This window comes from Ictalurus furcatus, chromosome 16 (assembly GCF_023375685.1).
Source record: "Ictalurus furcatus strain D&B chromosome 16, Billie_1.0, whole genome shotgun sequence".
Taxonomy (NCBI): Eukaryota; Metazoa; Chordata; class Actinopteri; order Siluriformes; family Ictaluridae; genus Ictalurus; species Ictalurus furcatus.
In genome coordinates, this window is record NC_071270.1 from 22,352,857 (window position 1) to 22,424,945 (window position 72,089).

Sequence of the window (72,089 nt, forward strand, 5' to 3'; positions counted from 1 at the left end):
TTGACCTCGGCCAGGAACATGGCTTGAGAGGTCATCTCTTCGACCTCAGACAGGAACTTGGCATGGAAGGTCACATAGATGATCTCAAACTGGAACTTGGAGTGGGAGGTCACATAGTTGATCTCAGACAGAACCGTGTCTTGGGAGGCTGTCTCTTCATCCTCGGAAAGGAACTTGGCTTGAGAGGCCATCTCATCGACCTCGGACAAGAACTTGGCTTGGGAGGCTGTCTCTTCAACCTTGGACAGTTTGTCTATGAAGTGATCATGGGTGTCGAGGTATGGGCAGAGGCCTGAGTTTACCTGCAGGGAGAGTTCATGGAACCTTAGCTTGCACAAATGAGGAGCATGATGAGATGAATTTATTGATATGTTATCATACTTGGCCACTAGTACTTGTGTTGTAGGATGGTCTACCTTAACTATGAGTGGCTGTGAGGGGTTGTGATGTTTTAAATTTTGTTTTGTTTTAAAAAATGTTGGGACCCAGCAATGAAACTAAATCGTCTGATGAACTTCCTGTAGAAATAGGCAACACCAATGATTTTTTGTAGTTCTATTCCATTATTTGGGACAAGCCATTACTTGAGAACTGAGACTTTTGCTTGGATCATATTTACACTACTCTGATGATGTATATGAGGAATGAGACCTGGGTTACATGAAATGTAACCTTCTTTCTTGGCCTGCACCTAATCCATGTTTTGCATGGATTTCAAACAAGAGCAAGTAGATGAGGATGATGTTGTTTTAGGCAATGATGAATTTTCCCAGCATGTCTTTAAGAACATCATTGATGAGCCACTGGAATATTGATTGTGTGCAAGAGAGCCCATATGACATGACACAGTACTCAAAGTGGCCAGAGGTGGCAAGGTTGTTTTCCACTCATTCACTTCTCTGATCCTGATGAAAAACTATGCACTGTGCAGGTCATGTTTGGAAACAAAGGTATGCATCTTGGAGCTCTTCAAGCACCTGCAAAGAGCTCTTTGGCACAGTAATATGGTCTGTAAGATGGTAGACGTCTCGTCTTGGCCTTGCTGAATACTTCCTTGAACTCCTTGAAACTGGAAACTAGAATATTCACTTTGGAATCCATTTCAGGACTGAGGTGGATGCGACAATGGCACTGGGCTGATTATTTATTTTTTAAGTATTATAAGGATTATTTCTGCATCCAGGGGAATCCTAGGATGATGGGGTACATCACCAGGAATTAAATGTTCTCACGATGCATGGCATTGACTTGCAGAGTTTTTGAGTTGACTTGCTCATGATTGTGTTGTGATAGTGAATGGGACTGAGCAGCTTGGTGCATGGGGCTCCCACAATAGAAGCTGGATTTCTCTCATCTGTGTTTTTTCTTTCCATAGTGGAGCATCTGTCATGGTGTCTTTGCCTAGGTTCAGGTAGGCTCATGACTTTGACATCCACTCTGTGACATCTCTGTGAGCTTTCCTCTTTGTTTCTGCAATAGTTGACCCAGACGAATGGAGAAAACAATGAGAGAGAGTCCAGGGAAACCTAGTTGTCATGGTATGCAAGTCTGGTAATTACATCAGGATTGAGCCCTAGGGGATATGCTGCTTTATGCATTCCATCTGCTCCATGCTTCAAGTGTTCTGAATTCTAGCACATACTCTGAGTTGCTACATTTAACTTGGGAGCTGTTCGCCAATTTTCAAATACTCTTGGAAGAGAGTGATGCTGTAACTCTAGTGAGTGCTTTGTCCATTTGGATGCTGTTTCAAATCATACATGCCTGCTCTATCCAGGTTACAATGAAATCTTCTATCAGACAGAAGAGACAGTTGCAAGTGCAGGCTGTCTTTATTGCAACACTTTAATAAATTCAAAGTGAAAGGCAGAATCAGTGTCAAAAACAGGCTTGGGTCAGATGATAAGCAAACAGATTTTCAAAGACAAAAAAACAGAATAAAAAAACAGGCAAACAGAACATGGTCAAAACCAGATTATGGGCACACAAATACAAAAGCTTTGGTTGTCATGACTGAGATTGTATGTGCTGAGTTCAAGTGTGTGCAATTAGTAATCAGGGGCTCTTGAATGTTTTTGTGACTATGGGTTTTGGGAAATGTAGTCAGATCAGCTGTGCTGTGGTGGATTCTGGTAAACAGAGGCAAACAGAGTGCATGGCCGAATCCGGCACTGACATGAGACCTCCACATTCCCTAGTCTTGTTTTATTTAATTGTTATGTTAGAATATAGTCCTAAAATAATGGTAAAGTTTAGACATTAACATCAATATTATGTGTTGTAATTTGGTAATATATGTAAAATATCTAACTCTATTTATTTGTACAGCATGTCATTTCAATTGTATCAATGTCTTTGACTGGTGTAGCACTCAAATTGCCCCCTAGGTGGATCAATAAAGTACATCTATTTATCCATCCCTCCACCCATCCCTCCAGACTGTGATTCTTATATGTGATAAACTCTGATAAACATAAATACACTTTAAGCTACACTACATTACATTTACATTTATTCACTTAGCAGACGCTTTTGTCCAACGCGACTAACAAATGAGAAAAGTACAAGCAAAGCGATATATCTAGCAGAGAACAATACAAGTAGTGCTACCATAGAAGATCCATTAATTGAGTTCCAGAAGAAGCAAAGTGCACAGAGTAGAGGTGGAAAGTGCAAATATATATAAGGGTGTTTTTTTTTTTTTTTTTTTTTTTTTATGAGTTGGTTAGGTGTTCACGGAAGAGGTGGGTCTTTAGCTGTTTTACACTAACAAGTATATAACTTGTGTTATAACTTAGTGTTATAACATAACACTAACAAGTATTATGCTTTATCTGAGTAATAACTTTTTTCTCCAAATTCAGGTTCATTATACAGACGGACAAATGACTCACTTAAGGGAAAAACGAAATGGTAAATAAAAATTCTGATGTTATAATTAATAATCCCGCTGCACTATTTTAAAGTAAACTTATACAGTATAATATATCTATGTCTGTTTTTTTTTCTTTTTATATCTGTCACCAAAATAATCAAAATCATATTATTGTTTCCAGTGAATACGGACGTACTAGAATACATTGTGATCATAGAGGTGAATGTGTCACAGATGATTTTGTTTGACCAAATCAAATCATCACTGGAGTCTATAAGTCTTTTACAAATAGACAACACCATAGAAATTGATGGGTTGAACATTACAACAGGTAAGCTCTATTATTATTATAGCTAATTTGTTTATGTTTAAACATAATTCATTTAGGTTTTTTGTCAATGTAAATTATATTACTATGATATTATAATATTATAATTATTAATTATGCATGTACTTAAATTATTTACTTGCAATCTCACAATGGGAATAACTTACATTATATAAATATGACTATAAAAGTGTTATGAAGGTCCCACTTGATCTTCACATTCATTATGAGCCCTGAGAGGGGAATTCTTACACTATATAAAAAAAAGTGTTCTTCTCTTATGAACTTGGGTGGGTCCATAAGGTGGGTTTATACTTTCTTGTGGTTGTTGTTGTCACAGACAAAAATCACATTTTGTAAAAATAATAATAATAATAATATTAAAAAATTGCCAATTAGCATAACTTGACACTCACTGATGGCTGATATAGTGCCATTGTGACCACAGACAACTGAGAACAAATTTCTGGCAGTGTCAGGAATGTTTAATTAAAGCATATTTTTCACAGTATTTCAAGGGTATGACCAGGCTTATTTATTTTTCCATTCTTATATTGTGTTTATTAAACCTGTTGCATATGAATTCTGTGTTTGTGTTCGCTAAATTATATAAATAATTAGTTATATATGCCCTTGTTATTTCTGTTAAAAAAAAACCCTATGTACATTTATGAGGTTTTATCAAGTAAATTTCTCTGTATTTTCTATCACATCCAACCCTTTGTGTCTTCAGAGTGACTGAACTAAAAAACAAAAAGACTTTACAACCTAAAACCTGTGCATAATGATAGCAATAGAGAAATGCAGAAAAGGCATGATATAGCTAAACAGCTGGCACATCCAAAAAGTAGTCAAAAGCCAAGACAAGAGTCACAACACAGGAATAGCAATCATAGTGTGCATAGCTCATAACTTACATGAATGCAAAGGTTAGCAAGACTTCACAAGGCCATGCATATGTTGGCCTTATAGCCTTTATTACCAGAAAGTAACCAGAAAGTGCAGTACTAGGTTAAAACTCTGGGAAAGGAGACTCCTGCTGACAAGGACATGTTTATAATTTCAGTCATGAAATGCTTTTTATTCTCACCAGTGTGCCAGCCAAATGAATCTGAATATCAGTGCATCTGTGAGGATCAGTATGTTTGGTCATACTATAACTGTATTACTTATGATGCATGTGATAACCTAAATGAAGGAACATGTACAGTAGGATTCATATGATGTACATTGAAAAAGGGAATATGTGGTATGTCAGATATATGAGACCATATTATGTATAATTTACCTGAAAAATCTTTAATTTCTCATCAAAACATGATTTTGTTGCCTATACTAAATGTAAGCACGTTTCAAATTGTTAATTTGAATTATGTAGAATTATGTGAGTATGATAAATGTATTGTCATAAATTGTCTAGTTTTAATATGGATCAAATAATAACATGGATAGCAAGTTATCTAATGTTGTGCATATTTATGTCATGGAATGTGACTAATGTTGGTGAGTAATGAGCAAACGGGAATCTTTTACATGTGTAAGATATCTTTTCCTTCAAATACAAATTTTGTTTTCATTAATACTGTTCTATTTATCACCCCACATTGTCAAATACATAGTGTTAAGCTGATGGTTGATTGTGACATTGTGAGCACCTTTGTATTGTGAGTGTCAGCCATCAATAGACAAATAAACTTTCTACTACAGTTACAAACTTTCTACTGCAATTTTAACGCATGGCCAAGACATGGCATTGCCCAGTAGCAGTAAGCCTGCCAGCTGGTGCTGTTGCTGACTGGTAAAGTGCTAGAAGTGTATAGGTCAATGGATGAAGACAGATTCAATAGTTACTGGGACGTCAAGGAGGCACTGTTACAAAAATTGGACATATCTCCTGCGATGTACAGACAATGCTTCTGGTCAACAACAACATCTGCTAGGGAGTCACCAACGGAGGCTAACTAGTGGCTGAGGGGGCTATACCAGCATTAAATATGACCAGAACAATGAACTAAGGAACAGATTGGGGAACTTCTATCTTAGAGCAGCTATTGCAAGTTCTACCAGTGGAAAAACTTGTACTACAGTACTTCAATGCAAATTAGGGTGGCCCAGCCCGAGCATCAGCACTATCCTACCATCCCAGCAGAGAGGCCAAAGATGTCATCCCAATGGGAAGTACCTGGAGCAGTAGGTTGGAGACAGGCAAACTTGATGGTAAGGGCAAAAGCCTTATATGTTATTACTGCCAACAACCTGGGAATAAGGCATCAATGTGTCCCCTTAAGAAGTCTAAGCTGACAGGATATTGCTATGGCCCAAGAGAGGAAGCTGCAAAGCTACCTTCTAAACAACAGACTGGTCCTATCCACCAGATTGTGACGGTTAATGAGGACACTCTGATGGCCATGATAGACTCAATGCTGTTACACTAATTAAAGAATACCATGCTCTTTTGAACACCATTAACTATGGATATCCAAAATTCATCCAATGCGTTCATGGAAATCAAAAAGAATACCCTCAGTCTGAGCTGATTCTAGAGATACAAAGACAGAAGTACTTGCTAAGATCTATTGTGGTAACAAACCTGCCTTCTTATGTTATCCTTGGATGAGCTGTTCCAACCTTGTGGATTTGATTGGGGTGCAGTCACCATCTGTCATCTGTCAGATAATGTGATAGTTGAATCCATAAAGGGGCCTAGGAAAACATGCTGCAGGGGGCTCCTTGAAAAGCTAATGGGGTGCCCTTAGCCAAAAGAAGACACCAGGGATTTATCAGTGGATTGGGAAGTGCCTCAGGATATTGTTAGGTTACAAAAGGAGGATGTGATACTGAAACCCCTGTTTGGCACCTGCGACAACAAAAAACCTATCTGCTGTTGGGCACCTGGTTCTTCTGGCCAACCATGTAAACTGACATCCAAACCTTCTGCAAGACATGTGCAGTTTGTCAAAATGTTTTCCCTCTTCATCAGTCTGAATGTGTACCTCTTACATCCTTGTCATATGTGACTATGCCAATAGATTTCCTGTGGCCATACCACCATGCTCCATAACCACTGCAAAATTAGTAAGTGCCCTGGTCCAGCAGTTTTCCAGAGTGGGTATTCTAGAGAAGATCTTCATGGACCAGGGGACAAACTTCCCATCCAGACTGGTGAGACAGCTCCGCTGTCAGTTTGGTATCAAGGCACTCAGAGCAATGTCCTACCTTCCACAAACTGATGGGTTGGTGGAACAGTTCAATCAGACCCTCAGGTCAATGATCTGGAAGTTTGTGGCCAATAAAGGATGGGAGTGGGACAAATGGTTACCATTCTTACTCTTTGCTTATAAGAAGGTGGGGCACCTTCTACAGTATTTTCCCTGTTTGATTTACTGTATGGCTGGCTAGTCAGGGATCCATTGGACTTGTGGAAGTCTATTTGGGAGAAATAAGTGTCAGAGACATCTGCTAAGAGAATTGTGCAGTATGTTTTTGTGCAGACTGCTGAAACTCACAGTCAACCCGTGTTACTGTTTTAGACCTGTGTTATAGAAGTTATAGCATTAAAGATTGTCTTTATCTAGTGTAATAGATATGTAGTGACAATATTTTACAATATTTAGCAAAAAAAAGTATACAAATTGTCATTATTTTCTATTTCACAGTGTGCAGTTTGAATGGTACTGAATATCAGTGCAGGTGTGAGGATCAGAATTTCTGGCCATGTGAAAAGTGCACAGTATATGGGTCTTGTGATGAACTCAACAATGCCTCATGTGGCTGCATCAATGCTATTCCAAATGATGGACACTTCTGCCAACCAATCAGTGAGCTGTCTAGTATGTATGATATGTAATCTGAAAAATAAGCATGTCTGATGAATGGACTTTTAATACTTCATCACTGTACATTTGTCAGTTTTAATTATTATAATTTTTTTAACAATGTGTGTCTTAGCTGTAATTTTAAAAAGACCTGTTCAAATGAAAAATAAAAACTGGCCAAAGGTAAAACTAAGGCACCAGAATAACAATTGTTAAAATCAGTTTGTTTGCTGTTGAAATAGAACTTTGTATAGCATTCAACTTGTCTGAAGCTATCATTCTCAATACACAGTTCTATAAAGGAGAATAGGGTAAATAAACTGTATTAATTACAACGTTTAATCACACTGCTGGTTTTACTTTATAGACAACTCTACATGTCCAGCTATAGCACCCACAGGTAAACCCCACATACTACAATAACTACCAGAAGATGTGCAAATTCTCACCTGTGTTCCTTTATTATGACTAGAATACCATAGTATATTTAAGTAAAATTTATTTTCCCCTTTCCCTCAGCTGAATATCTGACTGATATCGAAATTGACGCAATAGACATAACAGTCCTGAAACTCCTGAGGAACCTTTTGGAGACACTCAGTTTACGCTTAATAAATAGTAACATCAATATCACTGAAATACACATCACTACAGGTAACTGACTTTTCTCTGTCTGCTGAAACTCAGTCAAACCCTGTTACTGCTTTAGACCTGTGCTATACGAGTTATAGCATTAAAGATTGTCTTTATCCACTGTAACCAATATGTAGTGACAATAGTTTACAATATTTACCAAAAAAAAAAACATTGTCGTGATTTTCTTTTCCACAGTGTGCATTTTGAATGGTACTGAATATCAGTGCAGGTGTGAGGATCAGTATTTCTGGCCATGTGAAAAGTGCACAGTATATGGGTCTTGTGATGAACTCAACAATGCCTCATGTGGCTGCATCAATGCTGTTCCAAATGATGGACACTTCTGCCAACCAATCAGCGAGCTGTCTAGTATGTATGATATGTAATCTGAAAAATAAGCATGTCTGATGAATGGACTTTTAATACTTCATCACTGTACATTTGTCAGTTTTAATTATTATAATTTTTTTTAACAATGTGTGTCTTAGCTGTAATTTTAAAAAGACCTGTTCAAATGAAAAATAAAAACTGGCCAAAGGTAAAACTAAGGCACCAGAATAACAATTGTTAAAATCAGTTTGTTTGCTGTTGAAATAGAACTTTGTATAGCATTCAACTTGTCTGAAGCTATCATTCTCAATACACAGTTCTATAAAGGAGAATAGGGTAAATAAACTGTATTAATTACAACGTTTAATCACACTGCTGGTTTTACTTTATAGACAACTCTACATGTCCAGCTATAGCACCCACAGGTAAACCCCACATACTACAATAACTACCAGAAGATGTGCAAATTCTCACCTGTGTTCCTTTATTATGACTAGAATACCATAGTATATTTAAGTAAAATTTATTTTCCCCTTTCCCTCAGCTGAATATCTGACTGATATCGAAATTGACGCAATAGACATAACAGTCCTGAAACTCCTGAGGAACCTTTTGGAGACACTCAGTTTACGCTTAATAAATAGTAACATCAATATCACTGAAATACACATCACTACAGGTAACTGACTTTTCTCTGTCTGCTGAAACTCAGTCAAACCCTGTTACTGCTTTAGACCTGTGCTATACGAGTTATAGCATTAAAGATTGTCTTTATCCACTGTAACCAATATGTAGTGACAATAGTTTACAATATTTACCAAAAAAAAAAACATTGTCGTGATTTTCTTTTCCACAGTGTGCATTTTGAATGGTACTGAATATCAGTGCAGGTGTGAGGATCAGTATTTCTGGCCATGTGAAAAGTGCACAGTATATGGGTCTTGTGATGAACTCAACAATGCCTCATGTGGCTGCATCAATGCTGTTCCAAATGATGGACACTTCTGCCAACCAATCAGCGAGCTGTCTAGTATGTATGATATGTAATCTGAAAAATAAGCATGTCTGATGAATGGACTTTTAATACTTCATCACTGTACAATTGTCAGTTTTAATTATTATAATTTTTTTTAACAATGTATGTCTTAGCTGTAATTTTAAAAAGACCTGTTCAAATCAAAAATAAAAACTGGCCAAAGGTAAAACTAAGGCACCAGAATAACAATTGTTAAAATCCGTTTGTTTGCTGTGGAAATAGAACTTTGTATAGCATTCAACTTGTCTGAAACTATCATTCTCAATACGCAGTTCTATAAAGGAGAATAGGGTAAATAAACTATATTAATTACAACGTTTAATCACACTGCTGGTTTTACTTTATAGACAACTCTACATGTCCAGCTATAGCACCCACAGGTAAAACCCACATACTACAATAACTACCAGAAGATGTGCAAATTCTCACCTGTGTTCCTTTATTATGACTAGAATACCATAGTATATTTAAGTAAAAATTATTTTCCCCTTTCCCTCAGCTGAATATCTGACTGATATCGAAATTGACGCAGTAGATATAACAGTCTTGAAACTCCTGAGGAACCTTTTGGAGACACTCAGTTTACCCTTAATAAATAGTAACATCAATATCACTCAAACACACATCACTACAGGTAACTGACTTTACTCTGTCTGCTGAAACTCATTCAAACCGTGTTACTGTTTTAGACCTTTGTTATAGGAGTTATAGCATTAAAGATTGTCTTGATCTATTGTAATAGATATGTAGTGACAATATTTTACAATATTTACCAAAAACAAACAAACAAAAAAACAACAACAACATTGTCATGATTTTCTATTTCACAGTGTGTAGACTGAATGGTACTGAATATCAGTGCAGGTGTGAGGATCAGTATTTCTGGCCATGTGAAAAGTGCACAGTATATGGGTCTTGTGATGAACTCAACAATGCCTCATGTGGCTGCATCAATGCTGTTCCAAATGATGGACACTTCTGCCAACCAATCAGTGAGCTGTCTAGTATGTATGATATGTAATCTGAAAAATAAGCATGTCTGATGAATGGACTTTTAATACTTCATCACTGTACATTTGTCAGTTTTAATTATTATAATTTTTTTTAACAATGTGTGTCTTAGCTGTAATTTTAAAAAGACCTGTTCAAATGAAAAATAAAAACTGGCCAAAGGTAAAACTAAGGCACCAGAATAACAATTGTTAAAATCAGTTTGTTTGCTGTGGAAATAGAACTTTGTATAGCATTCAACTTGTCTGAAGCTATCATTCTCAATACACAGTTCTATAAAGGAGAATAGGGTAAATAAACTATATTAATTACAACGTTTAATCACACTGCTGGTTTTACTTTATAGACAACTCTACATGTCCAGCTATAGCACCCACAGGTAAAACCCCTCATACTACAATAACTACCAGAAGATGTGCAAATTCTCACCTGTGTTCCTTTATTATGACTAGAATACCATAGTATATTTAAGTAAAATTTATTTTCCCCTTTCCCTCAGCTGAATATCTGACAGATATCGAAATTGACGCAGTAGATATAACAGTCCTGAAACTCCTGAGGAACCTTTTGGAGACACTCAGTTTACCCTTAATAAATAGTAACATCAATATCACTCAAATACACATCACTACAGGTAACTGACTTTACTCTGTCTGCTGAAACTCAGTCAAACCCTGTTACTGTTTTAGACCTGTGTTATACGAGTTATAGCATTAAAGATTGTCTTTATCCACTGTAACCAATATGTAGTGACAATAGTTTACAATATTTACCAAAAATAAAAAAACATTGTCGTGATTTTCTTTTCCACAGTGTGCAGTTTGAATGGTACTGAATATCAGTGCAGGTGTGAGGATCAGTATTTCTGGCCATGTGAAAAGTGCACAGTATATGGGTCTTGTGATGGACTCACCAATGCCTCGTGTGTCTGCATCAACGCTCTTCCATATGATGGACACTTCTGCCAACCAATCAGTGAGCTGTCTAGTATGTATGATATGCAACATGAAAAAAAGGATATCTGATGAATGGCCTTTCAATACTTCATCAGTATACATCGGTCACTGTTAGTCCTTTTTTGAACAATGACTGTCTTATCGGTAATTTTTTAAACACCTGTTCAAATATATAATAAAAACTGACCAAAGGTAAAATTAAGGCAACAGGATAAGAATTGGTACAAAGAGTTGTACATATTTAACTTTTTGTACCACTCAACTTGTCTGAAGCTATCATACTCAGTACACAATTAAGTTAGAGTACGTTAAATAAATTGTATTTATTAGTCCTTTGTAATCATGCTGTTATTTGTACTTTATAGCTAACTCTGCATGTCATGATGTAACACCGACAGGTAAAACCAACATACTCCATTAACTACCAGGATATGTGCGAATTCTCACCTGTTTCCTTTTATGTTGCAATTTAGACTACAGTAATATTGTATTGTATGCAGAATTTCTTCTCACCTTTCCTTCAGCTGAATATCTGTTCGAGATTGAGACTGACACAGTAGATATGAAAATGTTGGAACTACTGAGGAACCTTTTGGAGACATTCAGTTTACCCTTAATAAATATTAACATCAATATCACTGAAATACACATCACTACAGGTAACTGACTTTACTCTGTCTGCTGAAACTCATTCAAACCGTGTTACTGTTTTAGACCTTTGTTATAGGAGTTATAGCATTAAAGATTGTCTTGATCTATTGTAATAGATATGTAGTGACAATATTTTACAATATTTACCAAAAACAAACATACAAAAAAAAACAACAACAACGTTGTCATGATTTTCTATTTCACAGTGTGTAGACTGAATGGTACTGAATATCAGTGCAGGTGTGAGGATCAGTATTTCTGGCCATGTGAAAAGTGCACAGTATATGGGTCTTGTGATGAACTCAACAATGCCTCATGTGGCTGCATCAATGCTGTTCCAAATGATGGACACTTCTGCCAACCAATCAGCGAGCTGTCTAGTATGTATGATATGTAATCTGAAAAATAAGCATGTCTGATGAATGGACTTTTAATACTTCATCACTGTACATTTGTCAGTTTTAATTATTATAATTTTTTTTTTTTTAACAATGTGTGTCTTAGCTGTAATTTTAAAAAGACCTGTTCAAAGGAAAAATAAAAACTGGCCAAAGGTAAAACTAAGGCACCAGAATAACAATTGTTAAAATCAGTTTGTTTGCTGTGGAAATAGAACTTTGTATAGCATTCAACTTGTCTGAAGCTGTCAATCTCAATACACAGTTCTCTAAATTAGAATAGGGTAAATAAACTGTATTAATTACAACGTTTAATCACACTGCTGGTTTTACTTTATAGACAACTCTACATGTCCAGCTATAGCACCCACAGGTAAACCCCACATACTACAATAACTACCAGAAGATGTGCAAATTCTCACCTGTGTTCCTTTATTATGACTAGAATACCATAGTATATTTAAGTAAAATTTATTTTCCCCTTTCCCTCAGCTGAATATCTGACTGATATCGAAATTGACGCAGTAGATATAACAGTCCTGAAACTCCTGAGGAACCTTTTGGAGACACTCAGTTTACCCTTAATAAATAGTAACATCAATATCACTCAAATACACATCACTACAGGTAACTGACTTTTCTCTGTCTGCTGAAACTCAGTCAAACCCTGTTACTGTTTTAGACCTGTGCTATACGAGTTATAGCATTAAAGATTGTCTTTATCCACTGTAACCAATATGTAGTGACAATAGTTTACAATATTTACCAAAAAAAAAAAACGTTGTCGTGATTTTCTTTTCCACAGTGTGCAGTTTGAATGGTACTGAATATCAGTGCAGGTGTGAGGATCAGTATTTCTGGCCATGTGAAAAGTGCACAGTATATGGGTCTTGTGATGGACTCACCAATGCCTCGTGTGTCTGCATCAACGCTCTTCCATATGATGGACACTTCTGCCAACCAATCAGTGAGCTGTCTAGTATGTATGATATGCAACATGAAAAAAAGGATATCTGATGAATGGCCTTTCAATACTTCATCAGTATACATCGGTCACTGTTATTCCTTTTTTTGAACAATGACTGTCTTATCGGTAATTTTTTAAACACCTGTTCAAATATATAATAAAAACTGACCAAAGGTAAAATTAAGGCAACAGAATAAGAATTGGTACAAAGAGTTGTACATATTTAACTTTTTACACCACCCAACTTGTCTGAAGCTATCATACTCAATACACAATTAAGTTAGAGTACGTTAAATAAATTGTATTTATTAGTCCTTTGTAATCATGCTGTTATTTGTACTTTATAGCTAACTCTGCATGTCCTGATGTAACACCGACAGGTAAAACCAACATACTCCATTAACTACCAGGATATGTGCGAATTCTCACCTGTTTCCTTTTATGTTGCAATTTAGACTACAGTAATATTGTATTGTATGCAGAATTTCTTTTCACCTTTCCTTCAGCTGAATATCTGTTCGAGATTGAGACTGACACAATAGATATGAAAATGTTGGAACTACTGAGGAACCTTTTGGAGACATTCAGTTTACCCTTAATAAATATTAACATCAATATCACTGAAATACACATCACTACAGGTAACTGACTTTACTCTGTCTGCTGAAACTCATTCAAACCGTGTTACTGTTTTAGACCTTTTTTATAGGAGTTATAGCATTAAAGATTGTCTTGATCTATTGTAATAGATATGTAGTGACAATATTTTACAATATTTACCAAAAACAAACAAACAAAAAAACAACAACAACATTGTCATGATTTTCTATTTCACAGTGTGTAGACTGAATGGTACTGAATATCAGTGCAGGTGTGAGGATCAGTATTTCTGGCCATGTGAAAAGTGCACAGTATATGGGTCTTGTGATGAACTCAACAATGCCTCATGTGGCTGCATCAATGCTATTCCAAATGATGGACACTTCTGCCAACCAATCAGCGAGCTGTCTAGTATGTATGATATGTAATCTGAAAAATAAGCGTGTCTGATGAATGGACTTTTAATACTTCATCACTGTACAATTGTCAGTTTTAATTATTATAATTTTTTTTAACAACGTGTGTCTTAGCTGTAATTTTAAAAAGACCTGTTCAAATGAAAAATAAAAACTGGCCAAAGGTAAAACTAAGGCACCAGAATAACAATTGTTAAAATCAGTTTGTTTGCTGTGGAAATAGAACTTTGTATAGCATTCAACTTGTCTGAAACTATCATTCTCAATACACAGTTCTATAAAGGCGAATAGGGTAAATAAACTGTATTAATTACAACGTTTAATCACACTGCTGGTTTTACTTTATAGACAACTCTACATGTCCAGCTATAGCACCCACAGGTAAACCCCACATACTACAATAACTACCAGAAGATGTGCAAATTCTCACCTGTGTTCCTTTATTATGACTAGAATACCATAGTATATTTAAGTAAAATTTATTTTCCCCTTTCCCTCAGCTGAATATCTGACTGATATCGAAATTGACGCAGTAGATATAACAGTCCTGAAACTCCTGAGGAACCTTTTGGAGACACTCAGTTTACCCTTAATAAATAGTAACATCAATATCACTCAAATACACATCACTACAGGTAACTGACTTTTCTCTGTCTGCTGAAACTCAGTCAAACCCTGTTACTGCTTTAGACCTGTGCTATACGAGTTATAGCATTAAAGATTGTCTTTATCCACTGTAACCAATATGTAGTGACAATAGTTTACAATATTTACCAAAAAAAAAAAAAAACATTGTCGTGATTTTCTTTTCCACAGTGTGCATTTTGAATGGTACTGAATATCAGTGCAGGTGTGAGGATCAGTATTTCTGGCCGTGTGAAACGTGCACAGTATATGGGTCTTGTGATGGACTCACCAATGCCTCGTGTGTCTGCATCAACGCTCTTCCATATGATGGACACTTCTGCCAACCAATCAGTGAACTGTCTAGTATGTATGATATGCAACATAAAAAAAGGATATCTGATGAATGGCCTTTCAATACTTCATCAGTATACATCGGTCACTGTTAGTCCTTTTTTGAACAATGACTGTCTTTTCAGTAATTTTATAAACACCTGTTCAAATATATAATAAAAACTGACCGAATGTAAAATTAAGGCAACAGAATAAGAATTGGTACAAAGAGTTGTACATATTTAACTTTTTATACCACTCAACTTGTCTGAAGCTATCATACTCAATACACAATTAAGTTAGAGTACGTTAAATAAATTGTATTTATTGGTCCTTTGTAATCATGCTGTTATTTGTACTTTATAGCTAACTCTGCATGCCCTGATGTAACACCGGCAGGTAAAACCAACATACTCCATTAACTACCAGGATATGTGCGAATTCTCACCTGTTTCCTTTTATGTTGCAATTTAGACTACAGTAATATTGTATTGTATGCAGAATTTCTTCTCACCTTTCCTTCAGCTGAATATCTGTTCGAGATTGAGACTGACACAGTAGATATGAAAATGTTGGAACTACTGAGGAACCTTTTGGAGACATTCAATTTACCCTTAATAAATATTAACATCAATATCACTGAAATACACATCACTACAGGTAACTGACTTTACTCTGTCTGCTGAAACTCATTCAAACCGTGTTACTGTTTTAGACCTTTGTTATAGGAGTTATAGCATTAAAGATTGTCTTGATCTATTGTAATAGATATGTAGTGACAATATTTTACAATATTTACCAAAAACAAACAAACAAAAACAACAACAACAACATTGTCATGATTTTCTATTTCACAGTGTGTAGATTGAATGGTACTGAATATCAGTGCAGGTGTGAGGATCAGTATTTCTGGCCATGTGAAAAGTGCACAGTATATGGGTCTTGTGATGAACTCAACAATGCCTCATGTGGCTGCATCAATGCTGTTCCAAATGATGGACACTTCTGCCAACCAATCAGCGAGCTGTCTAGTATGTATGATATGTAATCTGAAAAATAAGCATGTCTGATGAATGGACTTTTAATACTTCATCACTGTACAATTGTCAGTTTTAATTATTATAATTTTTTTTTAACAATGTATGTCTTAGCTGTAATTTTAAAAAGACCTGTTCAAATCAAAAATAAAAACTGGCCAAAGGTAAAACTAAGGCACCAGAATAACAATTGTTAAAATCAGTTTGTTTGCTGTGGAAATAGAACTTTGTATAGCATTCAACTTGTCTGAAGCTGTCAATCTCAATACACAGTTCTCTAAATTAGAATAGGGTAAATAAACTGTATTAATTACAACGTTTAATCACACTGCTGGTTTTACTTTATAGACAACTCTACATGTCCAGCTATAGCACCCACAGGTAAAACCCACATACTACAATAACTACCGGAAGATGTGCAAATTCTCACCTGTGTTCCTTTATTATGACTAGAATACCATAGTATATTTAAGTAAAATTTATTTTCCCCTTTCCCTCAGCTGAATATCTGACAGATATCGAAATTGACGCAATAGATATAACAGTCCTGAAACTCCTGAGGAACCTTTTGGAGACACTCAGTTTACCCTTAATAAATAGTAACATCAATATCACTCAAATACACATCACTACAGGTAACTGACTTTTCTCTGTCTGCTGAAACTCAGTCAAACCCTGTTACTGCTTTAGACCTGTGTTATACGAGTTATAGCATTAAAGATTGTCTTTATCCACTGTAACCAATATGTAGTGACAATAGTTTACAATATTTACCAAAAAAAAAAAAAAACATTGTCGTGATTTTCTTTTCCACAGTGTGCAGTTTGAATGGTACTGAATATCAGTGCAGGTGTGAGGATCAGTATTTCTGGCCATGTGAAAAGTGCACAGTATATGGGTCTTGTGATGGACTCACCAATGCCTCGTGTGTCTGCATCAACGCTCTTCCATATGATGGACACTTCTGCCAACCAATCAGTGAGCTGTCTAGTATGTATGATATGCAACATGAAAAAAAGGATATCTGATGAATGGCCTTTCAATACTTCATCAGTATACATCGGTCACTGTTAGTCCTTTTTTGAACAATGACTGTCTTGTCGGTAATTTTTTAAACACCTGTTCAAATATATGATAAAAACTGACCGAATGTAAAATTAAGGCAACAGAATAAGAATTGGTACAAAGAGTTGTACATATTTAACTTTTTGTACCACTCAACTTGTCTGAAGCTATCATACTCAATACACAATTAAGTTAGAGTACGTTAAATAAATTGTATTTATTAGTCCTTTGTAATCATGCTGTTATTTGTACTTTATAGCTAACTCTGCATGTCCTGATGTAACACCGACAGGTAAAACCAACATACTCCATTAACTACCAGGATATGTGCGAATTCTCACCTGTTTCCTTTTATGTTGCAATTTAGACTACAGTAATATTGTATTGTATGCAGAATTTCTTTTCACCTTTCCTTCAGCTGAATATCTGTTCGAGATTGAGACTGACACAATAGATATGAAAATGTTGGAACTACTGAGGAACCTTTTGGAGACATTCAGTTTACCCTTAATAAATATTAACATCAATATCACTGAAATACACATCACTACAGGTAACTGACTTTACTCTGTCTGCTGAAACTCATTCAAACCGTGTTACTGTTTTAGACCTTTGTTATAGGAGTTATAGCATTAAAGATTGTCTTGATCTATTGTAATAGATATGTAGTGACAATATTTTACAATATTTACCAAAAACAAACAAACAAAAAAACAACAACAACATTGTCATGATTTTCTATTTCACAGTGTGTAGACTGAATGGTACTGAATATCAGTGCAGGTGTGAGGATCAGTATTTCTGGCCATGTGAAAAGTGCACAGTATATGGGTCTTGTGATGAACTCAACAATGCCTCATGTGGCTGCATCAATGCTGTTCCAAATGATGGACACTTCTGCCAACCAATCAGCGAGCTGTCTAGTATGTATGATATGTAATCTGAAAAATAAGCATGTCTGATGAATGGACTTTTAATACTTCATCACTGTACAATTGTCAGTTTTAATTATTATAATTTTTTTTTAACAATGTGTGTCTTAGCTGTAATTTTAAAAAGACCTGTTCAAATGAAAAATAAAAACTGGCCAAAGGTAAAACTAAGGCACCAGAATAACAATTGTTAAAATCAGTTAGTTTGCTGTGGAAATAGAACTTTGTATAGCATTCAACTTGTCTGAAACTATCATTCTCAATACACAGTTCTATAAAGGAGAATAGGGTAAATAAACTGTATTAATTACAACGTTTAATCACACTGCTGGTTTTACTTTATAGACAACTCTACATGTCCAGCTATAGCACCCACAGGTAAAACCCACATACTACAATAACTACCGGAAGATGTGCAAATTCTCACCTGTGTTCCTTTATTATGACTAGAATACCATAGTATATTTAAGTAAAAATTATTTTCCCCTTTCCCTCAGCTGAATATCTGACTGATATCGAAATTGACGCAGTAGATATAACAGTCTTGAAACTCCTGAGGAACCTTTTGGAGACACTCAGTTTACCCTTAATAAATAGTAACATCAATATCACTGAAATACACATCACTACAGGTAACTGACTTTTCTCTGTCTGCTGAAACTCAGTCAAACCCTGTTACTGCTTTAGACCTGTGTTATACGAGTTATAGCATTAAAGATTGTCTTTATCCACTGTAACCAATATGTAGTGACAATAGTTTACAATATTTACCAAAAAAAAAACATTGTCGTGATTTTCTTTTCCACAGTGTGCATTTTGAATGGTACTGAATATCAGTGCAGGTGTGAGGATCAGTATTTCTGGCCATGTGAAAAGTGCACAGTATATGGGTCTTGTGATGAACTCAACAATGCCTCATGTGGCTGCATCAATGCTGTTCCAAATGATGGACACTTCTGCCAACCAATCAGCGAGCTGTCTAGTATGTATGATATGTAATCTGAAAAATAAGCATGTCTGATGAATGGACTTTTAATACTTCATCACTGTACAATTGTCAGTTTTAATTATTATAATTTTTTTTAACAATGTATGTCTTAGCTGTAATTTTAAAAAGACCTGTTCAAATCAAAAATAAAAACTGGCCAAAGGTAAAACAAAGGCACCAGAATAACAATTGTTAAAATCCGTTTGTTTGCTGTGGAAATAGAACTTTGTATAGCATTCAACTTGTCTGAAACTATCATTCTCAATACACAGTTCTATAAAGGAGAATAGGGTAAATAAACTATATTAATTACAACGTTTAATCACACTGCTGGTTTTACTTTATAGACAACTCTACATGTCCAGCTATAGCACCCACAGGTAAAACCCACATACTACAATAACTACCGGAAGATGTGCAAATTCTCACCTGTGTTCCTTTATTATGACTAGAATACCATAGTATATTTAAGTAAAAATTATTTTCCCCTTTCCCTCAGCTGAATATCTGACTGATATCGAAATTGACGCAGTAGATATAACAGTCCTGAAACTCCTGAGGAACCTTTTGGAGACACTCAGTTTACCCTTAATAAATAGTAACATCAATATCACTCAAATACACATCACTACAGGTAACTGACTTTTCTCTGACTGCTGAAACTCAGTCAAACCCTGTTACTGCTTTAGACCTGTGCTATACGAGTTATAGCATTAAAGATTGTCTTTATCCACTGTAACCAATATGTAGTGACAATAGTTTACAATATTTACCAAAAAAAAAAAAAAACATTGTCGTGATTTTCTTTTCCACAGTGTGCAGTTTGAATGGTACTGAATATCAGTGCAGGTGTGAGGATCAGTATTTCTGGCCATGTGAAAAGTGCACAGTATATGGGTCTTGTGATGGACTCACCAATGCCTCGTGTGTCTGCATCAACGCTCTTCCATATGATGGACACTTCTGCCAACCAATCAGTGAGCTGTCTAGTATGTATGATATGCAACATAAAAAAAGGATATCTGATGAATGGCCTTTCAATACTTCATCAGTATACATCGGTCACTGTTAGTCCTTTTTTGAACAATGACTGTCTTGTCGGTAATTTTTTAAACACCTGTTCAAATATATAATAAAAACTGACCGAATGTAAAATTAAGGCAACAGAATAAGAATTGGTACAAAGAGTTGTACATATTTAACTTTTTATACCACTCAACTTGTCTGAAGCTATCATACTCAATACACAATTAAGTTAGAGTACGTTAAATAAATTGTATTTATTAGTCCTTTGTAATCATGCTGTTATTTGTACTTTATAGCTAACTCTGCATGTCCTGATGTAACACCGACAGGTAAAACCAACATACTCCATTAACTACCAGGATATGTGCGAATTCTCACCTGTTTCCTTTTATGTTGCAATTTAGACTACAGTAATATTGTATTGTATGCAGAATTTCTTCTCACCTTTCCTTCAGCTGAATATCTGTTCGAGATTGAGACTGACACAGTAGATATGAAAATGTTGGAACTCCTGAGGAACCTTTTGGAGACACTCAGTTTACCCTTAATAAATAGTAACATCAATATCACTGAAATACACATCACTACAGGTAACTGACTTTACTCTGTCTGCTGAAACTCAGTCAAACCCTGTTACTGTTTTAGACCTGTGTTATACGAGTTATAGCATTAAAGATTGTCTTTTTCCACTGTAACCAATATGTAGTGACAATAGTTTACAATATTTACCAAAAAAAAAAAACGTTGTCATGATTTTCTTTTCCACAGTGTGCAGTTTGAATGGTACTGAATATCAGTGCAGGTGTGAGGATCAGTATTTCTGGCCATGTGAAAAGTGCACAGTATATGGGTCTTGTGATGAACTCAACAATTCCTCATGTGGCTGCATCAATGCTATTCCAAATGATGGACACTTCCGCCAACCAATCAGTGAGCTATCTAGTATGTATGATATGCAACATGAAAAAAAGGATATCTGATGAAAATAAGCAATAAGAAAAATAAGCATGTCTGATGAATGGACTTTTAATACTTCATCACTGTACATTTGTCAGTTTTAATTATTATATATTTTTTAACAATGTGTGTCTTAGCTGTAATTTTAAAAAGACCTGTTCAAATGAAAAATAAAAACTGGCCAAAGGTAAAACTAAGGCACCAGAATAACAATTGTTAAAATCAGTTTGTTTGCTGTGGAAATAGAACTTTGTATAGCATTCAACTTGTCTGAAACTATCATTCTCAGTACACAGTTCTATAAAGGAGAATAGGGTAAATAAACTGTATTAATTACAACGTTTAATCACACTGCTGGTTTTACTTTATAGACAACTCTACATGTCCAGCTATAGCACCCACAGGTAAAACCCACATACTACAATAACTACCAGAAGATGTGCAAATTCTCACCTGTGTTCCTTTATTATGACTAGAATACCATAGTATATTTAAGTAAAATTTATTTTCACCTTTCCCTCAGCTGAATATCTGTTCGAGATTGAGACTGACACAGTAGATATGAAAATGTTGGAACTACTGAGGAACCTTTTGGAGACATTCAGTTTACCCTTAATAAATATTAACATCAATATCACTGAAATACACATCACTACAGGTAACTGACTTTTCTCTGTCTGCTGAAACTCAGTCAAACCCTGTTACTGTTTTAGACCTGTGCTATACGAGTTATAGCATTAAAGATTGTCTTTATCCACTGTAACCAATATGTAGTGACAATAGTTTACAATATTTACCAAAAAAAAAAAAAAACATTGTCGTGATTTTCTTTTCCACAGTGTGCAGTTTGAATGGTACTGAATATCAGTGCAGGTGTGAGGATCAGTATTTCTGGCCATGTGAAAAGTGCACAGTATATGGGTCTTGTGATGGACTCACCAATGCCTCGTGTGTCTGCATCAACGCTCTTCCATATGATGGACACTTCTGCCAACCAATCAGTGAGCTGTCTAGTATGTATGATATGCAACATGAAAAAAAGGATATCTGATGAATGGCCTTTCAATACTTCATCAGTATACATCGGTCACTGTTAGTCCTTTTTTTGAACAATGACTGTCTTATCGGTAATTTTTTAAACACCTGTTCAAATATATAATAAAAACTGACCAAAGGTAAAATTAAGGCAACAGAATAAGAATTGGTACAAAGAGTTGTACATATTTAACTTTTTACACCACTCAACTTGTCTGAAGCTATCATACTCAATACACAATTAAGTTAGAGTACGTTAAATAAATTGTATTTATTAGTCCTTTGTAATCATGCTGTTATTTGTACTTTATAGCTAACTCTGCATGTCCTGATGTAACACCGACAGGTAAAACCAACATACTCCATTAACTACCAGGATATGTGCGAATTCTCACCTGTTTCCTTTTATGTTGCAATTTAGACTACAGTAATATTGTATTGTATGCAGAATTTCTTCTCACCTTTCCTTCAGCTGAATATCTGTTCGAGATTGAGACTGACACAATAGATATGAAAATGTTGGAACTACTGACGAACCTTTTGGAGACATTCAGTTTACCCTTAATAAATATTAACATCAATATCACTGAAATACACGTCACTACAGGTAACTGACTTTACTCTGTCTGCTGAAACTCATTCAAACCGTGTTACTGTTTTAGACCTTTGTTATAGGAGTTATAGCATTAAAGATTGTCTTGATCTATTGTAATAGATATGTAGTGACAATATTTTACAATATTTACCAAAAACAAACAAACAAAAAAACAACAACAACATTGTCATGATTTTCTATTTCACAGTGTGTAGACTGAATGGTACTGAATATCAGTGCAGGTGTGAGGATCAGTATTTCTGGCCATGTGAAAAGTGCACAGTATATGGGTCTTGTGATGAACTCAACAATGCCTCATGTGGCTGCATCAATGCTGTTCCAAATGATGGACACTTCTGCCAACCAATCAGCGAGCTGTCTAGTATGTATGATATGTAATCTGAAAAATAAGCATGTCTGATGAATGGACTTTTAATACTTCATCACTGTACAATTGTCAGTTTTAATTATTATAATTTTTTTTAACAATGTGTGTCTTAGCTGTAATTTTAAAAAGACCTGTTCAAATGAAAAATAAAAACTGGCCAAAGGTAAAACTAAGGCACCAGAATAACAATTGTTAAAATCAGTTTGTTTGCTGTTGAAATAGAACTTTGTATAGCATTCAACTTGTCTGAAACTATCATTCTCAATACACAGTTCTATAAAGGAGAATAGCGTAAATAAACTGTATTAATTACAACGTTTAATCACACTGCTGGTTTTACTTTATAGACAACTCTACATGTCCAGCTATAGCACCCACAGGTAAACCCCTCATACTACAATAACTACCAGAAGATGTGCAAATTCTCACCTGTGTTCCTTTATTATGACTAGAATACCATAGTATATTTAAGTAAAATTTATTTTCCCCTTTCCCTCAGCTGAATATCTGACTGATATCGAAATTGACGCAGTAGATATAACAGTCCTGAAACTCCTGAGGAACCTTTTGGAGACACTCAGTTTACCCTTAATAAATAGTAACATCAATATCACTCAAATACACATCACTACAGGTAACTGACTTTTCTCTGATTGCTGAAACTCAGTCAAACCCTGTTACTGCTTTAGACCTGTGCTATATGAGTTATAGCATTAAAGATTGTCTTTATCCACTGTAACCAATATGTAGTGACAATAGTTTACAATATTTACCAAAAAAAAAAAAAACATTGTCGTGATTTTCTTTTCCACAGTGTGCAGTTTGAATGGTACTGAATATCAGTGCAGGTGTGAGGATCAGTATTTCTGGCCGTGTGAAAAGTGCACAGTATATGGGTCTTGTGATGGACTCACCAATGCCTCGTGTGTCTGCATCAACGCTCTTCCATATGATGGACACTTCTGCCAACCAATCAGTGAACTGTCTAGTATGTATGATATGCAACATGAAAAAAAGGATATCTGATGAATGGCCTTTAAATACTTCATCAGTATACATCGGTCACTGTTAGTCCTTTTTTGAACAATGACTGTCTTGTCGGTAATTTTTTAAACACCTGTTCAAATATATAATAAAAACTGACCGAATGTAAAATTAAGGCAACAGAATAAGAATTGGTACAAAGAGTTGTACATATTTAACTTTTTATACCACTCAACTTGTCTGAAGCTATCATACTCAATACACAATTAAGTTAGAGTACGTTAAATAAATTGTATTTATTAGTCCTTTGTAATCATGCTGTTATTTGTACTTTATAGCTAACTCTGCATGTCCTGATGTAACACCGACAGGTAAAACCAACATACTCCATTAACTACCAGGATATGTGCGAATTCTCACCTGTTTCCTTTTATGTTGCAATTTAGACTACAGTAATATTGTATTGTATGCAGAATTTCTTTTCACCTTTCCTTCAGCTGAATATCTGTTCGAGATTGAGACTGACACAGTAGATATGAAAATGTTGGAACTACTGAGGAACCTTTTGGAGACATTCAGTTTACCCTTAATAAATATTAACATCAATATCACTGAAATACACATCACTACAGGTAACTGACTTTACTCTGTCTGCTGAAACTCATTCAAACCGTGTTACTGTTTTAGACCTTTGTCATAGGAGTTATAGCATTAAAGATTGTCTTGATCTATTGTAATAGATATGTAGTGACAATATTTTACAATATTTACCAAAAACAAACAAACAAAAACAACAACAACAACATTGTCATGATTTTCTATTTCACAGTGTGTAGACTGAATGGTACTGAATATCAGTGCAGGTGTGAGGATCAGTATTTCTGGCCATGTGAAAAGTGCACAGTATATGGGTCTTGTGATGAACTCAACAATGCCTCATGTGGCTGCATCAATGTTATTCCAAATGATGGACACTTCTGCCAACCAATCAGTGAGCTGTCTAGTATATATGATATGTAATATGAAAAATAAACATGTCTGATGAATGGACTTCTAATACTTCATCAGTATGCATTTGTCAGTTTTTTATCATTTTCTGAACCGTGTGTGTTTTAGTGGTTAAATTTTAAACCCTGTTCAACAACAAAAAATGACCAAATTTAAATGTAAGGCCTAATAACTATGAATCTATGAATATATGCTGTAAATATTTAACTCTGCATTGCATTCAACACATTTAAAGATATTTTTCTCATCACACTGTTCTCAGTGTAAGAGTATGGTAAATAAACTGTATTTATTAGCACTTTAAAATTGTACTTCTGGTTTTAATTTTTAGATAACTCTACATGTCCAGCTATCACACCCACAGGTAAAACATTTTAGAGATTGTCTTTAAACATTGTACCAAATAAATTGTCATGATTCTCTGTTCCACAGTGTGCCGTTTGAATGATACTGAATATAGTGTAGGTGTGAGGATCAGTATCAGTGAAAAGTGCACAGTATTTGGGGATTGATCTTTTGTAAAAGATTGTTTGACACATTAAATTCATATAATTTTTACATGTTAAAGTGAGGTTAAGGATTTACCTTAACTTATATAAGGATATACCACAATCTGTTCATTTTAATTATAGTTTTGAACTGAAACATAGATTCCTCAGATATTGTTTCTAATGTATTTGTGGTTTAAGAATCAAACAACTTCTAGTAACAATGAACTATTTCTTCTATCACTTTGTGTTTTACATGATATTAAAATTGCTGTTCTGAGTTTTGAACTCATTAACATTTTCCCCACTTGCTTTGTTTAAACACCACAGTACCTCCTCTACCCACCCCACTGACACAGTCTGCTGAAATCACAGTCATCGCAACAACTGCTGTAACAACAAGCAACACAACTCCACCCACCACATCCACAGCCAACACAACTGCTGCAATGACAACCAACACATCTACACCTGAAACAACAACTGCTGTAACAACAGCCAACACAAATATAGCAACCACATCCCCAACCTACATAACAACTGCTGCCACAATAGCCAACACAATTACAACCACCGCATCCACAGCCTATGTAACGACTGCTGCCACAACAGCCAACACAAATACAGCAACCATATCCACAGCCTACATAACAACTGCTGCCACAACAGCCAACACAATTACAACCACCACATCCACAGCCAACACAACAACTGCCTCAATGACAACCAACACAACTACACCCGAAACAACAACAACTGCTGCAACAACAACCAACACAAATACCGCAACCACATCCCCAGCCTACACCGTTGCTGCCACAATGGCCAACACAATTACAACCTCCACAGCCAACACAGCAACTGCTGCAATGACAACCAACACAACTACACCCGAAACAACAACAACAACTGCTGCAACAACAACCAATACAAATACAGCAACCACATCCACAAGCAACACGACAACTGCTGCAATGACAACCAACACAACTACACCCGAAACAACAACAACTGCTGCAACAACAACCAACACAAATACCGCAACCACATCCCCAGCCTACACCGTTGCTGCCACAATGGCCAACACAATTACAACCTCCACAGCCAACACAGCAACTGCTGCAATGACAACCAACACAACTACACCCGAAACAACAACAACAACTGCTGCAACATCAACCAATACAAATACAGCAACCACATCCCCAGCCTACATAACAACTGCTGCCACAACAGCCAACACAATTACAACCACCACATCCACAAGCAACACGACAACTGCTGCAATGACAACCAACACAACTACACCCGAAACAACAACAACTGCTGCAACAACAACCAACACAAATACAGCAACCACATCCCCAGCCTACATAACAACTGCTGCAACAACAGCCAACACAAATACAACAACCACATCCACAGCCTACATAACAACTGCTGCAACAACAGCCAACACAAATACAGCAACCACACCCACAGCCTACATAACAACTGCTGCCACAACAGCCAACACAATTACAACCACCACATCCACAGCAAATACAACAATTGCTGCAATGACAACCAAGACAACTACACCCGAAACAACAACAACAACAACTGCTGCAACAACAACCAACACAAATACAGCAACCACATCCCCAGCCTACATAACATCTGCTGCCACAACAGCCAACACAAATACACCTAGGACAAACACAGCCAACTCTACAACTACTGCAACCTTAACCAAAACTGATACACCTACCACTTCCATAGTCAAAACAACAACTACTGCAACACCATCAACAACCACCAAATCCACATCCACCACAACCACATCCACTACATCCGCAGGTATTATTTTAATTAGTTTTTTTCCTAAGTCAATCCTAATGCATTTTAAATGTACTTGGTTTATTTTTCTTTCTTTCTTTCTTTTTTTTTTTTTTTTACAAAGATATCACCCTAGCAGTTTATACAGTACCATGATAATGTATGTACTTTGTATGTATGTACTTTTGTTCTTTTTTTTTCTTTTCAACAGGCATTTATGTATTAAGCTTCTCACTGGCTATGAATGAAGAATTTGACTTTGCACTCACTGATCAACATAGTGCAAAATACCAAGAATATAAAACAAGAATTGAAAGTTCAGTAAGTGTAACACAATATAATATGCTTTATTATTCAACAATTATCAATCTGCATTCAGAGGGATTTAATTTGAGCATAATAATGTGGGCATATTATTATTATTATTATTATTAGTAGTAGTAGTAGTAGTAGTAGTAGTAGTAGTATTGTTGTGGCATATAGTACCTTTATTGTCACTTAAAATTAAATATGACTGTCATGAAAGGTAGACTGAAGCAGATGCAAATGTAGTTAGCATTTATTAAAAGAACTCGCAAACAAATCCAAATCGTGAGGCAAAAAGATGTAAACAGTACCCAGGCAATATCAGCAAACCACAATAACAGGGCAAATCCAAAAACCAGGTATCAAGCAAAAGCAAAAGCAGAATATCAATACATAGAATGAACAGCTTGGTAAGGCCAGGTGATTAAACACTGTGCTTTACTTCGCATTGTGTGTGTGTGAAAGTTCTATATATGTGCTGGGTGGGATTGGCAACAGGTGTGTGATCAGATGTCTAATGACTGTGAATGTGAGTTTGTGCTTTCTGGGAAGTGTAGCCAGAGGAGGCCATGTTTGTAGGCTGTGGTGCATTCTGGGAAACTGAGTTTGATACCAGAGTTGACCTGATAATGATATAATTGCCATTTTTTCCCCTCAGATTGATGGTAGTTACAGAAATGTATCTACCTACCAGGCCAACTCTGCGAAGGTGACTGGATTCAGGTGATGTTGTTGTTGTTGTTGTTATTATTATTATTATTATTATTATTATTATTATTATTATCACTGTTGTTGTTATTATTTATTTATTTATTTTTACTTTTCCAATCAAACTGACCCATGATCCAAACTTTAATCAGTATTTTTGTTAATCCAAAACCTAGGGGGTTGTAAAGGTTTGATCAACAGTTTAAAAATGTTATGTATTGAATGATGTGCTGTATTTTTAACAGGCCTGGAAGTGTGATGGCAGACTTTACTATTAAAACAACAAGTGATAACCTTAATTTGGTATCAGCAAACCAACAGCTTGCTATCAATCTCCATTCAGAGGGATTTAATGTGAGCGAAACTGCATTCAGTCAAAGTGGTAGGGGAATATTGTTGTTATTATTATTATTATTATTATTTTTCCTTTTCGCAACCTGTTAACCTGTTTATTAACCTATCATTCTTCACACCAGTTTTATTTTGGTAACTTTGTGCTGTACATGTGTAAACTGGAACTGCAAAAACACTTTAGAGATGTACATGGCTCTTCATTTCAGTGAAAGATGGACTATATGAGGGCAATGTCAATATATATCCTGAAACAAATCTCATCCTGACTTGCAATCCTCCAGTGAATAAAGGCATAAGATGGACCATGAATGGGAATAAATTACAGCCATCGGATAAGTATGTAATTAATACAATTGGACTCACTGTGAATAATGTCACTCCCAGTGACAATGGTAAGTCAGAAGGAATTCTGTTATATCTGCATCTTACATTGGTCAGGTGTAAAAAGCAAATTTTAAAAATACAGTATATTAATGAAATAGTGTTCCATCATTAATTTATTTGCTATAATTTTATGAATATTATTACAAAACATGAAAATATGATGATATACAATAGTAAAAACAGGTTTTAATGAAATAATAACAATAAATATGTGAAGGGTTTTTTTTTTTTTTTAATTCCCTAAAGAGCTTGTGTTTGTAAAAGTATGTAATACTTTTTCAGTATAGTACAGTAATGTACAATACAATATAGAGGCCCCAAAATGTATTTGGACACTTAAGCCACACTTGTATGCCACCAATAAGCCACAAATGCATGAATTTCTCCTGCATTAGAAAACATGTCAAGTGCTTTTATTTAAAACAAGTGCTTTTATTTAAAATAATAATAATAATAATAATAATAATAATAATAATAATAATAATAATACCACAAGCACACTTTTCAAGTAAAACATTTTCCCCCAAAGTAGACTGTTTTTAAAAATACTAAAAGTACAGATACACTGTTTATAAGTGGACAAATGTTTAGATACTCATTCGTGATGTTAGAGCTTGGGTGTGCAGAAGGATGCAAGTGCAGTAAAAGGCTTTTATTGAGAGGCAGGCAGACAAATCCAAAACGTTCAAAATGTAATCCACAAACAGGCAAGGGTCAGGAGATGTACGAACAGCAATAACAAGGACAATCCAAAAGCAAAAACTAAGAAGCCAAAGGGCCTGTTTCACAAAGCGAGTTGACCAAATTCAGAGTTGCAGAGTAAGTTTTGAATTGAGAAAGTGTTATTCCAGAGTTTTGATGACTAAATGTGGAAAAATACATATATAATAAAAATAAAAATAAAATATAAATAATAAAATAATAAAAATAAAGAATGAGTGTGTCCAAACTTTTGACTGGTAGTGTATCTGTTTGAAGTCTTATTTCAAACAGCATTTGGTATGCTTTGGATCATTATCCTGCTGAAAAATACAGTTCTGTGAATAATTTCTTTGCTGATTTTTGCAAGCTTATATCCAAATTGCTTCTGTACACTTCTGAGTTCATGATCAATGAACACAAGCTCACCATCACCACTGTCAGAAAAACAGCATCGGCCACATCCATGCTTTATATGTTTGTCCAGTTTGATGCAGTTTGGTTGAATTTATTTTCTTGGCATTTACCACACAAACACTCTAGCCCTCACCCTTGCTTTCTTATTCTTGAGGCTGATGAATAGTTTCTGTCATATTACTCCTAAGCTATTTCAAACAGGATCCTGTTTCAAATAGTTTGTGCACTAAGTTGTTTCGGGTAACTCTAATATCTGAAGCAATACTTGCTGCTGTTTCTCACCTGTTTTTTCTTGATTTTATTCACAATTATGTATTTTCTACTTCATCTGTTTTCATTTACAAATCATTGATCTTTGAACTTTATTTTTTACACAATTTTAGACAATCTGATTGAGAAGGAAGGAAGATTTAGCTTTTTTTCTGATCTGGTGAATAGAGTGCTCTTTCTTTGAGCAAACAGATGACCTTTTATCAAAACATACTTCCTTCTTCTTAGTCATTTTTGCCATTACTTTAACCAGCTTCAGTTTCGTGCAGGTGCGCCTAGCAGAGTAACCACATTAACTGTGGATTAACTGCGACAGCCAGAATAAGCCTAAATAACTTTTTTTTGTCTATCTATTATTCTTATATTATTAAACATTATCATTTTTATAATTGCTTGAAAAGTGTGCTTGTGCTAGTGTAAAATAAATGCCATATGATATGTTGTTTTATAATGTTGTAACATGTTGTAATGCAGTGAAATTCTTACATGTGTCAAAAATCCCTAAAAATATACATAACATTGTATATATATATATATATATATATATATATATATATATATATATATATATATATATATATATATGTATATATATGTATATATACATATATATATATATATATATATATATATATATATATATATATATATTCAACTATTTTAATGCCATTTCAAATGTTTTACACACATTAATCTCTTTATATATTATTCTCAATTTCTCTGCTTTCTCAGGTCAATATGCATGCACAACAACAGTAAACTCAATACCCTATGTTATCTGGCAAACCATTACAATTCAGCCATACCCCAATATCCAAGTGAGCAGTGGCAAAGTTGTAAAATGCGAGGACTCAGTAATCGCACTGCAGTGTTGTGTTCAGGGGAGTTATGAAGTGAAATGGACTGACCCTGTAGCTTGCAACTCAACTTCAACAGGTCACACATGTTTTTGTTTTACATATACAGTGGTATATATATATATATATATATATATATATATATATATATATATATATATATATATATATATATATATAATGAAGCTAGTTCTATTTTTAATGCTTTTAACTATTTACTTGTGTTGCACAGTCCCACTGAAAGGCTGCACATTATGTGAATATAAAATTAACAAGCAGGACTGCCAGTCTACTGACCAAGTAATACTGGTCACATGTCAACTCACATCACCTATCAGTGAAAGTACAACTCAAAGTTACAATTCAAAGAGCATCAAAATAGATGTCATAAAAGGGGGTGAGTAATCATTTATTTGTATTGTTATTACAGTAGGGGTGTAACAGTCATCTGTATTTGTATCTTTAAAAATTCATATCTATGACTGCATTTAAACTGAAAGTGCATATCTGGTATGTGTAGCATACATAACAGTTGTTTTAATAACAAAGTTTATTAGATAAGAGACCCATTACCCATACTGACCATTTTAAGACATTAGTGAGTTAAATATTAATTTAACAATTCTGTCACTTTCTTCAAAACCAATTCAAAGTTCCATACTGGACATTTCATTGACAAGGCAAACTCAATTGCAGGCACATATTTTATGGTCAAGTTGGAACGAGAGAAAGAATTTTATTATAGTAATATTATAGTAATAAAGTACTATTAAATGAAGGATTGTCAAATGAACTTTGCATTTGCATTTTAATTTTGGCAAACATTTAATATTTTTGGGAACAAAAAATGCAAATGCACAATTGAATATGCAAATTTACCATCTGAATTTATATTATATATTTACATTGCACACTCATAAGGGAAATTCAATTTCAACCAACTAGATTTTTGACTTCAGTTCAGGAAATTCTGACAGACTAATGGGATCAGCTCACTTTTTGAACAATTTGAGTGTTTAGTGTAAATATTACACAACCACATTACTCAGTGACATTGGTAAACTCCAGGCTTGGGGAGTAATAGAATACATATAACGGTGTTATGCAATCAGGATACAAAAAAACTGGTAACTGTAATCTGTTACAGTTATGTCAAAAAAGTAATATATCAAAAAAGTAATCAGATTACAGGTATATTTTGTACAAAATGGGAATACTATCAGGATTACAACTTTTTTCATTTAAAACCAAAGAAATGAAACTTTTGCAGGGCTCCAGACTGCGCCTAAAATGGTCGCATTTGAAAATATTAATTTGCAAATTATATTTTTGCTGAGATTGCCAGTGGTGAGAATAAAATTTACATGTTATAATTTTAAAAATTGCATGTAATGTCTTTGTAATTGTGTGTTCTGTGAGGAGTAGCCTTTTACAATTTGTTGTGTTGACATAATAAAATGAGATGCTACACATGAAAGTTTCAGTGGGTAAAAAAAAGCAGTTTGAGTGGAAATTCACACGGAGAAAGCAAGGATCAGCTTTCAGTGTCAGAAAGACATGTCAAAACGAAAAATATCAGACTTTTTCAAACAATCCTCATCTCTGTCAAGTACCAATGCTGATGGCACACCTGCTAATAAAAAGCAGGCTCCAGTTGTGCCAGCATGAGAGAGAGAGAAAACGACGGAGACACACAGGATCATCTTTCCGTGTCAATCAATGAACGCCCAAATAAAAGTGCAGAAAGGCATTTTAAGACTTCTTGGACTCAAGAGTTTGCATGGCTCAGGTATGATCATCGCACATAGAAAATGTTTTGTGGCTTTTGTTCCAAAGGGGCAGAGAAATAACAGGGAAACCATCTGGGTTACACATGTAACCATGTTTCCTGAGAAGTGAATGAGATGTTGCATGAGCTTCACGCTGTGGGAAGTTCCCTCACATGTGACTGGTATCTGAAGTCTGTGTGAAATCACGCGTATTTATAGGCCTGCCATGGTCAGGTGACATGGCATTTCACACGTTGCATGATTATAAAACGGCACCTGTAAACCATGTCATCAACCTCTATTATCTGAACCGAAGACACGATTCAAAGGCATGCCCCAGTATGACAAAGCTATGCAATGTCTCGTTCCCTTCTCAAGGAACAGGGTTACATACATAACCCAGACTCAACGTTGTGTGAGCTTAACACTGTGGGAACAAGTATACCCATTCTGTCATACTGAGGGTATGGCTTGTTCAATGGTTCCGAGCCTGAGGGCCACTACAAGACACTTGAGGCTGGGGTGGAATCCATGTCCAAACTGTAATATAGAATGAATGTGTGTGGCGTAAACCACCCCGCAACAACACACACATCCTGAAAGTGTACCCCTTTGGATAAAGCCTTCGAGGAGGCAACCCCCTTAGTGGAGTGAGCCAGGGCAGGAAGCCTGCACTTTAGGAATATAATCTGGCCTAGGATATAGGAAGGCTTTGGCTAATTCTAGGGAAAAGTTAAGGCAGGAAGGGGCAACAGAGAGAGCTTGTAGATCTCCTACTCACTTGAGAGATGTCAGGGCTAGCAGAACAGCCACCTTTAGAGACAGAGGCTTCTCTGAAGCTCAAATGGGGTGCCTGACAGACCTTCCAGGACCACAGAAAGATCCCAGGAAGGTATGCGTGGTCTGCAGATGGGCCTCAGCTTCCTGACACAATGCATAAACCTCAATGTTAGAGGATGTTGAGCAGCAGAGGTTCCATCAATAGGGGCGTGGGTGACCGAAATGGTGGCCACATACTGTAGACCCTAATTGGAGAAGGAGCCAATCCCGTTGAGAAACATTCCTGTAAGAACTCCAGAACTGTAGCTATTGCGCAGTCTACTGGGTCTAACTGATGTTCCTTACACCACGAGAGCATACAATTTTCTCAAGGATGGTGCTTTGGCGTTAAACATGGTCTCTACAACCTCGGTTGAGAGACAAGAATCTACGAACTGGTGCCCTTCAGGGGCCAGATCTACAGTTTCCATAGTTCTGGCTGAGGGTGATAAATCAACCCTCTTGAGACAGTAGATCCCTGTGAATGGGAATCTCCCAGGGAGTGCCATCTAGCAGGGATATTATCTCCGAGAACCATATTCGAGCTGGCCAATAAGGTGCTACTAGCAGCAGATTTAGACAGTTTTGGTGAACTCTGACTAGAACTTGTGGGAGCAGAGTGAATGGGGGAAAGGCAATTTATATGCTACTTTAGATGAGGGCCACTCCAGAGACCGTGAGCTGGATGGACATCTAAGACCGCGCCCAGCCTGTGAGGGAGGCGTCTGTCATTACCGTCTTGCGATAAGGGGATGCCTCTAGAGTGTGACCCGATACTAGAAACCAGGGACACCTCCAAATTCTCAGAGCACGTATGTATGATACTGATTATTCTTAGACTTTTCAGCCACCACGGAAACAGTCTCATATGCAATAGCCCCAATGGTATGATGTCGGCTGCTACTGCCATAATCCCCAACAGTCTCTCATAGAGAGTGGAGGAGATGCCCAGACCCAACTTTATCTTGCTCAATGTTGATAGGATTGACCCTGGGGATAGATACGCCCTCATCATAGTGGAATCCCCTAAACCCCTAAAAAAGTCATCATTTGCACTGGAGAAACCTGAGCCCCAAGCTTCTCATTTGTCACCAACTCCCGGGATCATGCTAGAATTAACCAGTCATCCAGGTAGTTTAGTACACAGATGTCCTGAAGTCACAAGGGTGCCAAAGCGGCATCCATGCACGTTACGATGGTGCGAGGGGATAAACCTAGACCGAAGGGAAGAACACGATATTGGTATTCGTTGCCTCCAAACGTTAACCTCAGGAACCTCCTGTGACTGATCAATATTTCTATATGGAAATATGTGTCTTTTAGATCTATCATCACAAACCAGTCCTCAAACTGAATCTGTAGGCTAACTGCCCTAACAACCTCATGTCCCCTGATACCTCCCACCACGGCCCATCAGGACCACTGCGACTGTGGCCACCTGGTCCCCCTGACTTTCCGCAGGTGGAGGCGGGCCATTACACTCGCCTTTTGTGCCTCCCTCGAACTAGTGCTAGTGAACTCGACATGACAGGGAAGTAACTGGCTGAATGCCACCATTTGCTGTTTAACCTCACGAAACCTGTCGGCGATGGCGTTACCCGCACCGCCAAACAGGCTGGAAGATTCAACAGGGTAGTACAGCATGGAGACCTTATCCTTATCCCCCATTCCTGAGAGGTTGAGGCATAGGTGCCTCTCTGCCGCGATCAAGCTACACATTGAATGGCCGATATGACGGGCCATTTGCTTGGTCACCCAAAGAGACAAGTCCGTGGCGCAGCTAACTGTGTTGGGCCCAATTCCCTCCCCGCTGTCAAGCTCATTCAGCAGGTCTGCTTGGTAGGCCTGTAACACTGCCATTCTATGCAGTGACCAACACATGAGACCCTCTGCTGCATAGGCTTTGCCAACCAGTGCCAAGGTGGCCTTACATGGCTTTTATGGCAAAGCTGGCCCCCCTAAATTCCCTACCGTCAATGGAGAGAGGTAGCTCACAAGTGCCTCCTCCATCTTTAGCATAGCCAAATACACATACTGCTTATTCCCCACGATGGCCAAATAATCGGGCATAACGGATTGATAAATACGGCTGGTGTATGGATTTCCCCAGAAGTGCGATAGTTCATCATGCACATCTGGAAAAAAGGGAAGTTTTCTGCAGTGTGAGGGACTTTTAATTTCATTTTGGAGAAAGTGCTCGTCCAGCCTGCTACGAGCCATTTCCTCTTCCCTGGGCCAGTCTAAATTAAACTTTTCTACAGCCCTAGTGATCACTTCAATCTACTCTTTATATGATTGTGTGCTGCTCTCCATTTTTCGTACACTGGCTCCCCCCTCTGGTTCCTTGAAGTCAGAGAGGGTGGGATGACTCTCCATACCGGAAGGAGGAGTTGTGACGCGAGCTCCAAAACCTGGAAGCGGAGAGTTGGATCCAGAGGACAGAGCAAAAGATAGAGCAGCGGTCGTCTCCAGTTCCTCCTCCAGCTCCATATGGGATCCCCGGGACCTGAGGCTTCAAAACCCAACTTCCTTCGGCTGAGAAGTGAGCGAGCCGAGAGTGGAGCTGCCTAATTGTGAAGCATTCACAGTGCGTGCAGTCAGCCCCCTCAAGTGCAGCATGCTCCACCCCCAAACACTTCACACAGAAAGTGTGTCCATCCATCCCCGAAATAAAACGGGAGCACGGAGTAACACACTTCCTGAACTCTCTCTCTGCCTCATACTCGCAAATATATATATATATATATATATATATATATATATATATATATATATATATATATATATATATATAATATACACTCTTTTCTTAAAAATAGAGAGGGAGTGAAGAGTTTTTAGGAGCATTCACACAAACAACCAACATGCGGTCTTTCACTGAAGATAATAAGGCTGATGAGGTGGTTTACAGGTGCTGTAAATGGTATATGTGAAATGCCACGTCACCTGACCACAGTAGGCCTGTAAATAGGCGTGATTTCACACAGACTTCAGATACTGGTGGTGCACGAGGGCTCTTCCCACAGCATGGAGCTCACACAACGTTCAGTTCCCTTTGAAAGGGAATTGATTTAATTACCGAAATGAACCATTTCAAGAAAGAGACTGTGAGAAAACAGGCGATGGTCAAAAGCATAAAAATGCTTGTGACGATGTAATTGCAGAGTGCTCCACAAAAAACACAGTTAGCACAAGCAGTGTCTCTTGAATGTGAACTATATGACCAGGCTGAATCTAAAAAAAAATCAACACTGCCTATATGATTGCATGTGAAGAGCTGCCTTTCACCAAATTTACCTCTCAGATATTACTAATGAAGAAAAATTGACTGGATGCGTGCAAGACAATGACACAGCATGTGCTCTGAGCAGAATGCATCTTGTTGAGATATTGCTTGTCTTACCAATTTTGGCTGCTCAGTGTGAACGTGGCTTTTCAGCTCAAAACAGGATAAAAAGTATGCAATTCAACCTTCGAAGACTTGATCAGGATGAGCACATCCTGAGGGCACATCACTTAAACATTTTGCTCCTGAACCATGTGTCAAACGCTGGCTTTCTGCAAAACAGAGGAGGAGGCCAAACTACACTCAATGGCCAAGTGATGCTGACATAATTATGGTCAGTGACACTGGCGCAGATTCTGTGTAAAGAACAATTCTTTGTGACTGTATATAGTTCTCAAGTTGGAAAAGACGTTCAGTTCCCACTTTAAGTGAATATGCTTGAAAATGCTGACACTGTAAAAGGAGGCCACATGACAGGATGACTGAAAGTAAGTATTTTTAAAAAATGAAACATAAGTTCAGTCTTATGTGGCACTTACAAAAAATTATTTGGTGCCTGTTTATTTAAAAAAAATTACAGGAGCCAATGGCTCCTTAATAGATTTTTTTTTTTGTATGGAGCCCTGCTTTTGACACAACACAATATAGACAGCTGCATAGTTATATTTCTGGTTCTCTCTTGCCAGTTGTGACTTACATGAGCAACAAATGTATTTATTTTATTAAAACAAATCCAAACACTGATCATGTTTTTAAGCTCTAAAATAAGCTCTAAATAAAAGTATGTAGATCATATTGATTTTCACTTGATTTTATTTGCATATGTGACCTTAAAGTAATCCAAAAGTAATCAGATTACATTACTTTCATATTGTGATTCTTGGATTATGTTACTAATTAATTTTTTTATGAAGTAATTTGTAACTGTGATGGAATAAATTTTTAAAGTAACCCTCCCAACCCTGGTAAACCCATGCTTCTTTTCTTTAGCATTTACCTGCTCTGATAGTGTATTTGGAGCTGGAAATCTTGGAGACGAACACATTGGTGACTGTAATGGAAACATGGTTGGGTCTCAAAAGGCTAAGTGTAATTCATCAGGCCTCTGGGACCCCATAGAAAACAACTGTGTTCTGCGCATCATTCAAAATTTAAAAGATGAAGCTAAGGCAATTCTTTAAAGATTACTTCCATGAAGGATAATGAAAAAAATCATTTTAGTTATGTGGTTTCTCTTCGGTTCTTCATAACAATTTGTCTGTGTTTTTTTTTTTTTTTTTTTTTTTGCAATAGAATTTACAAGTAACAGGCATCCAAGACTTTATGAGCAATTTCATAAGTAATGCTACAGAAGAGACTCAGAACATAATTCAATCTTCAGCTACCATATTAACAATTGTAGAAATACTGACAATCATTTCCAGTCTCTCACAAACAATTTTAATCAATCAACCCGTTATGATGGTAAGTCAATTCTTTTATATATGTATTTTGCATTTCATTTATATACAGTTGCAATCAAAATGATTCAACCCCCACTGCAAATTTAGGTTTATTGTCAAAGTTTACAGACTTTCAGCTGTTTTCAATGAACAAATCAAACAAAAGCAATTGAAATAGTTCAACACAACGAATGCTTCAAGTGGTTTCCCCAAATTCAACTGAAAATGCAAAAGACCTGCATTAAAACTTGGTGGCAAGAGGCACTGAAGTTTCGGTGAACACAGTAAGATGCGTACTAAACACAGAAGGTTTCCATGCCAGAACTCCAAGACATACACAACTACTGACCCAAAAGCACAAGAAAACTCAAAATTATATAAATAAGCCACGGAAGTTTTGGGATTCTGCTCTGTGGAGCGATGACACTAAACTGGAACTTTTCAGCACGATGGATCTGTTGTATGTCTGGAGGAAAAGAATGAAGAAAGAACACTCTGTCCACAGTCAAGCATGGTGGTGGCTTGGTGATGCTCTGGGGCTGCTTTGCATCCTCTGGCACTGGAAACCTGCAGCGTGTGGAAGGCAAGAAGGATTCATTGAAGTATCTGGATATCCTAGGAGAAAACTTCATGCCGTCTGTGAGGAAGCTGAAGCTTGGGCGTCATTGGACCTTCCATCAGGATAATGATCCTAAACATACCTTAAATTCCACCAAGGCTTGGTTGCAGAAGAAGTCCTGGAAGATTCTACAGGGCCATCCCAGTCACCTGACTTGAACCCCATCGAAAATCTCTGGTGGGATTTGAAGAAGGCGGCTGCAGCACGCAAACCCAAGAATATTGCTGAACTGGAGGCCATTGCTCATGAGGAATAGGCTAAGATTCCTCAGGAATGCTGCCAGAAGATCTGCATCTTGTTTGCAGCAGGTTATAAAAGCAAAAGGGTGCTCTACTAAGTACTAAAGCTGCTTGTCATGAAGGGGTTGAATAATTTTGAAACTGGAGGAATCATTACAAGTTGAATTTGGGGAAACCACTTGAAGCATTCATTGTGTTGAACTGTTTCAATTGCTTTTGTTTGATTTGTTCATTGCAGACTTTTGCAGACCCCCATTGCAAATTGTGACAATAAACCTGATTTGCAATGGGGGTTGACTAATTTTGATCACAACTATAGTATTTGGAGTGCATTGTAAATACGCAGGTGGGAATAACTAACATCGATAATTTTAGTCAATGTTTTTTATTGAAAGAACTCAAAACAGTTGTTTCTGCTTTGTCATTTTTAGTGATTTATTGATTAACTAGATACCTCAGATATGATGTATTTAATGTATAATTCACTTTCACTTTAAAGGATTTTCTGAAAACAACTGATGTAATTGGATCAGTAGGTGCACGGGACACATGGGTGCATTTAAACAAAAATAGTACAACTATGAATGCCAGTTCTGAACTTCTGAAGTCTATTGAGAGCCTTGCACGCCGACTCAGGGATGAAAACTTCAACATAACAACAAACTACACCTCTCTCAGTAAAACTAACTTTACTACCCCCTTTTCTGAAACATTCGGTATAAATTTAACTACCCAAATAAATGTACCCACACTTAGGGAACCGACTTTCATCACAGTGATAATCTCTTCTGCCCTTGAAAATGCCTTACCTGTTCGAAATCTGACCTACAATGACAGCAGTGAATCTGGCATCAGGATCAATGGAGATATAGTTGTAATTGAGACAAAGTCAACAATTAATAACATTTCCTTTTCTTTTGATGTAAAAAATAAGACACTGGGAAACCCTCAGTGTGTTTTTTGGAACTTCAGTTTGCTGAATGGCATTGGGGGATGGGACTCAACTGGATGTCAACTTAAACCATTAGAGAATGAAACAGAAAAATTTACATGTGAGTGCAATCACACAACCTCTTTTTCAATCCTGATGTCACCATTTGCCTTGGATAAAGACTTGGCCATAATCTTAGATTACATAACTTACACTGGCGTTGGCATTTCATTGGGCAGCTTGGTTTTGTGTCTCATCATTGAAATCTTTTTATGGAAATCAGTGACAAGAAATGACACATCCTACATGCGCCATGTCTCCGTAGTCAACATTGCTGTCTCCCTTCTGATTGCAAACATATGCTTCATCATTGGTGCACCAGTTGTAAAGAAAGGAGAGGGTCCCTGCAGTACAGCGACATTCTTCATGCACTTCTTTTATCTTGCCCTTTTCTTCTGGATGTTGCTGTCAGCACTCTTGCTCCTCTACCGCACCCTCATGGTCTTTTCTAGAATGTCCAAAGGAGCAATGATGGCCATAGCCTTCACTGTTGGCTATGGAGCCCCGTTAATCATAGCTGTCATTACTGTGGCCTCTACAGCTGGAAGTCAAGGATACATTCAAAAAGATTACAATTGTTGGCTAAACTGGAGTAAAACGAAGGCCCTCCTGGCATTTGTGATTCCTGCTCTGACTATTGTAGCTATAAACCTCCTGGTGCTTATTGTGGTTCTGTGTAAGATGTTGAGGAGAGGAGTTAATACTTCCACCCAGCCAGATGATAAAAATCCCCTAGTGGTCATTGCTAGATGTGTGGCAATTTTAACACCTCTCTTTGGTCTAACGTGGGGATTCGGTATTGGGACCATGATGTCATCGAGCTTTGGGGTTCATGTGGTGTTCGCATTCCTTAATTCACTGCAGGTATGAAAGTTATGTCAATCAAATGTTCAATGTAATTCTAATTGCACACACACACAAATTTAAATTTGTTTTAGAAATAAAAACAAAATAGTTTTAGAATTTCTGATAATTCCAATATGTATGCTTGTTATGGTAAATGGTAAAAATGTCTGATTTGTTTCTTTAAAGGGCTTCTTTATTTTGTTGTTTGGAACATTACTGGATGGTAAGGTATGTGTGCTTCATTACACAACTCTTTACTAAGAAGACTATTGTCACTAGTAGGGAAGAGCTGGCACAATTTTTAATTTTTAATTAAAATGTTAAATTACTCAATGCTGATTTAAATTGCAGATTTCATATTTCCAAAAATATTGGAACATGTGACTGACAAGTGTTTTTTTTCTTATGTATGTTTGGCTGATTGATTGTTTAAACAAATAATAGCCCTGGCTGTCTACTATTGGTTTGAGCCCTGGGTTTTGCCTGCGAAGCCTGCATTTGTTTTTTAAAAACGATAAACCAACCAGATAGCTCTTTATAGGAGGAAAACAAGCCAATTTGAAGCTGAAGAAAGAGGGAAGATCAATCTGAGATATTGAACAAGCAATACAACAATTTGGAATGCCCTATAAATGAAAGAAACCACTGGTGTACTAACAACCAGACATTTAATGGGTCAGCCAAGGAAATCAACAGCAGTTGATGACAGAAACATTGTGAGATCTGCAGGGGGAAAACCCCCAAAACAACATTCAGTGACATCACCAGCAACCTCCACAGCTTGAAGAAGACTTCTAGCGTTTACTAGCATTAGCTGCATTTGCCGACCATGCTGTTATCAGCAGTTGCCAGCTGTTATCATGTTCATCAGAAATTATTAGCATTTACCAGCGTTGTTTGCAATCGTTTTATAATTGATTGTCAGTGTTTGCCAGCCTAAGATACAAACATTAGGGAAAATAATGGGTATTTAGATGGAGAAGTGTGGCTGATAGGCTGCTATATCGCACAACATTTTTTAACCCTTATCTCCACCAAGAGTAGATGGATATAATTGTACCAGCTCTCCCCTAATTCACAATTAAAACTAACTAAATAAATAAATATTATGGATTCATACATATCTGCTTTCTATATAACTGTTTTTCTGCCTGTTTTGGGGGTGCCCATGTTCCGCATTGAATTTATTTGTGATGCTACACTCCACAGTAGTGGTTAAAGTAGACTCTCAGGGGTTTAAGAATGTGCAGTTTTTCATATTTATTTATTTATTTATTTTTACCTAGCCTACTAGGTTTAAATGTTAGAATTTTATTGTGGCAGTTGTATACAGTGTTTTACTATCAAAAAAGCTTTAGTTGTACTGTCCGTTTTATCTCTGTATCAATGTTATTGGGGAGAATTGGGAATTGTTTGCCCAGCAGGGGGCTCACACCTCTTTCCTTTCCTATTGCCCTGCTCACCAACAGCTAAACACAGAGTCAGAATACTCTACACACAGAAACCCAAATATGTCCTGACCAATCTCACTTGCGATGATAAAATAATGAATTTCTTTATACTGATGTCCGATAAGTTGATTTCCATTCCGCTGCCCTGCGAGAAAGGTTTAACAAAGGTGGGTTTTTTTGTTTGTTTAAAAGCATGTACAGAATGCTTTTTCTTTACTTGTATTGTGGTCACAGGTCAGACAAGCATTGGCAGGAAAGCTGGGACTGAGTAACCTCAGCTCTAACCAAACCAGGGTAAATATAATTGATCTAGTGTTGTTCTTAAGATGAAGAAGAAGGAAAAAAACTATTATTATTTTCACTCTTAAGTGGACTTTAAAATATACTACTACAATGCAATGACTGATGTGTCTACATTACAGAGAATAAGTGCAGGACCAACATCCTCAAGTGGACTTCTTTTCAATCCGAAGTTATAACAGAGAAGTATGTAAATGAACTGATATTTGATTAATTATGTCTAATGTTTAATGTTCCCTGTCCTCATCTCCATCCAATTAACAATGCTATCAAATTTAATACTCTCTTCAGTTTTGCTCTTTTAATATTGTACATATACATTTTCTTATGTCCATGTGTATGATTACACCTAATTCTATTTTAGGGAGATTGAGTTCCCTTTCGTGATTGAATTATTTCAGCACAATGATTACATTTAGCTTTTGTGTTACCTTAATTATACACCAAGTATGTTAGCATTGTTCTGACGTGTGAATAGCACTGCTATTTTGATCTTTCTTTTGGTCTTTTGCAGATGTGTTCAATGTATTAGACAGTGACATTTTACCTGTTTCTTCAGCTTCAAGCGGGTCAGATGCAGTTACTGACAGTTTAGCTATTTAACGCCTAATGCTGTTGTTAACAAAGTAAAAAAGTCAAATATATTTTAAAAGCACAAGTATCATTTAAAGCACCCTTTTAAAGCCCCAGAAAAGTGATTTCAGAATGATTTTAAAAATGATTTGAGAATGATGTATAAGGAATGAATGTAATAAAATTATCTGTATAATTGCTTGTATGTAAACTCAATAAGCCTGCAGCTTGAAACACATTACATGGAATTACATTTTTAATTAATAAATAATATTTAATAGAGTAGCATGGGGTAGATTTCAATGACGGTAATGATTTGGATGGGGTAGGTTTCAATGATGGTAATGATTTGGATGGGGTAGATTTCAATGACTGTAATGACACAAACATCACTCAAATATTGAAAAAATATATCTTTTTAATCATTACCACTATGCAAACACTAAAATTAATTTTAGTGTTAAAGCATTCAAGACTAATATTAAATAATTTAGTGTACAAACTGGCATTAAAACATTAATCACAAATAAGATGCCTCCAGTGCCTCTGTAACCATGTCTTCTGTCAGGATATTGACACCATCCATTCTTATACTGCACAGTAAAATCCCTAGTGTTGAATTAACACCCAGAGTGTTTATATGAGTCCAATGGACTCATATAAACACTGTAGGGTGTGAATTTAACCCTCCATCCATCCATCCATTTTCTACACCGCTTATCCTTTTCAGGGTCGCGGGGAACCTGGAGCCTATCCCAGGGAGCATGGGGCACAAGGCGGGGTACACGCTGGACAGGGTGCCAATACATCGCAGGGCACAATCACATACACATTCACACACCCATTCATACACTACGGACACTTTGGACATGCCAATCAGCATGTCTGGGGGAGGAAACCAGAGTACCCGGAGGACACCCGCGCAGCACGGGGAGAACATGCAAACTCCGCACAGGGGGGAATCGAATCCCCAACCCTTTTCTCATCATGGAGGTTTGAAGCCCCATGAAAACTATTGTGGGTGGTGGCTTTGCTGATTCCCTTAAGTTGGAAAAATATTTAACAGATCTGTTGAGTAATTGAGAATACAATAAGGTCCTTTGAATTAAAGGGATATTTCACCAAAAATCAAAACCCTATCATCATTTAGTCAACCCCTTTTTCTTTTTCTTCTTTGGTGAAACAAAATATTTCAAGCAGAATGATAACCTAAAAATATCAATTAACCAACCAAGAAATACCACACCAGAAAGAGACATGATAAGTTACAAAATATTTAAAAATCTACAGATGACAACATTAAATTTTTTGTTAAGAATATACAATCAAATATGGAATGAAGGAACTATACCTAAAGACTGGAAAAGCGCAATAGTATTGCCAGTAGCCAAACTATGAAAAGATATAACGAAACCTAATAATTATAGACCAATTGCGCTTACTTCCACCATGTGTAAGGTATAGAAAAAAATCATAGTGAGAAGGCTCAATTATATGCTGGAGAAGACAGAAATTATCTCACCAAACCAGAGTGGTTTTAGAAGTGGAAGATCTACAATGGATGCTTTAATAGTGTTTGAGAATCAAGTTACGAAAGCATTAGTGATGAAAGAATATTTATTTGCAGTGTTCTTCAATATATAGAAAAGGCTTATGATACTTTATAGAAGGAAGGACTTTTGATTATACTACAGAAGATGCAATTGAATGGAAAATTTTTATAACTGGGGACTAGACTTTCTATTTAAACATACCTTTCAGGTGAGAGTTGGAGAAGATCTCTCAACTTCACATCTAATTATCAATGTGACGCCACAGGGTAGTGTAATAAGTCCATTATTCTTTAATATAATGATTAATGATGTATTTGATAATGTAAAATCAGATATGTGAATAGCTTTGATGGTGGAGCTATATGGAGAAGAGATCGAAATCTTAAGTTTGTAGTCAAACAAGTACAGGAAGCAATCAGAATAGTTGAAGAATGGTCTATCTTGGCTTGTGGTTTGATGAGACGTTGAATTGGAAACATCATATTAGTAAAATAGAAACAAAATGCAAACAAATTATTAACTGTATATGTGCAGTAACTTGATGTTCTTGGGGTGCTAGTAGTGATGCACTATTATGCATGTATCAAGGTTTAATTTGAGCGTATATGGACTATGGGTGTGTTATTTTCAATTCAGCATTTAAGTCAATATCGAAGAAATTAGATAGGATACAGGCTAAGGCTTTAAGAGTACGTTGTGGAGCAATTAGAACATCTCCAGTAAATGCAATTAGAATATTGACGGGTGAAATTCCTTTGGATTAAAGAAGGAAGAAACATAACATACTCGGGGAGTCTACAAGGTGTGGAAGAAACACATCCTACCTGCAGAGTTTTGGAGGACTGTTGGGAATATAAATGTAATGGATGCAAAAGCTTTGGATGGAAATGTGGACAGTGGGCCAAAGATATAAGAATTGACGATATGTCATTTTGTCCGATGGTGCCTTTAGGAAAATTCCTGAACCAGTGGTTGATTTAAGCTATTAGGAGAACAAAGGAATTTAGAAGAGATATTTAATTATGGAAATATGGTGAGTTCACTATTGAGTGAGAAATTTAATTAATTCACACAAATTTATACAGATAGTTCCAAAGATCCAATAAAACAAAATGTTGGTATAGGAGTGTTTATTCCTAAAGTTAAAATAAGGATGAGTCAAAAGGTAAACAAGGGGCTGAAGAACTGGGGTTTATACACACTGCTGATTGATGAACTGATGAGAAGCAAGTGAGTCCATGATTCAAGAGCTGATTCAAGAAAAATCATGATTCTGAGAGGTGGAGCGCTATGCCCACACACACACAGGAGTTTGCCCATCGATTTCAACAAAGACCGAAGAGCATTTCTGCATAATGGAGAACACAAACTGGAACTCGACTTGTGCGTGAATTGGATTAAAGTGAGGAAGACTTGTGCAGCATCGGCCTCACTCTCACTTCCCTGTGACTACCATGATCCAGTGGCAAGACTGAGTCAAGACGACCGAAGATGGCCCCCGGACGCAGTGATTCATACACCCATTCATACACTTCAGACACTTTTGGAAATGCCAATCTGCCTACCATGCATGTGGACTGGGGAGGACCATGCATGTCTTTGGACACACACACCTGTAACTGGGGGTAGAAACCAGAGTACCCGGAGGAAACCAACGCAGCACGGGGAGAACATGCAAACTCTGCACAGACAGGGCCACGGAGGGAATCGAACCCCCAACCCTGGAGGAGTGAGGCGAACGTGCTAACCACTAAGCCATCGTGTGCCCCTCACGCACACGCGCCCGCACGCACACACACACGCGCACGCGCGCACACACGCACACACTCTCTCTCTCTCTCTCTCTCTCTATCTCTCTCTCTCTCTCTCTCTCTCTCTCTCTCTCTCTCTCTCTCTCTCTCTCTCTCTCTCTCTCTCTCTAACAGAAACACAAGGGAGAGAAAACAATGGAAACATGGGGAAGGAAAAACAGGGAACACAGGAAAATGCACAGGCTTCTGGCTGAACCATGACAATTCACTGATAGAATATTTTTAAAATAAAACTTTTATGGTACTTTTGAATCTTTCTGATGCTTCAAAGTTCCCTGAAATTACAGGTGCATCTCAAAAAATTTTTATATCGTGGAAAGGTTTTTTCCCGTGATTTAATTCAAAGAGCGGAACTTTCATATATTCTAGATTCATTACACATAAAGTGAAATATTTCAAGCCTTTTTTGTTTTAATCATGATTATTATGGCATTTTCCTTAGGAGAAATAGAATGAAAAAAAAAAAGAGACGAGAGATTTTTCTGATATTCGAGGAGTTAAAATAGATAGAAGGGTCATACTTGGTATCAGCAAGATTTGAACACACTGCTGATCACAAGGTAAATACATTGTCACTGCACTGCCTAGGGAATTGGAATTGTTAGTTGATATTTAAAATAATAGTATTCTGTGTACTTTTCATTGGTTGGTTTACTGGCTCGAGTTATTTTTCTGGTGTTGACCGAAGAGCTGCAAAATCATTTAAAATTAGATTTGAGTAGAACTGAATATAAATATTTTCTCCAAATACAATTTTAATTGTTTAATAAATACATTTTTGTAACATATTAATATAATTATTATTGGATTAATACTTGCTTACATTAAAACATAAAAAAATTATCATAACAATAAATAAGTTATTTAGCATACTCAAATACTTTTTATAGTCGTAGTACATCTACAAACAAACAAACAAACAAACAAACAAACAAACAAACAAAAACCACTTGTATACTCTCCTCTGTTGGTACTTAGACATCAACAGTAAACTGTGCATATCTCTAAATATACATTAGTATGGTTGTGGTAAACTTTATAGTATATTTTAATTAATTTGAAGCATTATTAACTTGTCAGATCTGAGAATGGTGTTATTTTGATGAAATCTCTAAAGACACTGAAAAGAAGGCCTCTTGTTAGATTGCTGGGGTGTTTTGTCTCAGGAGAAAATTCAGAGAGACGTCCAGTTAACCAAATGTCTCCATTTTATTTCTATTTGTTCATTACGATGTATCTTTTTGTTATTTATTTCTAAGAGATAGAATATGGGCTGATTTCTTTGTTATAAGAAAGTGCAGTAAAATCAGACCAGACTATTGTTAAGCTCAGTAATCCGAGCAAGTGTTAAGTAACAAATATCTCCGTTCAGTGCATTCTTCCTGAGGGGTATGCCTCCTTTTTTAACTTGAAGTGATTGTGCTTTCTCTGCCCGGGTTCTGGTAAGTAGATCCTTCAACAAAAGAACAGGTCGAGCTACATGCAGGATGAACTTGGAACATGCTCACTGTTTCGCCTCTGTGTAATTTAACGATTTTCTAACTCAAGTGTAATTGTAAGTTATTTATTATTATTATTATTATTATTATTATTATTATTAAATTAAAATAATTATAATTGAACTTTTTAAAGCATATTATTTGAGAATTTATAATAAACATTATAAATTGTAAGTAACATGTCACTGATTTCTGAATTATTGCAATATTGGTTCTCCAAAGTATGTATAGGTGTGTCTTCATTAGGTTCACGCATAATTATGATTTTTATTGAATCACATTTGGATAAAGACAGCCACAATTTAAAAACCGGAATTTTGGGTGCACTCAAAAAATTATTCAGGTCCTTCATAGATATGACACCTTTAAATGATATTGTATGATGTGTTTGTCTCATTTGTTTAATTGGGTTCTCTTTGTCTACTTTTAGGATTTGTGTGAAAATATGATGATGTTTAAGGTCATATTTATACAGAAATCTAGAAAATTCTAAAGGGTTCAAACTTTCAAGCACCACTGTATTTGTTACTTTTATTCTTGATGGTCAAGTTTATTTTGTCTTTGCATTATTATTGATAGTCAAGTTTATTTTAACTTTGGCTTTCCACCGACTGTTCATGCGTCGCTCATGCAGAGAAATGCAATTTTCCAGACCAAAAAAAGGGTTATAAATGTGTGCTTTCACTGTCACATTTATTAGCTTGTTTGGTTAAATACTTTTTTAAAGTTATAAATAAAATAAATCACCAACAAACAGCAATTGTTTATTTAGCATATTAAATTTTTCCCCCTTTTCTAATATTATGTTTGCTTGACAGTAATGTAATGACAGTTGTATTGAAAACCTGTTTTTTTTCTTGTTTTTATGTGTTTTAAATAAAAACATCTGAACCAAGTTCTTTCTATCTTGTCTCTATATGGCGGGGGGGGGGGGGGGGGGGGGGGTTCATTCATTGCATGAATCCGGTTTTATGAGTTTTGTGTGAAGGTGTATTTGAGAATCACTATTCTACACATGACACAATAGAACAAGGAAACAGGAAGAAGAAATATAGAAAAGCAAACAAAAATCGAACTGGTTTAGCAAGTGTGTAACAGTGTGTATTATTGCTCATTGATTATTAGGCTTCTCTGCGAGTCAGCTGCCAGGACAACAAAAAAGCTAACAGACTTTCAACAAACCTGTTAAAGATTAGTGATTTACACACCTGGTGTTTAAAGGTAAGACTTTGTAATTACTATAACAAAAAAACAGAGATTCAATACATGACTTCATTCTGATTATTGTTATTTTTTACAAAATGACGTATTATTACATAGTATTTGCTGTGTCTTCTTTATTCTTGAATTAGAACTATTGTAGCAGCCTATACTACTTGCTTCTCTTGAATTGTATGTTTGAAATAAACGAGTAGTTTGTCCTGAATTTTAAATGAAAAAAAAAAATGCTATAGTAACCTAAAAATGTTAAATTGTCCAAACAGTTGTTGATGTAGAGAAATACAGAGATAAACAGGCATTTATTAATGACATGCAAATTTGACACATTTTCAATAGGTCAGAATAAATAGTAATATTCTAAAAAGATTATATGACAAATATGTTTTATATTTTGACATGTACTATTGATGTTACTTTTATCTAAAACTTGCTTTTAATGCTAAGAACAGTGACAGCAATCTGCAAACTTTCCCATTAGTCCTTCATTTTGCGATTGCTTGGTTTAAACGAAACCAAAATGCCTAGCACAAAGCTTATTGTACTGCACAAATGTTTTCTGCGAAACGTAACGGGGCCATGCTTCTGTGTGCTCATTCGAGCTTCACTGAACATTTGATGCTGTACTGTGAGCCAGAATAACTTTGGCAGAAGTCCAAACTACAAGCAACATGCATGTTTTATAATTAAAATACAGCCGGCAGCTCTCTTCTCTAAAGTTAAAGACTAAGTATTAATTGATTATGTAGTGCATTTTCTAATGCTATAAAGCACCAAGAAAACAGAAGTCAGCCCATCATGCAGTTTAAACAACATTACCATTATTTACTAAACTATGTGTTTTAACATTAGCTAGCAGGTTATGGTGCTTTGGTAGTAGGAAGAGGTGCCTGACAAGTGTATAATACATTTCCTTTGAGAGATTGAGACCCAGTAGCAGTTGTTTCTTATATTGCACGGAAAGGCTAAAAAAATCTAACACTTAGATTGGAGGTACTATTATGAAACCAGTTTGACTGTTTTTTTTATTATTATTATTATTTTTGTATATATAGTACAGGATCTCATTGTGGGCAGAAAACTACAGTATACTGTAGTAATACATATATGTATTATACATATTCATAACACACAAATAGTAATAGTTGGGCAATTTTTGATTGCAAGGATCATAAACAGAAACTCTGTGCTTGCCATTAGTCAGCTCTTACATTCAAACCAAGGAACACAGAACATTTCGTAATTTGTAATTTAAACCCAAAATTTGTGCTTAGTCTATTTACTTCATCCTTCAGAGGCATTTTGAAAAGCCAATGATGTTTCAATGATGAAGCAATCAAAACTGTTTTTCATGTATGCCTTCTCAATAACAGATGTGTTATGGATGTATCAGTGAAGCAGACTTAAATAAATTAGCCCCAGTGAACACAAAAGCTAGGGGGGCGTTTCATTCTGTGTGATCGACAATAGGCTGTGTGAATCTAAAAAAAAAGAAATCATCCGCAGCTTCTACTTCATACTATTGTATTTTTTTATTATTTTTTTTTTTATGAAAACCATTGGTGGTTCCTTTATATTTGGTTCCACAAAATCCACTTTAAGGCATTTTTTAAACAAGAAATAAGACAATATGGATGCCCAAAAAAGTCTTATTATCATGTATTTTTCAGTGAAAGAGAGAGATCCCTAGTGACAGAATGTTTTAAAATAAAGTAATTGACAGTCAATTTAATTATTAATGTAAAAATAGCAAAGTAAAAAATGTTTGCTCGTGACAGTATGAATACAGAGTGAAGGCGAGAGGAAGTGAAAAGACAGAGAGCAAATACAGGAAAAAAGAAAACAAATAATAGAGCCAAATCAAACACCAAATGAAAAGTAAACAAGACAAAAAAAGACAAAATACCAAATACTTGAAACACTAACAAGGAGCTCAATTATGTACCCCTTTAACTATGAGTTTTCCATTGGGTACCAGTGTTTGCCGATTTGAGAAGAAAGAAAAAAAAAATTGTATATACATGGCCTTTCACATTTTGGTTGCACTTCATACAACCCCGCTTAGGGTTAAATGTGGTTCGTAACAGTAATGGAAAAGTGCTATTAGATGTGACTGTTTAAACATCTCAATTATTATTTTTTTTATTTAATTTTGAAGTAATTCTAAACTTGAGGAAATGGAAATTTCCTTAATGCTAAGCAGCCGTTGTATTAGATTGCATTGTCGTTAAGGTGGAGTCACTATTGACAACTGGGACTCTAAGTTCCTGGGACTCAGTAGTGTTAAATAAAACACCATTCTGTATTTTTGTAAAAGGATAAAGTACAGTAAAAGATGTGAGGAAAATTTAACTTGAGTTACTGACTGACTTTTTAATGTTCGCAAATCTGGTAGGTTGTCTAAAAACATTGAAGTGACCAGCTGCAGCTTAAAATCTGTGTGAACATTATGGCCAATGCAGGTAAGACATTTTTTTTAACCTACAACAATACTAAATATTTACATTGAATTCTTGATTCTGATTGGTCAGAAAGGGGTGATTCATTTTCTGTAACAGTATCTCGGAGAGTCTTTCCAGTTGAACAGGTTTATAGTAAGGCACTTGTTCTAATACGCTATTGTCTCCAAAGTAACAATTTGTACAGGGACTTGTATGGTGGATGCTTCACATAAACAGATTGTACAGTATATAATCATTGAAATTGTGAAGTTTTCTATTAGGTAGGTTTGGCATTTAAAAAAAAAAAGTATCAGCCCTTTTTAACAGGCAGAGGTAAACCTGTTCTTTAAATTTTTTCTTAAGGAAATTTTTGAGGAATGGGCATCTTAATTCAAACATATATTCCATTCCTCCTTATTTCCCCAAAACAAATGTAATTTAAATAAAATACCATTCAACCTTGTCTCTGGTGTTATTATCACATCTTGTATGGAGCTTCTGCATTTGATTTAAATCTCCCTGCATGCATTTTTTAATTTTGTATATTAAAAAATGCATGTATTTGTTATCAGGCAACCAATTTGTCCAGTCTTTATCCAGTTTTCTAGACCCCTACAGACTGGTGACAAATATAGAATGTAACATACAGAACTTGTGAGATTGTTGAGTATCCATGTGCAGAAGATGTATTGCCAATACCAAAGCCCAATGCAAAACATTAACAAAGCTCAACACAAATGGTAGAATCCAATGAGTAGTCAAGAATCAAAGTAAGGGTCAAAACAAGAGAGTATATCACTAACAATATACAAGACTCAAAATAAAACTCAGACACTAAGGCATGGAAATGTGTAGTCCTGTAAGTCAGTGTCTATTCAGAATTCAGGGGGAGGGGGACCTTTGCTGATGGGGAGTTGTATAGTTGGGCTGATGTGACCCATAATTGACTCATTTTTATCTAATATAACCAAGTTTAACATAAACTACAGGAGGAAAAAAAACACAAAAGTTACTCATTACTAGCTAGCTGTTAGCTCACTGCCTAAAAATGACTGGATGACTAGGCACATATATGATAATCTTAAATTTACACATCAGTAGAAATCTTGATCGACTATTTGAAGTACATGAAAACATCCATCATTCCCACTTATCCACTAGCCGGCCATTGTGTGTTCTCTAGCTAAAACAGCGGAACAACTGAGTAATGAGACAAATTCCACAACAAGGATAAGCCAGCTGAGTATCATTCGCTTACATCCCAGCAAATTAGAGAATAAATAAATGTCTTACCTTTTTAGCAAGAACAAAGGTAAACAGGTGTTGTTATACAGTGTGATTTACAGAAGTAATTTATAGTTTCTTCTGTGAATCCCACCAATGTTTGTAATCCCACATCCTACCACATGACACTAAATGTACGCATAATTGCAGCATTTTCTTTGTCAAGATAGTCCACCATGTGCACTGTGTTCAAGTATTGAGAAACAGTGGAGTTTTTTTTACTTGGGCAGTAAAGATATAACTTCATCTAAGGAAACATGTAGATAAGTTCTATTCCAATATGGAGTGCTATGACAGGCCAAAATTACAAATAAATGTTATTTTATTGTCTCACATGTTGGCAACAATGTACACTAATTTACATACTCACCCTTTTCTTTGTTTATCAATTTAAATTGTCATGAACTTCCTTTGTTAGTAACATTTGGTTAGCCTATTCAAAAATGATCATGCTTGTAAATCACACTGTTTATTTCTTATCTTTATTGCACAGTGAAAGCATCAGAATACTTCGTGAGGTTTGCGGCCATTTTCCTCATTCTTATGTGTGTGGTAAACTCACAGGAACTTCCTGAAATTTCAGATATGGTTCTTGAGGTAAATTTTACTTTTCTTTAACTTCAGCCAAAAAGCTAATTAGCGTCCATACTTACATTCTAAGCTTAAAATCTGAAATAATTTAATTTGTATTGGGAGAAGAGTAACTAAATATTTGGCATGTGTCTGTAAATGGGTACAATGCTCTAATAATTTTACTCTTTAAAAAAAATATTCCAGTTTAGCTATACAGATGGACAACTGAATCACGTAAGAGAAAAACGAGATGGTAAATAAGAATTCTGTCTATTTTAAAAGCATAATTACATAATTTACGTTTAAAGTACTAATATAAGGTGACCTCCAGATTTATTGCCTTAAAATGCATTAAATGAGCTAAATTTACTATATAGGAACTAGATCATATATCATATTTTCTTTCAAAAAAATATATACGTTCCAGAATTATTAACAAATAATCATTCTTGAAAAGCTTTTTTATTTATTTAGTTTTCATTTTCATCACTCCCCAGTGTTGTTGCATTTCATCGGTCTCTAATGTGGTTGCCTTTAACCATGTACTGTTTCCCTGTGGAATAAATATGAGCCTGCAGACATGTAAAAAAAAAAAACCTTTGTCAACCATTACCATGGCAGAAACAAACAATGTATTTTTAATACAAAAGAAACAGACGGTTCTTGACCTCCACAGATCAGATAAAAAAAAATATATATATATATATATTTACATTAAGCAGCTAAAAATACCCTTAAGCACAATTATGACCATAAGAAAAGTTTCGGAAACAGTTGGAAATTTGCAGGAATTAGACCCATGAGCTCACTGTCCCCCATATGTTGAGGAAGATGGTGAAAAAGGTAAAAATAAATAAATAAATAAATATTATTTTTTTAAAAAAACCCACACAGTTTCAAAATTTCAGTCACTTTCATTCCTATTTGGGCGCACTGCAAGAAAGAAGCCTCCAGAGATCATATCACAAAACAAAGTATCTGTACTTCACCAACCATCATTAAACAAATGAGGCAAAAATCTAACTAAAAAACTAACAAGTACCAACACATTTTACTGCAGCACCTGATTGCCTCTGCCAGAAGGTTAAGATTTGGGGATTGAGCTTTCAGATGGTGAGCCAAACATACTTTGACTTCAACACAGACATGGTTAAAGAAACACAAAATATTTGGCGATAACCATTTCAAGATCCATATTTGAACCCTACTGAAAATCTGTGGTCTGAATTGAAGAGGATGTCCACATGCACAAACCTAAGTAGTTAAAGGAGAACAAAATGCTCTGCATGAAGTAATGGAGCAAGATCTCCAATTTTGGTAACCCTAACCCTAACTCAGTTATTCTCAGCAGAATTCTCTTCACAAAATATTTTATATTTTTAAAAAATTACATTATTTAAATAAATAAATACATACATACATATAATAATAAAACTATATAATGCACCTCTATGAAAAAAAAGAAAGAAAGAAAAAGATAATAATTTTGATGAAGACAGGCAATAATTTTGGAGGCACATCAGTACATTACTCTGTATTTTTGAACTTGTCACCTAAATAGCTTATTTTGTTTATTATTTACAGCCAACACAAACATACACGAATACATCATAGAGGTAGAGATTAATATATCACAACAGATTTCGATTGAACAAATCAAATCATTGAACATCAGTTTTCCAGTTCAACTAGACAACAACACAGAAATCAGTGGTTTCAACATTACAACAGGTAAACTTTATCTATTATTACGGTTGTTCTTTGATATTTAGTTGTTTTTTATTTTAATTGAATTATGGGAGTTGCATCAATTGTCACTGGCTATGGAAATACCAAATATACCACAAGTGTCACAAGTCACTAACACCACCTACCCTTCTGAATTACCAGAGCCTGGAATTTCACACTGTTCCCTAGTAAAAATCACTTATCATGACTAAACATAACAATGAATAGATTCCCATCTCCAGGCTCCCAAGGTGGCACACCAGAAGTGTTCGTTAGGATTAGGAATCTCGTTAGGAGATTGTGAGTTTGATTCCTGACAATGCCACACCCATTTGTGGCCAGGAGCCAATGGAGCAAAATTGGCTGTGCTCTTTGGGTGGGAGAGCTTACTCTCACTCTCCTGTCAATCACAGTGATACTAGCCAATAGTGGGCATCTGTGAGCTCATGTATGGGGAAGAGAGCAGATAACGCTTACCTCAGAGGGTGTTATACTGCCATGTAATGAGAAGCATTTAATAAAAATGTGCTTGTCCAAAAAGCACTTGTTATCCTTCAACCTCCCCATTTGGTAGCTGTCGTATGATAGCGAAGAGTTGACTGGATTCCGGTCTCCTGAATGCTTTTCCAAAAAGGTTTATGGCCATCAGCAGGCTAGTGTTTTCTCAGGAACTTTTCTACTATAGAACGGTGACTAAATATAAGGGAATATAATAGGATACTATTGCATCCTCCTGGGGCCTACTCATGTACAGTATTGATGTACTTTCCACTGTTTATTGCACACACAATTCTCAGAAAGCGTAGTGTTCAAATTCCAGGAATGTACAATCACAATAGGCCATGTTCAGAGTTAAGTTACACCCATAGAGAGAGGCTTTAATAACTAAAATTGTGCATTATTATTATTATTATTATTATTATTATTATTATTATTATTATATTCAGAACTCAGACACACTTTGATGCTATTCAAATAGATGCATGGGATTTTCATGCACAGGGCAAAACGGAGGTATAATATAAATATGCAAAATAATACGATGTTGTGGATCAAGTGCTATTTTATAAACGGACAAATAATTAATGTGGAAGCTATATTGTTATATTAAACCAAATTTGCCATGATTATTGTGATAATTATAACTAGGATTATTCAAGCAGCCATATGTTGTCAAAATACTAGACTCCAATTAGATAATAAAAGTTACAAAGGTGGACATTACAACAGGTAAGAATTAGACTGTGAAAAATTGACCTTTTAGTTCGTTTGAGGGGAACTTTACTAAAAATGTACATGAATTTATTTGAAACACCAAACTGATTGTTCACACATACTTGGAGTACTAGGAACTGGAAAAGATATATTTGATGATTGTTGATAATTATCTCAAAATAGATTTAAAATGATGGAAACAGTATTTGACGCTAACTCAATTTATTTCTGGTTTTCCACAGTGTGCAGTTTGAATGGTACGGAATATCAGTGCAGGTGTGAGGATCAGTATTTCTGGCCATATGAAAATTGCACAGTGTATGGGTCTTGTGACAATGTCACCAATGGCTTGTGTGTTTGCATCAACGCTATTCCAAATGATGGAGAGTCCTGCCAACTAATCAATGAGACGACACGTATGTATGACATAAATAAAGTATATAAGCATGTGCACATCTGAAGGATGATAACATTTGACAAATTTCCAAGGAAAAAATACTTCCTTTGATATCAACTGAAAAACATAATATTGTCAAGTTATACTTTTTTGTTTAACAAAGAGTAGTGCATTGGGATGGTGGTGTTTAAACATATAGGACATACTGTAAATTTAATTTGTTCCATTAAAGTATTAGCTTCTGGTCTTACAATAGATATAAAAAGCCTACCCACCCCCTGCTAAAATGATAGGCTTTTCAAAAATGAAACAAACAAACAAAAAATTCTTTTTCCACCCTCAATTACAACATATAAGAATTAAGTGAAAAACAATCAGAAATATTTTAGGGGGAAACAGGAAAAATATAAAATAAATCACAACAGCCTGGTTGCATAAGTATGCACACCCTTTTATAATTGGGGATGTGGCTGTAGTCAGAATGAACCAACATTCAATCTCTTTTTCAAAGTGAATTATCACACAGATATCATCAATTAAATTATTCTGTTTAACTCCAAATAAAGATTCTCACTTATTGAAAGGTATCAGAGAGGGGTATAAAATAATTTCCATTAGATGTACAATGGAACATTGGCCATCATCAACAAATAGACCAAATGGAGCACCACAGTGATATCACCTAGGACAGGACATCCCTCCAACATTTATAAAAGGACAAGATAAAAACTTACCAGGCAGGCTGCTAAAGGACCTACAACAAATTAAAGGAGCTGCAGGAATATCTGACAAGTTACTCTCTGCATGTGACAATCATCTCTCATATTATTCACATGTCTGGTCTATGCGGTAGGTGGCTAGACGGAAACCCTTTCTTACAAAAACATTGTTGCAGACCAAGTACACCCCTTCATCTCAACGGTATTTCCTAATGGCAGTGGCCTCTTTCAGCAGGATAATGTGCACTCCCACACACAAAAAAAAAAAAAAAAAAAAATTCAGGAATGGGTTGAAGAACATGCCAAAGGATTCAAAGTGTTGACTTGGCCTCCAAATTCCCCAGATCTCAATCCAATTGAGCATCTGTGGGCTGTGCTGGACAAACAACTCCGATCCATGGATTCCTCACCTTGCAACTAACAGGACACAATATTATGCAGGTGGTTTTAATGTTATGGCTGATCAAGGATTTTTCAGGTGTTTCTTGTTGTACAGGTGTACCCTGTTAGATTGATTGTTTAAACAATAAATAGCGTTGACGATCTACCCTTGGTTTTAGCCTTTAGTTTCACGTATGAAATCTGCAATTTTTTGTTAAAAAGGATAGACGAAAATGAAGTCCAGAGAGCTGTCTATGGGAGAAACACAAGTTATTTTGAAGCTGAGAAAAGTGGGAAAGTTGGAAAATCTGAAAAATTAGGAAAATCAGAGCCACTGCACACGCATTAGGCATAGTCAATACAACAATTTGGAATGCCCTGGAAAAGAAAGAAACCACTGGTGTACTAACAACCAGACTGTTAATCTGTTTGATATAGCTTTTGTATATTATTGTATATTGAGTCTTCATATATTGCTTATGTATATTATTATTTGTAAGGTGCCCATAAATAAAATGTATCATTATTATTAATATTATTTACAGCACCATCCACAACCATAGATGCCATAACCAGAGCTGGCACAACCATCATAATCACAGAAGCTACAACAGATATCTCACCTACACACACACCATCAGTTCCCACAATCACAGGTGCTACAATTACAGATTCCACAACCCCAGTCACCCTAACTACACCAGTCATAACTGCAACCACAATGGCTGCAAACACAACCACACTCACAGATGCCCCAACTACAGCAAATATAATCATATGTGCTGCAACCACACACACCACAAAACCAGGTCTTCAAACCACAGTAATTGCAACCACTGCAACTACAGACACCACAGCATCAAGGTGTACTTACATAACCACAGACAACACAACTGACCACACTACAACCACTGCAACCACATCAGCCAAAACCACAGACATGACAATCTTAACTGCCACAACAACAGACACAGTACCCACAGCTGCCACAACTACAGTTGCCATAAGTATAAGTGCTACAAACATGGACACTACAAACACAAGTCTACAAACCACAGCAATCGCAACCACAGCTGCTGCAGTCACAGACACCACAGCTGCAAACACTGCTGATATAGCCACAGACACCACATCTGATCACAGCACAGTCACTACAATCACAGCACTCACAACCACAGATACTACAATGATAACTTCTACAACCACAGACACTACACCCCCAGCTATAGCCTCAACAATCATAACTGATACAACCACAGATGCCACAACAACTCTCCAAACCACAGCCATCACAATTCCAGCCACCAACACCACAGACATTGCAACAACAGACACCACACAAACCATCACCACCACAACTATTGATAGCACTACTGCAACCATAGCCAAAACAAACCAAGCCACCACAATCACAACCACTACAACCACAGATGCCACACACACAGTTTTTCCGACAGTTCCCACAACCACAGCTGCTACAATTACAGATTCCACAACCCCAGTCACCCTAACCACACCAGTCATAGCTGCAACCCCAATGGCTGCTAAAACAACCACACTCACAGATGCCCCAATTACAGCCAATATAATCACAAGTGCTACAACCACAGACACCCCAAACCCACATCTTCAAACCACAGTAATTGCAACCACTGCAACTACAGACACCACAGCTTCAAAAAGTACTTACATAACCACAGAAAACACAGCTGACCACACTACAACCACTGCAACCACATCAGCCAAAACCACAGACATGACAACCTTAACTGCCACAACAACAGACACAGTACCCACAGCTGCCACAACTACAGTTGCCATAAGTATAAGTGCTACAAACATGGACACTACAAACACAAGTCTACGAACCACAGCAATTGCAACCACAGCTGCTGCAGTCACAGACACCACAGTTGCAAACACTGCTGATATAGCCACAGACACCACATCTGATCACAGCACAGTCACTACAATCACAGCACTCACAACCACAGATACTACAATGATAACTTCTACAACCACAGACACTACACCCCCAGCTATAGCCTCAACAATCATAACTGATACAACCACAGATGCCACAACAACTCTCCAAACCACAGCCATCACAATTCCAGCCACCAACACCACAGACATTGCAACAACAGACACCACACAAACCATCACCACCACAACTATTGATAGCACTACTGCAACCATAGCCAAAACAAACCAAGCCACCACAATCACAACCACTACAACCACAGATGCCACACACACAGTTTTTCCGACAGTTCCCACAACCACAGCTGCTACAATTACAGATTCCACAACCCCAGTCACCCTAACCACACCAGTCATAGCTGCAACCCCAATGGCTGCTAAAACAACCACACTCACAGATGCCCCAATTACAGCCAATATAATCACAAGTGCTACAACCACAGACACCCCAAACCCACATCTTCAAACCACAGTAATTGCAACCACTGCAACTACAGACACCACAGCTTCAAAAAGTACTTACATAACCACAGAAAACACAGCTGACCACACTACAACCACTGCAACCACATCAGCCAAAACCACAGACATGACAACCTTAACTGCTACAACAACAGACACAGTACCCACAGCTGCCACAACTACAGTTGCCATAAGTATAAGTGCTACAAACATGGACACTACAAACACAAGTCTACGAACCACAGCAATTGCAACCACAGCTGCTGCAGTCACAGACACCACAGTTGCAAACACTGCTGATATAGCCACAGACACCACATCTGATCACAGCACAGTCACTACAATCACAGCACTCACAACCACAGATACTACAATGATAACTTCTACAACCACAGACACTACACCCCCAGCTATAGCCTCAACAATCATAACTGATACAACCACAGATGCCACAACAACTCTCCAAACCACAGCCATCACAATTCCAGCCACCAACACCACAGACATTGCAACAACAGACACCACACAAACCATCACCACCACAACTATTGATAGCACTACTGCAACCATAGCCAAAACAAACCAAGCCACCACAATCACAACCACTACAACCACAGATGCCACACACACAGTTTTTCCGACAGTTCCCACAACCACAGCTGCTACAATTACAGATTCCACAACCCCAGTCACCCTAACCACACCAGTCATAGCTGCAACCCCAATGGCTGCTAAAACAACCACACTCACAGATGCCCCAATTACAGCCAATATAATCACAAGTGCTACAACCACAGACACCCCAAACCCACATCTTCAAACCACAGTAATTGCAACCACTGCAACTACAGACACCACAGCTTCAAAAAGTACTTACATAACCACAGAAAACACAGCTGACCACACTACAACCACTGCAACCACATCAGCCAAAACCACAGACATGACAACCTTAACTGCTACAACAACAGACACAGTACCCACAGCTGCCACAACTACAGTTGCCATAAGTATAAGTGCTACAAACATGGACACTACAAACACAAGTCTACGAACCACAGCAATTGCAACCACAGCTGCTGCAGTCACAGACACCACAGTTGCAAACACTGCTGATATAGCCACAGACACCACATCTGATCACAGCACAGTCACTACAATCACAGCACTCACAACCACAGATACTACAATGATAACTTCTACAACCACAGACACTACACCCCCAGCTATAGCCTCAACAATCATAACTGATACAACCACAGATGCCACAACAACTCTCCAAACCACAGCCATCACAATTCCAGCCACCAACACCACAGACATTGCAACAACAGACACCACACAAACCATCACCACCACAACTATTGATAGCACTACTGCAACCATAGCCAAAACAAACCAAGCCACCACAATCACAACCACTACAACCACAGATGCCACACACACAGTTTTTCTGACAGTTCCCACAACCACAGCTGCTACAATTACAGATTCCACAACCCCAGTCACCCTAACCACACCAGTCATAACTGCAACCCCAATGGCTGCTAAAACAACCACACTCACAGATGCCCCAATTACAGCCAATATAATCACAAGTGCTACAACCACAGACACCCCAAACCCACATCTTCAAACCACAGTAATTGCAACCACTGCAACTACAGACACCACAGCTTCAAAAAGTACTTACATAACCACAGAAAACACAGCTGACCACACTACAACCACTGCAACCACATCAGCCAAAACCACAGACATGACAACCTTAACTGCTACAACAACAGACACAGTACCCACAGCTGCCACAACTACAGTTGCCATAAGTATAAGTGCTACAAACATGGACACTACAAACACAAGTCTACGAACCACAGCAATTGCAACCACAGCTGCTGCAGTCACAGACACCACAGTTGCAAACACTGCTGATATAGCCACAGACACCACATCTGATCACAGCACAGTCACTACAATCACAGCACTCACAACCACAGATACTACAATGATAACTTCTACAACCACAGACACTACACCCCCAGCTATAGCCTCAACAATCATAACTGATACAACCACAGATGCCACAACAACTCTCCAAACCACAGCCATCACAATTCCAGCCACCAACACCACAGACATTGCAACAACAGACACCACACAAACCATCACCACCACAACTATTGATAGCACTACTGCAACCATAGCCAAAACAAACCAAGCCACCACAATCACAACCACTACAACCACAGATGCCACACACACAGTTTTTCTGACAGTTCCCACAACCACAGCTGCTACAATTACAGATTCCACAACCCCAGTCACCCTAACCACACCAGTCATAACTGCAACCCCAATGGCTGCTAAAACAACCACACTCACAGATGCCCCAATTACAGCCAATATAATCACAAGTGCTACAACCACAGACACCCCAAACCCACATCTTCAAACCACAGTAATTGCAACCACTGCAACTACAGACACCACAGCTTCAAAAAGTACTTACATAACCACAGAAAACACAGCTGACCACACTACAACCACTGCAACCACATCAGCCAAAACCACAGACATGACAACCTTAACTGCTACAACAACAGACACAGTACCCACAGCTGCCACAACTACAGTTGCCATAAGTATAAGTGCTACAAACATGGACACTACAAACACAAGTCTACGAACCACAGCAATTGCAACCACAGCTGCTGCAGTCACAGACACCACAGTTGCAAACACTGCTGATATAGCCACAGACACCACATCTGATCACAGCACAGTCACTACAATCACAGCACTCACAACCACAGATACTACAATGATAACTTCTACAACCACAGACACTACACCCCCAGCTATAGCCTCAACAATCATAACTGATACAACCACAGATGCCACAACAACTCTCCAAACCACAGCCATCACAATTCCAGCCACCAACACCACAGACATTGCAACAACAGACACCACACAAACCATCACCACCACAACTATTGATAGCACTACTGCAACCATAGCCAAAACAAACCAAGCCACCACAATCACAACCACTACAACCACAGATGCCACACACACAGTTTTTCCGACAGTTCCCACAACCACAGCTGCTACAATTACAGATTCCACAACCCCAGTCACCCTAACCACACCAGTCATAGCTGCAACCCCAATGGCTGCTAAAACAACCACACTCACAGATGCCCCAATTACAGCCAATATAATCACAAGTGCTACAACCACAGACACCCCAAACCCACATCTTCAAACCACAGTAATTGCAACCACTGCAACTACAGACACCACAGCTTCAAAAAGTACTTACATAACCACAGAAAACACAGCTGACCACACTACAACCACTGCAACCACATCAGCCAAAACCACAGACATGACAACCTTAACTGCCACAACAACAGACACAGTACCCACAGCTGCCACAACTACAGTTGCCATAAGTATAAGTGCTACAAACATGGACACTACAAACACAAGTCTACGAACCACAGCAATTGCAACCACAGCTGCTGCAGTCACAGACACCACAGTTGCAAACACTGCTGATATAGCCACAGACACCACATCTGATCACAGCACAGTCACTACAATCACAGCACTCACAACCACAGATACTACAATGATAACTTCTGCAACCACAGACACTACACCCCCAGCTATAGCCTCAACAATCATAACTGATACAACCACAGATGCCACAACAACTCTCCAAACCACAGCCATCACAATTCCAGCCACCAACACCACAGACATTGCAACAACAGACACCACACAAACCATCACCACCACAACTATTGATAGCACTACTGCAACCATAGCCAAAACAAACCAAGCCACCACAATCACAACCACTACAACCACAGATGCCACACACACAGTTTTTCCGACAGTTCCCACAACCACAGCTGCTACAATTACAGATTCCACAACCCCAGTCACCCTAACCACACCAGTCATAGCTGCAACCCCAATGGCTGCTAAAACAACCACACTCACAGATGCCCCAATTACAGCCAATATAATCACAAGTGCTACAACCACAGACACCCCAAACCCACATCTTCAAACCACAGTAATTGCAACCACTGCAACTACAGACACCACAGCTTCAAAAAGTACTTACATAACCACAGAAAACACAGCTGACCACACTACAACCACTGCAACCACATCAGCCAAAACCACAGACATGACAACCTTAACTGCCACAACAACAGACACAGTACCCACAGCTGCCACAACTACAGTTGCCATAAGTATAAGTGCTACAAACATGGACACTACAAACACAAGTCTACGAACCACAGCAATTGCAACCACAGCTGCTGCAGTCACAGACACCACAGTTGCAAACACTGCTGATATAGCCACAGACACCACATCTGATCACAGCACAGTCACTACAATCACAGCACTCACAACCACAGATACTACAATGATAACTTCTACAACCACAGACACTACACCCCCAGCTATAGCCTCAACAATCATAACTGATACAACCACAGATGCCACAACAACTCTCCAAACCACAGCCATCACAATTCCAGCCACCAACACCACAGACATTGCAACAACAGACACCACACAAACCATCACCACCACAACTATTGATAGCACTACTGCAACCATAGCCAAAACAAACCAAGCCACCACAATCACAACCACTACAACCACAGATGCCACACACACAGTTTTTCCGACAGTTCCCACAACCACAGCTGCTACAATTACAGATTCCACAACCCCAGTCACCCTAACCACACCAGTCATAGCTGCAACCCCAATGGCTGCTAAAACAACCACACTCACAGATGCCCCAATTACAGCCAATATAATCACAAGTGCTACAACCACAGACACCCCAAACCCACATCTTCAAACCACAGTAATTGCAACCACTGCAACTACAGACACCACAGCTTCAAAAAGTACTTACATAACCACAGAAAACACAGCTGACCACACTACAACCACTGCAACCACATCAGCCAAAACCACAGACATGACAACCTTAACTGCTACAACAACAGACACAGTACCCACAGCTGCCACAACTACAGTTGCCATAAGTATAAGTGCTACAAACATGGACACTACAAACACAAGTCTACGAACCACAGCAATTGCAACCACAGCTGCTGCAGTCACAGACACCACAGTTGCAAACACTGCTGATATAGCCACAGACACCACATCTGATCACAGCACAGTCACTACAATCACAGCACTCACAACCACAGATACTACAATGATAACTTCTACAACCACAGACACTACACCCCCAGCTATAGCCTCAACAATCATAACTGATACAACCACAGATGCCACAACAACTCTCCAAACCACAGCCATCACAATTCCAGCCACCAACACCACAGACATTGCAACAACAGACACCACACAAACCATCACCACCACAACTATTGATAGCACTACTGCAACCATAGCCAAAACAAACCAAGCCACCACAATCACAACCACTACAACCACAGATGCCACACACACAGTTTTTCCGACAGTTCCCACAACCACAGCTGCTACAATTACAGATTCCACAACCCCAGTCACCCTAACCACACCAGTCATAGCTGCAACCCCAATGGCTGCTAAAACAACCACACTCACAGATGCCCCAACTACAGCAAATATAATCATATGTGCTACAACCACAGACACCACAAACCCACGTCTTCAAACCACAGTAACTGCAACCACTGCAACTACAGACACCACAGCATCAAACTGTACTTACATAACCACAGACAACACAGCTGACCACACTACAACCACTGCAACCACATCAGTCGAAACCACAGACATGACAATCATAACTGCTACAACAACAGACACCACACAAACCATCACTGCCACAACTATAGACAGCACTACTGCAACCATAGCCAAAACAAACAAAGCCACTACAATGGCAACCAATACAACCACAGCTGCCCCAACTACAGCCAATATAACCATAAGTACTATACCTACAGACACCACAAACACAAGACTTCAGACCTCAGTGATCACTACCACAGCCTCTACAACCCGTAATATAACTGCTGCCATGACAGCCAATATCACTAAAAACACACCATTGGCAAAAACCTCAGCTGCAACAACCCTAGACAAAAAAAACACTCTCACTCCATCAGTAACTACAGCAACCACAAGCCCAGCCAACACAACTGCCCAAACCACAACCTCTACAACCACAAGTACTACAACTAAAGCCAACACAACCACAACACCTACTTCCACAACAACCATAATGTCCACAGCCAAGGCAAACACAATCAATGCAACCACAGTTGCTACAACCCAAGGTAAGATTTCAAACCTTTCAATTTCGTTGAAGGTAAATGATAATTTTTCATTTTTATCTACTGTATATGATTACTTATGCATTTAGAGCTCACTTAAGTGGTGGAACCTAACTGTTGCCAAAATGTTACCCCCTTTTTTTTTTTTTTAAATATACTTTGCTGTCGCATAAATTTGATAATTAGATACATATTTAAAGAAATATATCAAAACAGCATGCCAAATGGGACATGCCTTTTCGTTCATCACAACACAAAGTCAATTGAATGTTTTAGGTACTTATAGCATTGTGCAATAATTACTATGAATAGTTGACTAATGTATTTGTGATTTTTTTTATATATATTTCAAAGCAATTTTAAAAGTTTTTTCCCCCCAAAGCCTCGCCCCTTTATGTACCATAAAAATACATATGGTTTACCCTGATTTAATACTACAAACTAAAAATAAGAGGCCACAAATAATCACCCAGGTACACTGAAAATATGTGTACAAATATATAACAAGAGCTAAAGCTTAATGCAGGTATGTAAATGCATTTAAACTGTATTTAAATGATAAAACAAGTATAGCCTTTCCCCTCTTCCTTTTCCCATCTATGTGCTTGGTCTTTCTGTCTTTCCCTATTAATGGTAACTGCTTAAATTTTACACCTGTTACATTTCATGTCTCTTGTCATTTTTCTTCACCCACAGACACCCATGTTGTAAGTTTCTCAATGAAAATAAACAGAGAATTTGATACTGCACTCACTGATAAAAAAAGTGAAGCCTTCATGGAACTGAAAAAAAGAATTGAGAATTCAGTAAGTTGCACACAGTAATATGATGTACCTATAATGAATTTTCCTGATAGAATCCATTTTATTAGTAGTAGTAGCAGTTGTAGTAACAGCAACAGTAAAAGTAGCAGTACATACTTCATAACACAGAACTATGCAATTAGGCAATAAAACACTTGGGTGTGATGTAATCAGAAACTAATCCATGCCAGGGTGGTGTCATATATCCTGACACAAACTGCAGTTACAGTACTGTTACCACTAATGATGTTTATTTTCATACAACAGCACAAAATGTTTTATTCCTCTTATACCACAGCAATTTGCCAATTATTACATCTTTAGTAATTAATGATTGACATGTCATGCTTTTATACATTTATAGTTACATTTAATGTTGCAAAATTAGTTTCTGTTATCACTTGCTGTACGTTATAGCAGCTATAAACAGTCATACCTTCACCAGTTTCACTATATCTCGAAGACTTTCTCATGGTGGAAAATGTACAGTTACAAAAAGTTGACACTGGAGACTCCTTCCATAATAATAAAAACTTCCTCTAACCGATCAATTAACTGTACTAACGATTATATGCATTTCTTTTTAAAATAATGATACATTTTCTTCTTCTTTTCTTTCATCTGCTTATTTTTAGTCTTAGATTATGTGGAACGCCACCATAGAAGTCACTGTGAATGAGCTGTAGAAACAATAACATATTAGAATGAGCACACATTAATATCAGCTTGTCATTGAAGTTAAAGATGGAACTACTGTCAGAGCTGCTGTTATAGAAAAATAAATCAACACCTTTTGATTCAAGAATTCAGCAGTGCTGTAGTATAAACCTAATTTTTTTTCCATACTGAGCAGTGAGCATGTGTCTTTTTTCAGATTGATGAAAGTTACAGAAGTGTGCCTGGCTACCAGGCTAAATCTGCAAACGTGTATGATTTCAGGTGATGTTATTTATTGCATTGTCACTAGTTTAATATTTTAGTTGTCCATATTTAAGATTTTTTTTTTTTTTTTAGAAATCCTGTTAAATTAATTAAATAAATATATAATCAGAGAAATGTGATATTCACTGTGGTACTCACTACGTCTAGAGGATCTATTGGCTGCAAACTTTTACAAATTTTCATGAAACCTAATGAAATTGGGTAAACTACATAAACTACTCATACAACATGTAATCTCTGGATTTGTTGTAGAATTTTGTCAACAGTTTTTTCTAAAGGTCATGTCTTAAACGATGTTCTGTGTTTTGACAGGCCTGGCAGTGTGATTGCAGACTTCAGTATTAATGCAACTAGCGTTAATTTAAATTTGGTATCAGCAAACCAGCAACTTGCTAGCACTCTCCGTTCACAGGGATTCAACATAAGCGATGATGGATTCAGTTACAGTGGTAGGGACATTTATTTCTCTCTTCTTATTATTGATTCTTCTTCTTCTTCTTGTTAGGGTGTCTATGGCAGCCCATAGAACTGTCTGATAAAAAGTTAAAAAATTGGCACACTGATCAGGAAGGGTCTAAGGAACATTCTGACCACAATTTGGACCAAGAGCTGCCAATGGTCTATCGCCACCATTAGGTCAAATTTGAGCCTAATTTGGAAGTACTTTTATGGTCATAACTTTTGAACATGTGTCTAAAATTTTAAAGCATCCCTGGATTCCCTGGGTCGAGAGGAATTTAACATATACTATGACATCAATTTCTGCTTAATTAGATTTTTTGCCATCTTGGATTGTGTCAAAAGCTGGACTTGGTCGCTATTCCTCCTACAAATTTTGTCCAATCATCACCAAATTTGGCACACATCATCTTCAGAGAAAGCCTCACAAAACGTATCAAAATAATTTTGAATAGTCCAAATGGTTTGTCCCTAATGGGTCAACGAATCTGACAGTGAAGACACCAAACAGGAAGTGAGGCTGTATTTCAGCAATAACCTTGCACACTGAAACAAAACTTGGTAGGCAACTTCAGGACTATGACCTGAGGCTATGCAACAAATTCTTATATTCTTAAATTATGCATTTTTATATTCAAAACTGTTCTCATGTGCTGGCAATTGCAAAAAACAAACAAACAAACAAACAAAAAGGTTGAGAGGGTGTATCTCAGCAATGCATCTATGTATCATCACAAAACTTGATAAATATCTTCAGGACCAGGCCCTGAATGTACACAAGATGTTTCATGACTGTGCTACTTTGTGGTCAAGAACTGTAACAAACTTAAATTTTTCCTTATATCATTTAAAGAATTTGTGCTAAATTTATTTTTTCATATAGGTCCCTGGGGTATGCTGAAGTGAGCACACACTAACATTGGAAATTTAAGTGTACCTTCTGTTGACCATCTTGGATTTTGTCAAAAACTGTTTATTTTCTTTACTCCTCCTACAAGTTATTTCCAATGAACACCAAATTTGGCATACATCATCTTCAGACCAACCTGGCCAACAGCTGTCAATTTTTTTTTTTGATATTCCAAATGGAAGCTCTGCAACCTATTTTGCTACAGTGCCACTTACTGGTCAAAAGTTACAATAACATTCCAAAAATGATTCCATCTAAGAGTGATTTTTGCTGCTCCTCTTCCAAATTCTGTCCAATCTTCGCCAAATTTGGCTCCCAACATCTTGAGACCTGTCTAAACTTGCACAAAATGGGAAAACAATGTCCAGACTGGTGATAATATATATATATATATATATATATATATATATAGAGAGAGAGAGAGAGAGAGAGAGAGAGAGAGAGAGAGAGATGTATATACAACCACAGTCAAGGTATCAACAAACAATACCACAGGTCACAGCAGTAGTGGCAGCTGCAGCAGCAATGCCACCCTGCTCCTCATTTGTTCATCTAGACTTTTCCTCCTACAATCAGAGAATTCCACCATTGTCTGTAGTCAAAACATACACATCATGAGTGAAAATACAAATCACTCTTGAATCCCTTTGCCTAAAGTTACGACTCTACTTCCCTGTGACTGCTTAGGCAACAATTGTAGTGCATCTGTGAATGGGCGGCTCATAGAGTCTGACCGTTTGGCCCCCAAAAATGCTGCTTGCAGTTTTCATTATTATTATTGTTATTATTATTATTATTATTATTATTATTACTACTACTACTACAACTACTTCATTTTTGCAGTCCAACACATTATCCCACCACCCTTCACCTGATATAAGGGGATTTAATAGCATAGTTAACTACAGTTCATGCAACTTCTATAGTACTGATGATGAAAATTAAACAAAAAGAAGTGATAAAACCTCAGACATGTGCATGGTTCTGTGTTTCAGTGGCAGATGGGCTGTATAAAAGCAACGACCAAATATATCCTGGGCAAAATCTGACACTGATCTGTAACACGACAGCAAATAACAACATTAAATGGACGAGGAACGGAATTGAACTAAAGGAGTCGGATAGGTATATAATTAATCAAACTGTTCTCATTGTGAAAAATACCACTCCCGACGATAGCGGTAAGTTAAAATTGACTTCTATGTAGAATACATCCTTACATTAATGTTACATTAGTGTTCCCAAATATTGTAAATGTTGGATGCAATTATAAATGTGTAAATATTCAATTATGAAATAATTGTATTAGTCATCCAAACGTCTGGGTCAAATTCTTAACAGTTGCAGCATCCGCTTGTCTGTTTGTTTTAATTTTCCCTAAGCTTCACCCTTTTTTTGTCCTGGTAAAACTGCCAAAGAATATAGCTACAAGATACAGTTAATGCATTTAAAATGTTTCAGTGTGGAGTTTTTCTTCAACTTATCTTGGCCACCAACAAATTCTTTACCTGTGACAGTCCTCAAAATTTCCCATAATTTCCAATATTTGCTTAACAATCATGTAGATTGCAGTCATTTAAATACCGAAATACAATTTAGCTCATAACATTTTACTCAAATTATATATACTTTGTATTATTTATATATTATTTCTTATTTTCTTTCCTTATCAGGACAATATGAATGTAGCTCAACAGAGAACTCAATACCCTTTGTTAGCTGGCAAAGGATTATGATTCCAGA

At 36.9% G+C, this 72,089-nt stretch overlaps 2 protein-coding genes across 2 annotated transcripts; both read left to right on the forward strand.

Annotated features, from left to right (window-relative positions):
• Positions 1-5,476: 5,476 nt before the first annotated feature.
• LOC128620069 (mucin-3A-like) lies at positions 5,477-28,330 on the forward strand. Its single transcript, XM_053644720.1, has 16 exons — positions 5,477-5,628; positions 6,233-6,381; positions 7,538-7,672; positions 8,529-8,663; positions 9,520-9,654; positions 10,531-10,665; positions 12,529-12,663; positions 14,520-14,654; positions 16,514-16,648; positions 18,508-18,642; positions 19,498-19,632; positions 20,480-20,614; positions 23,499-23,633; positions 25,810-27,318; positions 27,509-27,618; positions 28,262-28,330. The coding sequence occupies exons 1-16, from the start codon at positions 5,477-5,479 to the stop codon at positions 28,328-28,330; spliced, it is 3,474 nt and encodes a 1,157-aa protein (XP_053500695.1).
• Positions 28,331-37,795: 9,465 nt separating this feature from the next.
• Positions 37,796-43,821, forward strand: LOC128620739 (adhesion G protein-coupled receptor F5). The gene is made up of 6 exons (XM_053645991.1): positions 37,796-38,630; positions 39,966-41,321; positions 41,490-41,531; positions 42,989-43,048; positions 43,177-43,240; positions 43,569-43,821. Exons 1-5 carry the CDS (start codon positions 38,490-38,492, stop codon positions 43,231-43,233), a joined length of 1,656 nt encoding a protein of 551 aa, XP_053501966.1. The 5' UTR covers positions 37,796-38,489; the 3' UTR covers positions 43,234-43,240; positions 43,569-43,821.
• Positions 43,822-72,089: the final 28,268 nt, after the last annotated feature.

Coding starts and splice junctions, on each gene's coding strand:
- LOC128620069 (XM_053644720.1), top strand. CDS start 5,477: ATGTGTCCCCTTAAGAAGTCTAAGCTGACAGGATATTGCTATGGCCCA. Junction 6,382..7,537: donor ACTGGTGAGACAGCTCCGCT/GTCAGTTTGGTA, acceptor CCTTTCCCTCAG/CTGAATATCTGACTGATATC. Junction 12,664..14,519: donor TCAAATACACATCACTACAG/GTAACTGACTTT, acceptor CCTTTCCCTCAG/CTGAATATCTGACTGATATC.
- LOC128620739 (XM_053645991.1), top strand. CDS start 38,490: ATGAGCAATTTCATAAGTAATGCTACAGAAGAGACTCAGAACATAATT. Junction 38,631..39,965: donor TCAATCAACCCGTTATGATG/GTAAGTCAATTC, acceptor TTCACTTTAAAG/GATTTTCTGAAAACAACTGA. Junction 41,532..42,988: donor GAACATTACTGGATGGTAAG/GTATGTGTGCTT, acceptor TTGTGGTCACAG/GTCAGACAAGCATTGGCAGG.